The sequence below is a fragment of the Amphiura filiformis genome, chromosome 5 (assembly GCF_039555335.1).
Source record: "Amphiura filiformis chromosome 5, Afil_fr2py, whole genome shotgun sequence".
NCBI lineage: Eukaryota > Metazoa > Echinodermata > Ophiuroidea > Amphilepidida > Amphiuridae > Amphiura > Amphiura filiformis.
Window position 1 is genome coordinate 69,895,894 of NC_092632.1, and position 53,796 is coordinate 69,949,689.

The 53,796-nt window shown below is 37.5% G+C and overlaps 2 protein-coding genes across 2 annotated transcripts; one reads left to right on the plus strand and one right to left on the minus strand.

The window, feature by feature from the left end:
- The first annotated feature begins 12,476 nt into the window (after window positions 1-12,476).
- Window positions 12,477-15,494, plus strand: LOC140152361 (uncharacterized). Its single transcript, XM_072174666.1, has one exon. The coding sequence runs from the start codon at window positions 12,477-12,479 to the stop codon at window positions 15,492-15,494; it is 3,018 nt and encodes a 1,005-aa protein (XP_072030767.1).
- Window positions 15,495-21,583: 6,089 nt separating this feature from the next.
- Window positions 21,584-49,168, minus strand: LOC140153640 (BRO1 domain-containing protein BROX-like). Its single transcript, XM_072176438.1, has 10 exons — window positions 48,968-49,168; window positions 45,365-45,670; window positions 37,522-37,620; window positions 36,622-36,694; window positions 35,825-35,930; window positions 34,001-34,176; window positions 31,336-31,417; window positions 30,600-30,750; window positions 29,806-29,965; window positions 21,584-23,806 (listed from the first exon to the last, which is right to left on the minus strand). Exons 1-10 carry the CDS (start codon window positions 49,066-49,068, stop codon window positions 23,717-23,719), a joined length of 1,344 nt encoding a protein of 447 aa, XP_072032539.1. The 5' UTR covers window positions 49,069-49,168; the 3' UTR covers window positions 21,584-23,716.
- Window positions 49,169-53,796: the final 4,628 nt, after the last annotated feature.

Sequence of the window (53,796 nt, forward strand, 5' to 3'; positions counted from 1 at the left end):
ATAGGCCTATCTCAAAATGTCAAATGAAAGAAAAAAAAGTAAAGAATATAATAAAATATTTTCCCACACGGGGGTGACACTCATCATAAGACCCGGATCACTATTCATATGGATTCTTTTAATATCTCAAACTGGCAAGAAGGTATAGCCACCTGAGTGGTGTCAAATGATAGAGAAATAAGCAAAGAATATAATAAAAATAATTCCCTGCCAGGGTGACACTCCTCAGAAGACCTGGGTCAATATTCATATTTTGGGTCCTTTTCATATCTCGAAATGCCAAGAAGGTATGACCCCCCCTCCCGAGTGGTGTCAAATGAAAGAGAACAATGTTAAGAATATATTTAAAATAATTTCCCCACCGGGGGTAACAATCCTCATAAGACCTACAGGGTGTCCCAGAATGATTTATACCGAGAAAGGTGGATTTTTTTAGGTATGAACGTCATTTTTATTGGTCATATGTGACCCGGCAGCACAAATGAGCCGTAAATTCCCTAAATTGTATTCTGAGTTACGGTGTAAAATGTGTACGAAGGTCGTATTCATCGGTAACTTAAGCTGGCCCGACATCTGTCTCATTTTGATGGTCAAAAACTAAACAATAATCCTATTGTTGAAGTGGATAATAAGCTTCTACCTTTTAATAGCTCTGGTCTTTGTTTGCTTTTGCTAAAACCTGTTCAAGTGGTGGGTTACCAGGCATTGTATTTTGTACAGGTATGCATAACCAACAATTAACAATGAGAGAACTTTCTTAAACCTCGTTGACTTGGGGATGATTTGAAATGACCGCCAATTATGACTGTTTGATATTTATTGCCAGCAATGTGGAAAAATAGACACATGAAAAAACGTAAAAAGGTATAATTTTGTTGAAGGAGCAAAGTTTAACAAACCATAACCCCGCTTCTGGATATCGTTTGAAGTCAAATGCTATACCATTTTTAAGTTTATGATGTTTATTTTGTTAAACACGAAATAAAACAAAATTGACCGGGGGGGAATTTACGGCTCATTCGCCGTGAACGGTCACATATTGTTTTGCATTTTAGGTTTTACATATATTTAGCTTTTTCAGATTTTTTAGATTTTGAAAATTGGACGTTAGTAGTAGAAGTTAGAGAGGATTGCGTAAAAATGGTGAATTCCAAGTTTTGACAAAGCAACCTATTTTGAAAATCTGTAACCGTTCAGCACAAAGTAGGCCTAATGTTATGCAGTATATTGCAGTGTCCTGTTCTTACTTCTACTAAATAGTCGATAACTATCGTTTATTTTTGATGCTACGAAGCAGAGAAGATATAAAGGATTTGCTACGCTTGAGTGACCTTAAACTATTCTTTCTTAGGCGGCAGTTTTGAAGACACTTATTGTCATTTGAGGTGTGTGAGTTTCATCATTTGAAATGCCGGCAGAGATGGATTTTTCATAAAAGTATATATATATAGAAGGTTCGTCCTTAGTGTCACAGCATGTATTTATGTCTACAGTATATGGGCAAACCCACAGCTACGTAACGAAGAGATTAAAATTTACTGCGGAGGATCATTGAGGAAGTTATATCCTCTGTAATGACATTTTTGGGTAAAAATTGTGGTAAAAATCACATAAAGTACGTTTTTCAACCTATACGAGGGGGTATCCAAAAGTTTTTGACATATTCCAGAAGCGAAGGAGCTATATCGATGAAATGTTGTCAGTGTAATTACATGGTCCTTCTCTACATTATGGTCCAAAAATGGTCTCATAAGTATGTTTACTTTTTTTACAGGTGGCGCTAGATGGGCAGTAGGCGCATAACCTGTAAAATGGTGAAAATTGAGGCACGCAGCGTGATTAAGTTCCTGCATTTGAAGGGTTTAGGCCTACAATGCTCAGAAAATCTATGATGAAATGAAAGCTATCTACGGTGATGATTGTTCATCATATGGCACTGTTGCTTTTTGTAAAAGGAATTTCCAAACTGGCCACATGTTCCTCACAGATGAGCCAAGAAGTGGACGTCCATCACTTTCGGATGATGCGGCCACAGTGAAGAAATTCAAGAAAGTGGAGGATCTTATCATGAAAAGGTTATGCGCCTTCATCTAGCGCCACCTGTAAAGAAAGTAAACATACTTATGAGACCATTTTTGGACCATAATGTACATAAGGACTAGTAATCAGTTTCAACTTCACATTATCTAGTCAATCTGGTTAACAATTTGTGTTCTCATACGGACCAATTGAAATCAAAGTGTTCGGTTGTCATAACCGACTTCAGTAAGGCTTTTGACCTTATCAATCATAATATCGTCATAAAGGACCTTCTTAACTTGGGAACTCGTCCATCAGTGATCCCTTGGGTGTGCAGTTTCTTAGAAGAACGAATGCAGTGTGTTCGTTATCAAAATCACAGTTCTGAGTTTGTTACCCTAAAAGGTGGTCTTCCGCAGGGTACCAAGTTTGGCCCTCTTGGTTTTCTGGCCAAATTTAATGAAGCTGTCCGCACAAATGTCACTGATGGCCGGGTACTGAGTTTAAAGTATGTTGATGACATGACAATTGTTGAGAAAACCCGTATTGGTGATACTGAATCTTTGCAAAATGTTCTTGATGGTTTTGTGACTGGGCAAAGCAAAATGATATGAAATTAAATCCTGACAAGTGTGTTAACATGAATGTTACCTTTATGAAGAACCCACCTGACAGTGCACCTGTCCAACCAAATGTGTTCCGAGAATTTGGCAATTGTGGACAAAGTGAAAATTTTAGGTGTTACAATTTCTTCCGACTTGAAATGGGATCTTCATTTGTCTCAAGTCAAGCGTAAGGCTAGCAATAAGTTGTACATGCTTAAAGTGCTTAAGAAATTCAGCCTTTCTGTTGATGATTTGATTACTATTTACAGATGTTATGTGCGGCCTTTATTAGAGTATGCCGTACCTGTGTGGAATGCAGGAATAACCGAATCTCAGGTCTTAATGCTAGAGAGGGTGCAAATGAGCCCTCAGGATCATTCTTGGTCCAGATTATCTGTCGTATGACCATGCTCTTGAACTGTGCAACCTCACCAGCCTTCAGGAAAGGCGTAAAATGCTGTGTGTTAAATTTGCCATGGCTATCTACAAGTCAGATGAGTTCAGTGCCTGGTTGCCTTTAAAAGTTAAAGATAAAGTGCAATATTCTCTGAGAAATGCTAACCATTTTAACAAAATCAAGTGCAGAACCAATCGGTTTCAAAATAGTGCAATTCCTTATTTTGTCGATTTGCTCAATGAAATCATGTAATGTGCTCTAATTTTAATCATGTTGCTGGCTAACTGTTTTTATATTGAAGTGTTTTATTTTTCCAAATTCTTGATATTATCTTATTGTATTGTTGTATTGAAAGTATAGGGGGGTGGGAGAATAGACTATGATATGTGAGTTTTGTTGGTGTGAGGACTCTGATTGTGGTATAATTCAGGATGTGTCCAGTGTCATGCTGAGTGGTTATGTGCCCTTCCAGTGTGCTGTAAGTGGATTGTGCTGTGCAAATGTTGTGTGCTTGTGAGTAGTCTGGGTTGGATTTCTTGGGGTGGATTATTAACTTGTTTTGCTTTCGTATGGTTTGTGCTATAGGGTTTGCTGCAATATTTTGTTTATTTATTTTGTTGTTCACTTGCATTTTGTCATAATTCTTTATTGTGTATATTATATATGTCTTTTAATGTAAACTTTGCTGTAATTTAGCCTGCGGGCTACAATGCATTGTGTTAATAAACCATAAATGAAAAATGAATGAATAAGGACTAGTAATTACACTGACAAAAATAGTCTCATAAGTATGTTTACTTTCTTTACAGGTGGCGCTATGGGCAGTATAACCTTTTCATGATAAGATCCTCCACTTTCTTGAATTTCTTCACTGTGGCCGCATCATCCGAAAGTGATGGACGTCCACTTCTTGGCTCATCTGTGAGGGACATGTGGCCAGTTTGGAAATTCCTTTTACAAAAAGCAACAGTGCCATATTGCAATCATCACCGTAGATAGCTTTCATTTCATCATAGATTTTCTGAGCATTGTAGGCCTAAACCCTTCAAATGCAGGAACTTAATCACGCTGCGTGCCTCAATTTTCACCATTTTACAGGTTATGCGCCTACTGCCCATCTAGCGCCACCTGTAAAAAAAAGTAAACATACTTATGAGACCATTTTTGGACCATAATGTAGAGAAGGACCAGTAATTGCACTGACAAAATTTCATCGATATAGCTCCTTCGCTTCTTGGTGATGTCAAAACTTTTGGATACCCCTCGTATATCTGATGTCATATTGAAATGTTTCACTTAATGCCATATCAAGAATTGTTTAGCATTGTAAGCTCTACATCTGTGCCAAATTTGGTGTATTTCCTATCAAAGAATGTAAGATTTCTCCAATATATTGCCCAGTGCGGCTGGACGATGGTGATAAAGGATCCATGTGTTATGATGCCTTTGCACTGTAAATTACACACATGCAGTTTTCGTCCATTTTCAGTAATAGCAATGTCACACCAAAACAAATCAAGCTATTTCCATGAAAGTCACAGAATAAGTAAGAGACATGTGTGGCATTGTATTGCACTTATTAAAATTAGATACACTGTTGACTATATATTTTTGATATTTTGTTCAAACACGGTATAAATCATTCTGGGACACTTTTATATCTCAAAATGCCTAGAAGGTATGACCCCCACGCGGTGTCAAATGAGAAAGAAGTAAAAATATAATAAAAATATTTCCCCAACGGGGTGACACTTCTCATAGACTCAGTCAATATTCCTATTTTGGGTCTATATTTCGCAATCCCAAGAAAGTATGACCCCCCCCCCCCCGTGACAGTGGTATTATGAGCTATTATGTATACCACAATATACTGTCGCAGTCCCGTGGTTCAGCTATGATGGGGTAACCGCTCTGATTTTAACGGTGTTGTGCGCTTGGCAGTTCCGCGAAGTGAAAAAGACTTCTCAGAAAAGTACCCCTTGGTCCCTATCGGTGAACAACTTATATGAAGCTTGGGTCAGTGGTTCTTATGCCCACGTTTGGTCGAAATTTCATGCCACCTGATATAAAGAAGGGAGTACATTTCAAGCCCTAGCCGTGACGTCGTCACGGCTAGGTAAATAATTTTCTTATTCGCAGTGAAGCTATGCAATTTGATAGATTGAAATTCACAATATGCAATTTGAATAGGGGAAAGCTATTCCAGAGGGAGTATGTAAATTAAATGGAACAGCCATTTCAGAGGGTGTATGTAAATTAAATGGAACAGCTATTTCGGGGCCATTATTTCAGGGAGTATGTAAATTAAATGGAACAGCCAATGCCAATGGATATGTAATTTAACTGGAACAGCCTTAAATCGATATCAATATTGACGTCACAGATTCGATTTGTCACATGATCGTCAAACCTGTATTAGAAGGTGTCAGTTTGTATTTTGTATTGGGTAAAAAAAATCCAATTTTATCATTACTAGCGGGACACCCGCGCTTCGCGCGGGTCCCCGCTAGATGAGTAAATGGAGCGTTCACTAAAACAGGAGGAATTACTGAACAGAGGATCATTGAAAAGGAACATTTTATTTATCTAAATCTGTCCCTTCTTACATTTCCTTCTTTCTTTCTTTTCAGTTCCTTCTACATGAGCCTACTTTGTTCCCATTAAAAAAAAAGATTTGCTGCTTAGCTTGTGATTTTCTCTTTCCATGTATTTTATTTAACCCCGTTCCCATTATTTTCTAAATCTGTTCTTTTTTACATTTCCCTTTTATCTTCTTTTTTTTATTTTGCTGCTTGTGATTTCCCGTTTTCCATCTTAGGCCTATTTATTTAATTCCGTTCTAATTATTTTAGCTTTTTTTCCTTACATTTTTCCTGATTAGTTTCTTTCTTTCCTTCTTTCTTTTGTTCCCGTTTTCATTTAGTTACTTTAACCCGTATACTCGTACTTTTTTGTCGTGTATCATAACCCCGTGAATGATCCGTCCAGTACCTTTTTGTCCTCTTTTTCTTTCTTTCCGTATTATCCACAGAGTGGTATTAATTATCATGTCAACCGGTCTCTGGCTTGCAAGTCGCGTGGCTCTGTGCCATTTACGCGCTTGATGGCGTACTGCGCATTACTCACGCGTCGCCGACTCGCTGTCTGCCAGCTGCAGTGATGCGAAGGCTGGTAACCGATTTTCATAACAAAAAAAACCCGTTTTTACCCATATTTTAATTGTTTTTGCAGCCAATTCTTGACCGTTTTCAACCAAATAAAGTGCAATGCATTCCCCGTATATTTCTTAATCTTCCGTGTGAATTTGGCGACATTTAGATCCAAACTGACGGAGCCTTTCAATCTTCATACTAACACACAAACATACAACATTCGCCTATTTATAGTAAGATTGTGTTTTCAGAATCTTTTCTCAATGTGACTTTTTTAGGTTAAAAATTTGATTTTTTTTTGTCGGTCAATTAAGTGATTTTTGGTCAAAGTGTGATTTCGGGGGCAAACAAGTGAAGCCTATCCAACACAGTCCCAATTCTCGCTATTCGCAATAAGGGCGCCGCCAGCGGTTTGCGATGCAATCGTGATATATCATGGGAAAATCGTGATGTATCATGGGAAAAGGTCGACATGGAAGGCCGCGCGATACAAATATGACCATGCGATTACATAAAACACGTGACAATATTTTTTAGTTTGTCAATATAACGGTATTACACGCAAACGATAGAGAAAAATTAATTGTGCACATTTCAAATCACATTATTAAGTATTATTGAGTATCGATTCGCGTGTAACACCTTTATTTTGACAAACTAAAAAATATTGTCACGTGTTCCTATGTAATAGCATGCTAATATTCGTATTGCGCGGACTTGGATGTCGACCTTTTCCCATGATACATCACGATTGCATCGCAAACCGCTGGCGGCGCCCTTATTGCGAATAGCGAGAATTGTTGAGTGTCACTTGATTCCAGGTGTTGATTATATTGGACTCTTTTCCAATGTATAACTTAATAACCAATTGACATAACAAAAATTTACAATTTGTATTACATGCCTGAGTAATTGTCTCTTTAATTTTAATCTATTATGCACAGTGTCCGTAACCAGTGGTCCTATATTTTTTGTTTAATTTATCCCACAGCAAAATACTTAAAAAGGATTTCCTATGCTGCACTAGGATAATTAATGGCAGCAAAAGCCGTGTGTTCTGAAATTGTAGATTGTCATTGTTAAGACAAAATTGCAAGAACATATACACCAATGGATGCCCCCCCCAATATATGTGATCCCTTGGCCCTTAGTGGAAATGATGAGTTCTAGGATGTTCGCCGGGATGTGTGACAGATTTAGGTGCATTTTAGTCATTTAGTTTTGATTCGGTCTACATTTTCAGCCATTTTAATTTATTGATGGCTCTCGTTTTCATGAAAATATGGTTTAAAATGGCCGTTTTTCAGCATTTCTCAACTTATCTGCAAAAAGTTTTTAAAAAATGAATCAAGAATTTACCTTATTATTATTACAACACTTAAATGGCGCTCTATCTATGGCGTAGTATGGCATATTTGCTTTTAGACCAACAATTTTATTGAAACAAAGTAGCTTAACCAATTACCTTGGCGACCAAGTAAAACTCAATATAGTCAATAAATGACAGGTTTGCCTATAATGCTATTTTCTAAATTGTATAAATATTTTGTTACACCCTGTATATTTAAGCAATGCATGAATGACTTTTTTTTTAGTGATTAACAAGTTTATTCTTGAGTTCAGAATAAATTGCAAGTGTTGATGCCATTTACCAAAATCAAAGTTTGTTTAAGTGTTGTGCATCCTTAATCATTGCATTCCTATGGCATGTTTGTTTATGTGATGAGCGCCCTTGAAGTATAAGCTAAACATAGCCTGCAGCCCATCAATCACATGTAATTTGGTGCCGAATTTGGCACTGGAGGCTGTCATCTTGTATTTTGAAGTATTGTAGTGTAGAAGCTCTCGGTAAAGACACAATTAATCTTTACCTAAACCAACATAATTAGTATTTGTGACAAGAACAAGAAGAAGAATAGCAAGTGAAGATAATAAACATCATCAAGATACGTTTCAGCTAAAGTGTATCCTTGGATTTGTGATGATTTGTGTCACCTTTTGTTGTTGGTTTCGAGTCATCGAAGATTGTATTATTTAGTACCAAGCTTCTGCTAACCAGGGGAGCAAAGCAAGTTTGCCCCTACATTTGTAAAGATTAATTATCTGTAAGAAGATGCTATAGTTGGTAAATAGTTACCAAATAAAGGTTCAGTTGAGCGTCTGTTTTGTAAGCTTACCTAAAAATAGCTAAAAGCTTAAGGTCGTGTCAGCAGTGTAAACATAAACATTGCATTGGCACAGACAGTCACCACAGCCTCCAGTCATGTCAGACGTCACTGAATATAGCAAATATTAATGAGTGTGCATGTAGATAAATGCACACTTGGTAGAAGCTTATAGATTAGAACTTCAAAGAAGTTATCAAGGCCTATGAATCCGAATCGTAGAAATCAAATAAAGATATCAGTAGTAGTGCCTGCATGTACATTTCTACCCCGCCCACTAGTAGCGTACGACAACACAAGCACAAACTGACACGGGACTACTACTGAAAAATAGCTTTGTGGTATTTTTTAATAAATATCTAATAAAGGGGTAACAAGTTTACTCCCACCCGTCGCGAGTCGCTTACAATTCAAATAAAGTTTGGTAGTAAAGTGCCTGCATGTACGCCTCTAATACTGACATTAGTAATCTTGCAGTTGCACAGCTAGTGCATGCAGGAATAACTCATAGAATCATACAACACTGACACAGGACTTCTACCTAAAAAGAGTTTTGTGGTATTTTGTTATCAATAAACGGACGCAAAGAGCTTACTCCCGCCCGTGTCGGCACACAATAAACGGGTGCATCGAGCTTTCTCCCACCCGTCGGTAAGCAACGTGGGGCCTGCATTCAAGCCGAAGTTTACGTGTATACTGACATTCGCATTTATTTCAGGTTTCGACACATGTAGCCTCACAAAGCACACCTTACACAGGTCCCACGATAGTTTCTCACATAAATTTGTGAACCGTTGTTCACTTTAGAAAAGTATTAAACCGTTGCTTGCATCGGCGTCGTTTAGTTAATTCGTTCGTTTCGGTACTATCGAAAACATCATGTCGAGTCATAAAAGCAGTTCCGAATTAAGAAGCAGAAGATCTTATAAAAGTGATGCATTATCAAAAAGTACAGAATATGCATTATTGCAAGCTGCAACGCGAAAGGTTGAACTAGAATGTCGAGCCAAAGCATTGAAGGATAAACAAGCTTTAGAAAGTGAGGAATTTAATATCCAAGCAAGGGCAAGAGACTTGGAACAAGAAATGCAAGCCAGGGCAAGGGACTTGCAACAACAAAGAGAGTGGTTGGAAATGAAGACCGAAATAAACATAGAGCAAGCTAAAATAGATGTATTGGAGGATTATGAACATAAATCCCAGAGCTTAAGAAGTAGACCAAAATCGGTGCTTGATGACCTCACAGAAGCTCAACCAGATACAAACACATCAGTGAGGCAGTGGTTGAACCACAACACTAGAGAAGGTCAAGAAATTGATGGCAAGTTCCTAGCTAAACAAGATACAATTGGTGCTGTAGGACTAAATCCAGGGGCAAGACCAAAATACACTCACATGGATTCGGGATTTGCTAAAGACCAGCCAGCAGGGGGTATGACTACTGATGGTAAAGTACATGCTGATTTAGGTCAACAAGTTCAACCTAGAAGCATGTTAACAACCAGTAAAACTATGCAAGTCAATTTTCCACCACAAAGTGAAGTCTTGTTTCCTGCAGCAGCACCTGAGGAATCAGAAAGTACAGGGGACAGAATACCCCCACATTATTTGTCAGCCACGAAATATGAAAATATTGATGAACAGTATCGTCAGTATGGTCAAGAACAGTACAGTGAACAGTATGAACATGACGGGCCTTCATCAGTAAAGTATGGTCATAGAGTAACTTCGTCACCAGAGCCTGATGTGAAGAAAAAACAAGTCATGTTGCCACGGCAACATACAACAGAAGTGAAAGAAGAAGATAAAGATACCAGTATAGAAAATTTGGCACGCAAACCAAGACAACTTAACAAGGCTGCTGGTGGAACAACATAAACAAGCGAGTCTACCAAAGCGGACATCACAGACATTTACTGGAGACCCGCGTCAGTATGTCACGTTCATACGAGCCTTCGAACTCATAATCGAAAATAAGAGCAAAAGCAATAGAGACCGTCTGTACTATCTTGAACAGTACACAAGAGGTGAAGCCAACAGTTTGGTGAAAAGTTGTATTCACATGGATGATGAGGTTGGTTACCTGGAAGCAAAAAGGTTGCTGGAAAGGAAATATGGTAATAAGCACAAGATTGCAGAGGCTTACTTAGCGAAGATGAGGCAGTGGCCGAATGTGAAAGGTGATAGTTCAGGGCTACAAGATTTGTCATTATTTTTGTTAGAATGCAAAAATACCATGACCAGCCTGGGCTATACTAATGAGTTGCAAAGTACAGCAAACATTAGAATGTTGATGATGAAGTTACCATATAGTATGAGAGACAGATGGAGGAGACAAGTAGATTATGTAGAAGAAGAAAGAAACAAAGTGGTAACATTTGAAGACTTCACCTCCTTCTTAGAAAAACAGGCTAGAATCGCAACTAATGCTGCCTACGGTAGAAGTGTGACGGAGAAGGAAGATAGTACTAAGAAGGAAGAAAGGGTAAAAAACCCAAACTATCAGACTTATAAAGCTAGAAGAAATCTAGCAACAAACACAGAAGCTGTGTCGGCAAGTGTGACATCAAATAGCCCAGGAGCCAGACCAAATGTAATGTCATATAGTCCAGGAGCCAGGCCAAATGTGTCGTCAAGTAGCCCAGGAGCCGACAAGCCGTGTACATATTGCAAGGGTAAAGATCACACTTTGGAAATGTGTAACAAATTGAAGGAAAAGCCTATAAGTGACCGGTTGCAGTATCTAAGAGAGTTGGGAGTTTGTTTTGGCTGCCTAAAGAAAGCAACACATTACAGTAAAATCTGCAAATACAAGCTTACCTGCAAGACATGTAAAAAGCGCCATCCAACAGTGCTGCATGTGAAACAGGAAGAGACAAAGAAGTCTGGTGAAGTTGCCAATCAGACATGTGGGCTTACAGGTGCCGGAGTTAAATCTAGTGAATCATATCCCACAATAATACCAGTCATAGTCTACTCAAGAGTTTCCAGAATGTCTGTAGAAACTTACGCCTATCTCGACAACGGCAGTGATGCTGTATTCTGTTCTGAAAGGCTGCAAAAGGAACTGCATGTTAAAGGCAAGAAAACCAAATTGGAAATTGAAACCATAACAGATGATATCATAGTAGACAGTGAAATCATCCAAGATTTAGAAGTTTCTGACATGAACAGAAATAATATCATCTCTCTTCCAAAGGCATATACACAAGATAAGATCCCTGGTGACTTGGCTGACATCATCAACCAGGATGATATTGATGCAATTCCTTATATGGAAGAAGTTAAGCTAGGAAGATTAAATGATGAATCTCAATGCCATATTGGTCTCCTCATAGGAAATAATGTGCCTAAAGCATTTGAGCCAATACATGTAGTAAATAGCCAAGGTGAAGGACCTTTCGCCTGCCAAACTAGACTCGGATGGACAGTGTATGGTGTCAAAAATAAAGAACACAAAAGGACATCAGTCATCCACAGAATTAAGGCACATGACACTATTGACCAGCAATTAGAGAAACTCTACAACGCTGAGTTCAATGAGCGAATCATTGATGATAAACCAGAGAGAAGCGTGAGTGAAGGACAATTCCTAAACAGAGTAGAAGCATCAATCAAGTATGTAGATGGGCACTACCAAGTAGGTTTCCGCTCAAAGATGATGACATGAAATTGCCGAACAATATACATCAAGCCGAACAGCGGGCATGCCATCTGAAGAGGAAGTTAGAAAGGGACTCGGTTTTCAACGACCAATACACTGCATTCATGAATGATATGTTTAAAAATGATTATGCAGAAGAAGTGCCCAAAGATGCATGCAATAGAAAGGATGGCAAGGTGTGGTATGTCCCCCACCATGGGGTGTTTCACCCCACCAAGGGCAAGCTGCGAGTTGTATTTGATTGTGCGGCGAAGTACATGGGCCAGTCTTTAAACTCACAATTACTAAAAGGACCCGACTTGACAAGCAACTTGGTAGGTGTGTTGACGAGGTTTAGAGAGCACCCTGTTGGAGTTGTAGCAGACATAAAAGCAATGTACCATCAAGTGCGTGTACCAGAACCAGACAGAGACTTAGTAAGATTTCTATGGTGGCCCTCACGGTGACCTGAGTCTGCCTCTGAAGGAATATAGGATGAATGTGCACTTGTTCGGCGCAACTTCGTCACCTTCGTGTGCGAATTTCGCACTGAGAAAGACCGCTGATGATGGTAAGGAGAAATACAGCGAAGAAGTATGCAACACAGTGCTGTCCAACTTCTATGTCTATGACTACCTCAAATCTATCGAAAGTGAAAGCAAAGCTATTCAACTCGTCAGTGATCTCACCAATTTGTGTAAGGATGGTGGTTTCAAGTTGACCAAGTGGTTGAGTAACTCAAGAGAAGTGTTGCAGTCAGTTCCTGAAGACGATAGAGCTGAGACTACAAAGACACTAGATTTGAAGAATGAAGAGCTACCATCAGAAAAGGTGCTGGGGTTGCTATGGTCACCACAAACCGACAGGTTCGGCTTCCATATTAAAGTAAAAGAGAGACCTCCTACCAGAAGAGGCATCCTAGCAACTGTAAGCTCCATCTATGACCCGCTAGGATTTGTTGCTCCAGCAATCCTGCCAGCAAAACAAATATTGCAGAACTTAAGCAAGCTGCAGCTTGGTTGGGATGAGTCTATTCCTAGTGAGCTTCTGACCCGTTGGGAAAGATGGCTTGATGAAGTACCGAAATTGTCAGATTTCACCATCGAAAGATGTTTCAAGCCCAAGGACTTTGAAGAAAGTGAAGTCCAGATGCACCACTTCTGTGATGCAAGTCAGAAGGGGTATGGTTCAGTGAGTTACTTACGATTCGTTAATGAGAGTGGTCAAGTGCATCTTACTCTCCTGACAGCCAAGGCAAGAGTTGCTCCTTTGAAGATCATAACTATACCTCGCCTAGAGTTAACTGCAGCTGCAATGGCAGTAAAGGTCAACAACATGTTGCAAAGGGAACTACAGTTGAAGGTCGAAAGCACATACTTCTGGACTGATAGTCAGACCGTGATCAAGTATATTAACAATGACACCGCCAGATTCCACACCTTTGTGGCTAATCGAGTCGCACTGATTAGAGATGGCTCCCAGCCACACCAATGGAAGTATGTAGGAACCAGCTCAAACCCTGCAGACGACTGCTCAAGGGGCTTAGCCGTTGATTGCTTCCTCAAGAATAGAAGGTGGACTGATGGTCCAGACTTCTTACACAAAGCAGAAAACCAGTGGCCAAAGACTACCATTGGAAACAGCGCTGAAGAGCTAGCTGATGATCCAGAGGTTAAAAAGAAATTAGTAGTCAACACAGCGTTGACAGAAGAAGCAACAGATACAATGGAGAAACTACTTACACGATTCTCCTCATGGTATCAACTTTGTCGTTGTGTTGCATGGATCCTCAGAGTCAAGAAACATCTCCGCAAGATCTGTCGTGATAGAGATGATGACAGAGTTGATGATAGAGTTGATAATGGAGATGATGATGGTAGAAAGAATGATGAGAATGAAGAGCATGGCAACATTACAGATTTGCTTAATGTTGCTGACATGCAAGAAGCAGAAAGAGCTGTGATAGTATATGTCCAAACCAAGGCATATCCAGAAGAAATTATGACACTAAAAGAGCTGCAATTGAGAAGTAATGACAGTCAGCCAGAAGACGACTTGCGACAAGTTAGCAAGATTAAGAAAGCAAGTCCTCTCTACAGACTTAATCCATTTATAGAAGATGGAGTAATCAGAGTAGGTGGTCGACTGGCTAAGTCAGCTCTACCTGAAAAGACAAAATTTCCATCAATCATACCAAAGAAGTCCCACATTGCAAAGTTGATTTTACATGACGTCCATGAAGCAACTGGACATGGGGGCAGAAACCACATGTTGGCTCATCTGCACAAGAAGTACTGGATAACAAATGCCAATGCAGCAGCTAGAAAGGTTATCAACAGTTGCATCACCTGCAGAAAGAGGAATGCAAAAGTACAACAGCAGATGATGAGTGATCTTCCCAAAGACAGAGTCACTCCAGGAGAGCCACCATTTTCAAGAGTCGGAATGGACTATTTCGGTCCACTAGAAGTTAAACAAGGCCGTAGTATAGTCAAGCGATATGGTGTAGTGTTCGTCTGCCTTGCATCCAAAGCCATACACATTGAAATGGCAGCGTCTTTGGATACCGATGCCTGCGTAAATGTCATACGACGATTCGTGTCCAGAAGAGGCCAAGTAAAACAGATCCGCTCTGACAATGGCACCAATTTGATAGGGGCAGAAAGAGAGTTACGCCGAGAAATTGCAGCTTGGAATCAAGACAGAATCCATGACTACCTTCTGCAAAGAGAGATTGAGTGGACCTTTAATCCACCAGCAGGAAGTCACCATGGAGGCATCTGGGAACGTCAAATACGGACAATCAGGAAAGTGATGTGCTCTGTTATAAAGGAACAAATACTAACAGATGACTCTCTTCATACATTACTGTGTGAGATAGAAGCCATAGTTAACAGCCGACCACTCACCAATGTTCCTGGAGAAGTATCTGATTTAGAGCCACTTACACCAAATCACCTTCTTCAACTAAAGAGTGACATGATCTTACCACCAGCCGCTGCAGGAAAGCTGAGTCAGTATGCCAAGCGTCGGTGGAGGCAAGTCCAGTATCTGGCAGACCTGTTTTGGCGCAGATGGATCAAAGAATACCTTCCTCAGTTACAACAAAGACAAAAGTGGATTCACCCACAGCGAAATGCCAAGGTGGGAGATGTCGTCATGGTTGTAAATGAATCTACACCCAGAAACGTCTGGCCGCTAGGAAGGGTGATTGAAACTCTCCCAGCAAGTGATGGACTGGTTCGGCGTGTGCGAGTGAAAACTAGGACAAGCATTCTCACCAGACCCATTGATAAACTGTGTTTGCTGTTGGAATCAGAAGTCCCAGATCAAGATATAGGAGTGAAGAAAGATTCTACTTCAGCTCATCCACCAGTACCAGCACTTGGTAACCCAAGTACCAAGCCTAAAACTACGTCCAGTGCTACCAACAATGAAACTGTATCAGTGTCAGGTACTCCAGAAGCAAGACCAAGACGAACATTGAAACCAGTGAAACGCCTGGACTTGTAAAGAACTAAAGAACTAATAGTGTTATAACAAGTCACTGAAACCGTTATAACCAAAAGGTATCAGCTAAGCTAAATTGCCACTTAGTCTGGAGGCTAAGCTACGGATCAGCTGATATATAAAATAAGACTAAACATCAGTTTACGTTAAATTGCCATGAAAGGCAAGCTGACACCTTGCTTTCACTTTGGAACAACTGATGCAAACTGTCAAATTCATCATGAGATCTACCAGATGTGATGACGGATGAACCTACCTGTACTACAGATGTGAAGACTGGTGATTCGCTCTACAGCGGCGTGTCTGCGTTTAGTGTGAAGTTGCCAGATTCGTATATACAACTCATCGTCAAGATCAAGAATGAACATGTTTTACACCTACATCACCACATCTGTGAATTTGATTTTGTAAAGAAGAATCCTATGCATGCAATTTGTACCGATGGAACCAGTGTGCATCATTAGCAAGTTTGTTTAAAGTTTGGTACACCACAGGCCCATGGAGTTTTAATTTGCAAGATTCTATATCGTATTCTACTGCAATGTGTGCACAATTTGTTGGTTGTGTACAGTGATCTACATGTAATCCATATTTGGGATACACATTTGAAAGTAATGTTCTCTGCGTGTATTTTGGAATCTCGATAATGCTCAAATTTGATTTCTCTTGAAATTATTGCTCTGCTATTTATCAAAGGGTATGCATGATCGAGGTCTGAAATAATTTCACTCAAGTTTATAATTGTGTATTCCTTCTACATGTACTTTGCAAGTAAATGCATCCTATCAGCATCTGGTGTTTTGACTATAACCTGGATTGACTGAATTTGCAAATTTGGGCCATGGCTGCTATGGTTGTGCACAGGCAGTCATATTATATCAAGTTGTGTTTTTCTCATGGCTGCTATGGTTGTGCACAGGCAGTCATATTATATCAAGTTGTATTCTCATTTACAAGGTGTACCAAACAAGATATTCGCATGCAAGGAGTTATGTACTTTCATCTAAAGGACAGCAACAGACTGCATTTCTAGTTTACAAACTAAACATTGTTGTGTTCATGTTGATATGTTATGGTCATGTTGCACTTAAATAGTATCTCCCATGTGTTCTGTTGGCTTTTCCAATCTCACCAAAATGTGCCTGTTGTGTGGGCTTTTGTTTGGTTTTGTTTCAAGTAATTTTGGTTGGCATGGGCAGTTATCTCTTGAGTGCAGCATCATCTATCTTGTAAAATGAAGCTAAATAATTCTTTCATGTGAAGTTAAAATCACTTTGAAATGTCCAAAACTCAGTTTATTTTTCTTTTGGATCAAATCACTTGAAATTTTTGAAATGTTTTTTGTTTTGAATCATAGCATTGATACAAGTTTTTATCACACAAGTGAATCAGATAAAGGTTTTTGATTTCATAAACTTTATTCATGTTTCAAAATCAGTCAAGTTTGATGTTTTGAAGTTTAAGGGGTCACAAAGGCACCTCTTGTAAAAGGTTCAGTTTTGTCAGTAAATGGCACACCAAAACTATGTTTTAAGAAGTAATTGTTGCTGGTAGCAGACAATTAGGCGCCCGGAATGTTGATGCCATTTACCAAAATCAAAGTTTGTTTAAGTGTTGTGCATCCTTAATCATTGCATTCCTATGGCATGTTTGTTTATGTGATGAGCGCCCTTGAAGTATAAGCTAAACATAGCCTGCAGCCCATCAATCACATGTAATTTGGTGCCGAATTTGGCACTGGAGGCTGTCATCTTGTATTTTGAAGTATTGTAGTGTAGAAGCTCTCGGTAAAGACACAATTAATCTTTACCTAAACCAACATAATTAGTATTTGTGACAAGAACAAGAAGAAGAATAGCAAGTGAAGATAATAAACATCATCAAGATACGTTTCAGCTAAAGTGTATCCTTGGATTTGTGATGATTTGTGTCACCTTTTGTTGTTGGTTTCGAGTCATCGAAGATTGTATTATTTAGTACCAAGCTTCTGCTAACCAGGGGAGCAAAGCAAGTTTGCCCCTACAGCAAGTTATACAATGTAAAAGTCTGATTATTTAATAACAATGTAATACAAATGCACTAGATAATTAGTAAGGGGCTCTGCAATAAGTATGTGTACCGGAGATGAATTCTTAAAATTGACTGCAAAGAAAGTTACTTGCCCCCCCCCCCCCTCCCCCGACGTGCCAAAATATCTTTGCCCCTTCCTTTTGATGTACCAAATAATATTAGAATATTTAAATATGGCAGATTTGGGGGAATCAAAATTTAAAACATTAAATTGTCTAAATATGTGTGCAAATGCAGTGAGCAGGAAACTCGGCAAGTTTTCCAACTGCTTTTCTACACCTTTTTAGGGCTTAATATCAAAAAGGTGCCCCCAAATATCTGCCAAAAGTTCCCCCGGAAAAGTTCCTTCCCCCCACCTGCCAAAAATGCTTCCCCTATCCTCCAAGTCTTACCAAACGCTGCTTGCACCCCCCTAATTCATCTGAGTAATACTATTATTGCACTACCCCTAATATCTAGATAGCCGTCTTTCTTTGTGTACATGTGCATAATAAATCATAAAATTTATTCAGTATCTGTCTTTGTGCATAAAAACACCATCACTGTCCTGGGCAAAATAATTCCTCTCCATATACACCCATATCACTACGATATCATTTACAACCGATTAACAGTTGTACAAGCTGTATCAGAATGATTGGTACAGTACCCATCAGTTTTCATTAATAATGGATGAGTTTGACACATTAAAATTCAACGAAAGATCCGAATGATTTGTAGATTTAATTGTATAACAAGTCATAAACTACACACAGCTTTATTCTGTTAAAACTGCCTATTTGACAGTTCCTAATTCACAGTGGTAGTCTAAAGATGTGACACTTGGGAACTTGGTTCAACTCAGTACAATAGGGTTGTTTTGATTCATTTCATAAGAAATTCGTAAGAATAACAATATTGTGTTCAAGGCATACTGTAACATTTCCATAAGAAATAAAGTTGTATTTCTTTTCAACAAAATGTTCATTTCCACTGTTAGAATGAATATTTTAAACAGTTCTTTCAACAAAATAGTGACTCATAAAATTTCATCACCACAACAATCGTGGGACTTCATCAGAATTGTAACAGGTTCCTTTTCACTGTTGACCTGCCCAGATAAGGCAAAACAAAGAAAATTGCTACTTAATACCAGCGTATATGTTGTCAATGTGTGTCACTATATCGATTGTGACTTAGGTCAGTCCTTTTGATGTGTTATGACCATCCCGCACGCCTTGTACATAAAGTGTTATGAACATCCCGTATGCGTTTTGACTAATATTTTGATCGTAGTAATTAAACGACATACTCTGTTTCAAAATCTCAGATTTTTTTCAGAACTACAGCACCTAAAGCCTTGATTTTTACAGGGTATGTTAGTATACTAAAATACATTACAGTTGTGTAAAAATCAGAATTTTGAAAAAAACAAACACTGAGGGCATCCACCCTAGCAAATGTTACAATCAGGGGTGGTATAGAACATGTGACGTACGAGGCTGATGGAACTATAAGACTGACAGCCTGTTCAAAATCAACGGTTACCATTTACAAATTGACAAACAACATACTTACAGTGGGGTACTTTGTTGCACCCCAACGGTTGTAGTATAACATAATTTTTCTTTAGCATCATATTACAATACAATTGTTCGTGAAGATTTCATGATTACGTGTTAATCCAGAGGTGATGTCAAAAATGGTGATATCGCTTCCAAACCCACCTGGTTACAATAGCTTTCGGTGCACTTTTGACAAGGTCTGTGTGTGTAAATATATTTCTTTCTACACAGTATCAAAATAATGATTTTAAGTAGTTTATTTGTTGTAACCAAGATATAACATTATTTCCTGGCATTTCAGTTCCAAATATAATTAATTGCATAATCAATAATAAATGAATAATTTGTATTTTATTTACAACTAAGTACAGTGTATAACATAATGATAATTTATTATATTACATTATAACAAAGACACATGCACTAATGACAAACTCTAAAGTAAAAATAAGTTATAGTTTTTTATACAATATCTAGTTAATGTACCGGTATACCAAATTGAAAAGGCAGTCTGTTCTTATGAGAAATGGTTCTTAACACAAATCTCCACATAAATAAATGACAACCAGTGAATCACTGAACATACAGGATTTGAACCTGGGACCTTCAGATCATCTGACCAATGCTCTACCAACTGAATGAATAAGTCAGATGGGGAAGAGCAATGATGTTTTATCTACAGGCCTTCAGTTTAACACCTGCCCTCTATCATTTTCTCATCCTAGAAGTTTAAAAAAAAGGTTCTGTTCTTGATTAGTGACAAGAACCAGTGGCGTAGCATGAGTCAACCTATTGGGGGAGCACCAGGCCTGATTAGGGGGCACCAGGCCTGATTAGGGGGCACAAGCTGTTTTTCAGCAAGACTCCTATGGGGTTTTCTAAATTTTTAAAAAGATTGGGGCACATGCCCCATGCCCCTATCAGTGTTTACTCCTCTTTGGAAATTGAGTGCACCAAATGAAGCTTCCCCCGAAATTTTGGCTCAGTAATTCCCTAAATTGACAAATAGTAATTCAGCATTGCAAATGTATGCGCGTCAAATATAATTGACTAAACACTGGCCCCTATATGATGCTATGCCACTGTCAAGAACTGAACATAAGGTTCAGCTTAATGGTCTCAATAAAAGCTGGGTGACTTGATTGACAGCCTTGTCCCCCAATTTATGTAATAAATTCAGATGTTGGTGTTAAAAAAAAGAGATAAAATGATTACTTTCCTTATCATATACCCATATTAAAATTCTTGTTCTGGTATGTACATGTATATTGTGTTTACATGGTATTTACAAAGAAGTGGAATCGACAATCATTACTCACTGTATGCTTAAAACCTCAATACCATAAATAACTACCATATTAAATGTATGTCTTATATTTGTAAGGATCTGAACTCTGATGTCCTTGATTGCTAAATAGGCTATCACTTGATATGGGAAGAAGCTTGATAAGCGATCGTACATATAGATAAAAAAGACATTAAAATTAAAGGCGAAATAAAAAAAATTGTTTGCCTTACAGCTGAAGATAAGTAAAAAAAAAATGTGCTGTGTTAATTTTCCTTCAGATTAAATTCATTTCCAGAAATTTCACTTAAAAATGTATGAAAATATTTAGAATACCAATTTCTACATACAGCATCAATAAATACTCATAACTTGATGAAGAAATATTAAATATTATATCATATAATTTTCATACAATTGTTAATTATTAATATTCCTGTTTTATAGCCATAATTTCACAGCTGCATTAGGATAACATCTCGAGAGTGTGGAGTGCTTAAAAACATTCAAAGGAAAATGCAATAATTAAGCATATTAAGGGATGGGGTATGAGCGTTTGGACAGTATTTATTGTGGGACATTAGAGCACATCAGACATTTTAATAATTTGTCATAAAATTTGTATTATATCGTGAATTTCAAAAAATGAAAATTATTTGATATCAAAAAGACATTCTTTGTGTTCAGAATGCAATTCGATATGTCTGATGTGCTCTCATGTCCCACAAAAAATACTGTCGAAACGCTTAAAATGCTCATTCCAGATCCCTTAATGGCACTATCAGTAATATGCAATATCGGAAAGTCTATCAAATCAGATTTTGCATTTGGGTAATAAGTGTGGTTGCACTTACATACTCGGTACTAGATAAAGATCAAAATCAACCTAATAGGTATGAATATTATAATTTTAATCCATGTTGGAGGTTGTCTACACAGACACTTACACCCATGCACAATTGAATAGTATACAAGTATTGAATGTTTAGGACTACAATTAAGCTACTTGCAGTTCCGCCATTATGCACTATGTGCGGGGAGAGCCTCGAACTGGCAGCATACATGAAAGGAAGAATTATGTAACCTTACACAGAGCGTTATGACTAGTTCAATTCCCATTCATGTATGCTGCCAGTTCGAGGCTCTCCCTTTATATAGTGCATAATGGCGGAACCGTGCAAGTAGCGAATGGTAAGAATATTTTCAACAGGTGTTCCATAGACAATTCATATTTCACCTAATGAAAATATTCTTTTAACTGAACGAATATAAACATTCAATATTTGTTTTAAACAACTCATATATAAATTACTTTTTTTTCACTTTAATTTCAAAAATCACCAGGAAAACAAAATAAATTTAAAAATATCTAAATATTATTTATTTTAAAAGCCACACCCACACCTGTAATTGCCGAGTCAAGATGGTCATTGTGCCCGCTATACGCACACGTTTGTCAGCATTGCCACGGTAGCTGTATGCGATTGCAATGAGATATGAACTATTGCACTCGTATGGAGTGCAATATTTGCTAAAAATAGCAAAAATAATCATATAGCAATTGGATATTCAAATTACAAGAATCTTTGTACATACAAGCTATATAAAGCTTCACATTTTTTTCAGCAAGAGCTCTTTCTTCCTTTTTGTCAATATTTATAAGAAATAAATAGTGAATTGTTTTCACTTTCAAGCTATTTTTAACAATTGCTAACATATTTTACACATTTATAGCGGGATCATTGATAGCGCCTTTAATGAAGATTGATTACATACCCATTTGTCACACCTGGATATTCAGTGATAGGTTAGCTTGATTTGAGCTTATCCATGAGAAAAACAACATTTGTACTACAATCTAGACAACTATATATGAGAGGGAAATCTTCACATTCAATCCTATAGGGACCCTACAGACTTTTCAGTTGATGTAGAATATTCGATGTAACATATCTACGTGATTTAATCTATTCCCATTCTATTTCCAGTTGTTTAGGTTCTGACAAATGTTTGATAACATAAAATCGATAATATATTTCTACCAGATATTCTACTTAACATGTTATCGATTTTTAGTTAGAACTTAAACATTCCTGGGAATATACTTTGATCAGCTCGTAATCAGCGGGCCTTATAACATCGCGGATTAATATCAATGTATTTTATTTGGAGAGTTGTCTTGCGACATCTCACCAGAAGTAATACAAATTATTAATTGAAGTCCCATACTTTGTCTACTAATTATAGACCAGGCAGATCAACTATATCACTCTTAACGTGGGTCTACTTTTCGGCGTAGTGGTAAAAGCCTAATAATTCCCGCCGATTACGAGCTGATCAAAGTATAGCTAAGGGGAATAGACTAAATAACATAGATAGGTTACATCAAATATTCTACATCCAATACTCCAAGTCTGTAGCAACCTGAATGCTTCATCAGCCCTACTGATCTTCTGGCTGATGATGCGTTCAGGATTGGACGTGAAAATCTTCCACTCAAAAATAGTCCAGTTGACTAGAATACATTTATAGTACATATTATATTATTATTTTTTACTACCTAGATGAATGATAATCTCTACAAATGCATTACGTTTTGGAGCAAAATGGCTTTATAAATTATCTTATGGTGGTGTCAGTCATGTATGCTATAGCTGCAATTTTCTTACTTGAGTGTTTTGTATAACATAAAACAAAGTATAAAATTGAACATTTAATGTTTAATTAGAGCATGGGCCCATTAAAAAAACCTGTACATGCAGATACATACCTTTTTCCCATAAAAATGACATAGCATAGAGCGCTTGGGCAAAATAACATTTAAAAAATATATGTATAACGATATCGTTAGCCTAATTGTCAGATTATTGTCAGAATCGTTACCCCTGATTCCTGAACACTTACCAAATTTTCAAAAGATTACATAAAAATTCTAGTCCACATTGACTACTGAATTTTGATTCACCCCAAGTTCGGTAGTGACAAAGGTGCATATTACACTGGTCGCAGTATTGAATTGCGCACATAAATTTATCCCTGCAGAGTGTACATGCATGTATACAACAGCAGATAATCAGCAGATAATCAGCAGATAAACAGCAGATAATCAGCGCAACCGCCAAAAGGCATTTATGACAGTACCGAACTTGAGGTGATCAAAAGTATAAAGTCACGGAATAACAATCAATATAGTTGGCTAATTAAACATAGTTCTAGAGACATTATCAAATTCAAGAGTATACAAATCTATAATATTTTTAAGACTTTTTGTGTTTTGTTTTAAATTATATTAATATATTCAAACTGTACATGGGTATGTTACCGATTTATGAGATTACGCAGCTACTTTGGTCTTTGTCCGTCTGTTCAATCGGCACTTCTTTTACTGGTTTGATGGGCTCGTCTTTCTCATTTTTCTGAAAAAATAACAATAACCATTATAAAATGAAACTTTAAGAACCTGTACTGTGATGTGACCAAGCTAAATGAGTCGTTTGTTGCTAATATTGATTTTGAGATACAGCCAGCCCTCGAATTAAGGATCTGAAGGGGCACGGCAACTTTTTTAGGGCAAGTTGATAATTGCCGTGGATTTTCACTGAAAAGGCAAGGCAGCACGGCAATTTGTAATATTTCAAAAGGGCATCAAGGCAACTGTTGAAAATTTGAGAAGGGCACCAAGGCAATTTTTCAAAAGCGAATAGATGCATTACCGTCAGCTGAATTCGACACCAAAGTAAAATTTGACTCTCAACTTTACACTAAAACTAACCTGATTGCTTTAAAAAACTGACTCGAAACAGCGATGAAACAGCTGTAACTTTGGTAATAATATTGATAAAATTCGCCGGGATAAAAACTATTTCATGCAAAACATATCTAGAGATGGGCTCACATGTACAAGATAAGACGAGACCGGAAGAGTATCGCCATCGGTTTGCAATGGGAAGTCAATGTTTGATAATCGAGAGAACAATTGATTTGCCCAGCGCTCAGATTTTGTTCACAACACGAGGTCGAGGAGTCTTAGTTACTAACAGCGTTTCTGATTGGTCGATAGTACGTTGGAGGTATTTCTCTGACCAATCGAGAAAATGAAATCAGAATGTCAGATTTCTAGCAACCAGATAATGTATAAAAGCGATGTGATTGGCTGAATATGTAAGCTTACGTGCACGGGTAATGAATATTAATTCACAACAAACTATTGTGTATACTGTGATTGATAGCTGGGTTACGATGCTCAAAATAGCGATCGTGTTCAAGATTTTCGATTTAATTTTCCACAATTTTGCGGGATTTAACCAGTACTTGTTAATGATTTTATAATGAAGGGATAGGGCTGGCCGGCTAGGGCACCCACGGCAACTTCATTTAGGGGCACGGCAAGTGACTGCCGTCGGTAAAGGACATATTTTTAGGGCATTGCGGCAATGGGGGTGGGCACCCACGGCAATATGCCGTCGGTGCCGTGGGTTAATTCGAGGGCTGGATACAGCCAATAATAAAGCGGGTAATAGTGTTCAACTTCTTTTCTGTTTTATTGTTCTGAGCAACACTAAAAAGACCATATCTCTGGAACCGTCCAATTGTTTTCATTAAAAAAAAACCTCTGAAAATGGCACATATAGTGACTTAAAAACTGAATTTGGATTTTGTTTGACAAACAAAATATTTTGCTTGATCACATATCATTAATGCATTGGATGTACAAGAATGAAAGATATGTAGTGTAAAAATGAATATAATCATAGGAGTAAAGAAAACACCTTATTAAAGCCATAATGTATGAAATTAGTTTCTTCATACCTGATTTGTAAATATGTTTACACATGTCCCAACTTATACCTAAATGGAACCATTCAAATTTGTTGTGTGTGTAGGTCAACTCCATGTTGAGCGACCAAAATATCCAGTGGGGTTCCTTTCACTATATATCCCTTGTCATTTATGCTTAAAATGGACAGAAAACCTTCCTGGCAGTTATTACCGGTACTAATATTATTTCAGAATTTTGGGCAAAGAATAACAAAATTAAAATTTGACGAAAATCGTACATTATGGCTTTAATGCATATAACACTATCATAAGGTTAAGTGCGTCCAGGTGGTGTTCACATTAAGCGCAATAGAAAGTTGGCATTTATTACTATATTTTGATAATATGCATTTTAGTCATAAATGGAAATTAGCCATTATCATTATTCACATCTCAAAGTTGCCACACATATAAATTTCCTTTCATGCTCAGCTAAATTTGAAGGCTATAGTGATTAAAATAACATTTCCGGCAATGAATAAAAGCAGTTCGCTACTTGCGCTGTCATTTGTAGGCATGCAGAAGTCAAATAACTGCTCATATATTTTTATGAGCCATTCTCGATGAACCGATTCTAATGGCGTCACAGGTGTTTGAGTGAAAGTATCTCCAAAACCATTACCGGTATAGCTCCAGACCTTATACGTATATCGTCGTAAATGGTTGGGGTCTATGTTAAATATACCATGAAAAGTTATACTATAAAAAAATTGGCAACTGTGCTTTATTTATTAAAAAAAATAACTGATGATATGATTGTGGGGGCCCAAAAACGTGTGTTGCAGCAAAAGAATTCTGACTTTGAACTTAGTACTCTAAAAATGTAAGGAAAGCTCAATAATGTCTGGAGCGGAATCTGAAACCATGTCTCACTCCAGATCACACCAGACATCGCCAGTCAAAATCTATGTCTCACTCCAGATAACAAGTCACATGGGAGACTATTTGTACCACCATCATTTTAAGCAATTATTCAAATTAAAGGAATGCACGGATATCTGAGTATGTCCCACTCCAGACCACACCAGACATAACCAGTCAAAAACAGATCATAGTATATGTAGTAGACCAGTCATCAACAGTAAATTGTTGGTCTTTCCTGGTGTGAAATATTATTATTATTAACCATGTTAGGGCCTACTTGAATATGAAAGTATTTTAATCTTTCATGTCAGTGAAACCATGCTATCATCAGCCTCCAAAAAATATATTCTTAGGGTCTACGTAAAAAAATATTTTAACCTTTCATGTCAGCACATGAAGTTAGTAGATCAGCAACAGTATTATTTCCCACAATGTAACCTCACAAGGGTTCAAAAGGCAGCATTATGTAACCTCACAACAAGGGTTCCATGGGTACTTTTAGGACATGACCATGACCTCAGTATGTTTGTACACAAAGATTGTCAACATACAGCATTTAGTGTAACAAATAACAGGTGTTGGCCAGACAGTGGCCATTATTTTCCATGCCTCACTTCAGGCTGATACAAATAACAGGCCTGAAGGCCACTCGTAGAATAACTATTACTTATTTTTTTAATAAAACAACATCTACCCGTTCATATAACACATTAATGTGCTGAGTTTCAAGCAACAGAAGTCAGGTATCAATTATAATCTTCCTTAATGTATAAAGTGGGATCTTTATCATCTTAGTGTAAAGATTAGTCAGCCATTTTCTTTTCCATGTTAATTTGTTTTTGAGATCAAGATTGCTGTCATCTTATTTTTTTCTCCCATCATTTACGTTATCTTTAATTAATTTATCTACTTATCCCTGTATTTATTTATTTATTTGCTCTATTTGGTTGACTATTCAACCATAGCAATACAAACATTTCCCTAAGCATTTACCAATTTCCTTTTAAAAAAGACTGTGAAAAATGTGATAATTAGTGGTTAAGTAAATGACTTTCCCATAGCAATTACACATAAAATCAAATATGTATCATTAAAAAGAAAACTACTGATCTATCTGCTTCCCCATTTTAGGGCAAAGTTTCTACAATGTTTACCAAACTTTTCATTACAAAAATTTGATAGTTCAAGTATATACTTCAAATTTTGACAAAACAAGAGCACCAATGGTGCTGTAGCTCAATTGTTTCTGGATACATAGGCATGTCATTGGAACTAATATATAATTATGTTACTGGCATCATGGTATTGTAGGTGCATAATATCACAACTTATTGTCGGTTACCATATTCAGCATTATTATTATGGACTGCGCATTTACCTAGATAGAAACAATGAATAACAAGAATTTGTACTATAAACTTATTTTGTCACCAAAAGGTGCTGGATTCACTGGACTTCAAGAAATTTTCTCCAACCCCAATGTCAAAAAGAAATCTATGCCACTGTCAATGATGTATATTTTTGGTTTCTTTATTAGGGCATGAAGGGGGGATCAAAAAAATTTTAGACCATAAAAAGGGGGGATCAAAAAAAATCCACCCTTTTTTAGAGGGAATCAAAAAAATTTTGACGGTGATGTTATTAATAGTATTATTTGAACACTAATTTTACATATAGTTGTACAACAATCAACATTGAATAATAGTTAGTGATCTTCAGAAAAAGTGTATTTAAACAAAACATTTGGGCTGGTAAATTGGGAGCTAGCCGACCATAAATGTGTCTATAATTGTTTCCATAGGTAATTTTGTCCAGTATCAGTTTAACAAAGGCTAATACTCTATTCATATCTAATCTCCAATACTAGAAGTTTTGCTGAATTTAAAACGTTCTGGGTTTGCAGTGATAGCTGCTCCATAGACATTTGGGTAATTTCTGCATTCTATATTGTACACATTTTACACCTGGCAGCTATTGCAGATAGGTATTTCTTGCCCTAAACCCCTAATGTGTACTTTAAATCTCTTATATACAAAATTGTAAAAACACATATCTATCTAGGGTTTATGCAATAGCTGTCAGGTGCTTTATTTTTAAGATTAATATGTACAATATAGAATGCAGAAATGGTCAAATGTCTATAGGGTAGCTATTGCAGATATGACCTTCTCGATATCATTACAAATTTCGCAACATGTTTGCCTGACCTAATTAGGTGTATTTAATTAGCTCTCAGTTTATTTACTCAGTATTTTATGACTGCTAAGCCCCAAAAACCTCCCAATTGGAAACATTACACATATTAGCACATATTAGAACCATTGAGTTATTAGTTGACCTTGGTGCGATATCTATGGACTTGCCGAATGTAAGGCAAAGCAACCCTGAAAAGCAAACACTGAAGCAACAAAATTCTCTTTGAAAGAACATCTCTTTTACAAAATGCACCAGCATCGCCAGATCAAGGAGTTTGTACAGTGTTTGTAATATGATCAGCACGACAAACAGTCTGCAAAGGAGACTATTCTCTGAAATTTTATACAAATTTTCATAACAAAATGCTCCAAAAATCATACTTCCGGTCCGAATTTTTCTAGCTAAATAAGTAACAATCATGAACAATCATGCAAAGATCGCTCCCTCAAATTACCAGCTCCATTACTCAAACGATGTAGCAAGAGAAAGTAAAAAACATAGCGAAATCCGGATCATGCCTATAGCCTCAATTTGCTTGCAAATTGAGCTAAAAACACCTGATTTTGACCGGTTCACTGAGAATGGCGCTTTACTTTTGGCACCAATCACTGGCAATCAGGCCAATTTACACCCGTGAATAAAATGCTGAAATGGTATATATGCATGGACAATGGATATCTGGTGCCACTAAAGTGTCCAATTCAGTAACGTTTTGCAAACATGGTGTATTCACCAGCCTTTGAGATTTAACTCTACATACATCGTGTCAAGTCAAAATTACACCAGCACGTTATGCCATATCTTAAAAGCACTAACACTCACCAAAAGACCATAACCAAGGAGCACAGGTACACTTTTGAAAATACTTCATGCTATTTTTAGTTACATGTAACTTTGTAACCAATACCAAGTACCACGAGGGCAGATGGAACCAACATGGATATCCATGATCAACAAAGATGGCAAGAATCTGAACCCACAACTGAAACTTTGAGCAGCAAAACTCATTGAACTACACTACAGGATTCCTATTGGGGCCACCTGCATAGGTACACCGTCACCAAGGTACGTGGCTGGTACTGTGCAGTACCAGGGGAGTACCAGGGTAGTACCAGTGTTGTATAAGTGAAGTACCACTGCTGGTGGGAACTGTGCAGTAGCAACAGTGGTACTATGTAGGTACTGTGTGTGTTCCAGTCAGGTACCTTGGAATGGTGTACCTGTGCAGGTCCCCCAATATGAATCTTGTAGTGTAACTGATGACAGACCAACTTAGAGAACACTGATAGATGGCATGGCAGAAAGCTGAATCTTAGCCCTGCTGAGTTACAAAGTTACCACCATAGATTTTGCTTTATTCCGTGTAGCAGTAACTGGATAGTTGTCCAAGATTCTGCTTGCTGCGATGGGACTATTAATTAACACAAAAAGAATGTCACTCTGATGCTTTGGGGTTAAATGAGGACTTACCGAAAAGCGAATTGCCTTGAATTATTTCATGCAACTGATCATATTTATATTTTCAGTTTAGACTCACCTTTTCTGTAGGGTTTTCAGTTGATACTTTGAATCCATTGTACACTTCTGATGTCCATTCTTTGCTTTTAGTAGGTGCTTCATACTCCACTGGGCTAGCCAAGCCATATGTTGCTTTGATCTCTAAATCTGGAACTTCTGCAGGAACTGTTTGATGATAGCTTTAGAAGGAATATCAAAAAGCTTTGATCAACTTTTTATGCATATTTCCGTATTACCAGTAACGTATTAATCTGGAGAGTGATTTTATAAAAAAATATTTGAATGGCGAAGAAAATATAATCAAGAGCATTCCTTACTATTCATGCAATACATTAAGGTGGACCTACACCCCTTGATAAATTTTGTGACTAATTTTACATCTTTCTCAAAAAATAACAACACATAGGTAACAAAAGTTATGTATATTATAGGGGCAAGGAATCCAATTACTTCACTGAAATTTCAGAGATTCAAGACAAGTAGTTCATTATATATGTTAAGAAATGAGGTACATTCTAACGGTACCTCTTTTCTTACCATAAGTAACATACCGCTTGTCTTGAGTCATTGACATTCCAATGTAGTAACTGGATTCCTTGCCCCTATAATATACATAACTTTTTTTACCAGTGTGTTATTATTTTTTGAGAAAAATGCAAACATAGTCACAAATTTATCAAGGGGTGTAGTACCACCTTAAATATCATATTAATTCAAGATATTCTGAATGCAAGAAGTACAATTTTACCAATACAATATAACTTTTCACAAATATTTTAAAGTGTTAATAAATTGAAACTGTTTGCAACTTACATAAAACCATTTTCCCTTTCAACTTTTTCTAATATTCTCTTCACAACAGGCCTGAGTTTTTGGAAGAATGTATGCTGTTCTGGTCTGACTGACACACCCGGTCCTCTTGTCTTGGCATATTCCTGGCATAATAGCTCTGCTTTCTCGTACACTAAAAGGTGAAAAGGGAATGTGAGATTTAAAAGGATTAAATCTATTTTGTATAGTTCTGATAAAATCTACATTTTTAAATAAGGATGTTGCACTTCTTTGATTAAGTTTATTTTCTGCAAATAAAAGATACCATATGCTAAAGTTTGGTTTAATTCTTTTATTTTCACTGTATTTGCTACATATTTCTTTAGCTTTGGGCACAAGTGGATTTTAATCCCTTTTTGAACCAAACTGTTTGGACATATTTTCAGAAAACCACTTTAACAGAAAATCATTATTTCAAAATAAGGTGCACCTGATGAATGACAATACTAAATCATACTGAAAACAGAGAACCACATTTAAACACCTCTAAAACTGTTTTGACAATTTTGCAAATTTTATTTCACGAATTCGATTAAACTTTGCCCTAATTATGTCATTTACTGGATGACTAACCTACACCAAGATATTACTTACTTCTGTCACTCTCTTTCAATGCTCTAACTGCCTTGCCACATTCATCTTTGTTTAGGAGTGTCTGACCATTATAACAGTGTAACTAATCAAATCAAGCTTACATTACCAGTGTAACATTACTTACTTCTGTCACTCTCTTTCAATGCTCTAACTGCCTTGCCACATTCATCTTTGTTTAGGAGTGTCTGACCGTTATAACAGTGTGCCTGCATATAGTATAAAAGCATTACCCCATGATAAAACATGGTATGACACTTCATCTTGTGTGTGTTTTGTTATACATTTTGTTAACACAATCTGTTTATGAGAATAGTATCGCAAAAATAAATATGGAATATGATGGTGTAGTACAAAATACACGCATAATCACATTTCCATATGTGACCTGCTAGTCTGCTACCACGAAATCAGCGTAATGTCGACGTGACTTTATACTCATTTTGTTGAGTTGGTAGTTTTGAGATATTTGGTCTGACTAAGTTGATGTTCTTTGTTTGCTGCCACCTGTACAAGCCAGTATTATCCTTTGTGAATGGCCCATTGTGCCTCCATTCACAAAGGACATACAGACATACTTAGTGGCTTTAACAAGTGAGTGAACACCAACGCAGTAGCCAAGGTGTTTTAAGTGACTAATGCCTTGCGACTTTACGCTGATTTCTTGGTAGCAGGTCACACCTTTGACAATCTGGCAGTAACTGATACAAAATTTGAACTGTTTTCTGTACAACTATATTACCGCTCTTCAATTGAATCAAGCACTTTCAACCGGCAGTTTTAATTTAAGCTGAGTACTACAACGCTCCCAATATCTTTTGCAGTTGAGCACTTTAAACTATTACACCGGGAACAAAATGCACCAAGTACAGTTCGACTACAGCACCAAGAACTTTCCAATTCCACCGAGATCAGACTACATGAAGAACATGATTGAAAAAACAGAGAGCTTCATCCACAGAATGCGCTGGAAAGCATTCTTCTTCTTAAACCCGAACAGCAAACCAATACAGAAGGAGACTTTTGGATTTAAAACCAGCAAACCTACGCCATACATCGTCAGAACTACAACCACTTGAAGATGGATTATATGATATGATTTCAAGAATCAAAACAAAAACGGTACAGTCAGATTTCTAAACCAAACTTCAGGATGACATAAGCAAGATAAAGAAATCCAGTGAAATATTTGTGCATGCGGACAAAACAAGGTAAATAAAGAACAGTACAGTGAATTGCTTTAAAAATACAGCAACCACCAAATCGTACAAGAAAGCACCGAAAAACATGTACGACAACATAAACAAGGAGGCCAAAGAAATAGCCACAGAACTGGGCCTTGATGATAGAATTGAATCTATGGCGGAGAGAAAGGCATTTATATCACTGAAAGACCACAAACAAAACTTTGCCAACAACCCTGCCTGTAGGTTGATTGACCCCGATAAATCAGAAATAGGACAAATTAGCAAACAGAAACTAGAAAATATTGTTACCAGTGTAAAGAGAGCAACACAGGTAAATCAATGGAGATCCACTGGTGACATTATGTCCTGGACCACCATTTTCCCAAAAACTCACTGCTCAGCCAAATCTTCAACAGAAACATGGTAAAACTAAGTTACTCATGCACAGAAAACATCGCTAGCATCATTAACGCACACAACAAGAAAATCTCAAACCCACATAAGGAAGGCACCGAGTCACCAACAGACCATACATTTGAAAAAAAAAAAAGGCCAAAGCAACCGCCCACTACAAGGTCAATGCCTTTCTAGAAACATAATTTTAAAAGGATGCTAAGGATGAACCAACCAAGCACTACATCGGGTTAACTGCGTTCAAAGCGAGACTGAGCAATCATAAACAGGCATTCAAAAATGAATCAAAATCCAATGCCACCAAACTATCTAAGTATATCTGGCAACTGAAAGAGAAGAAAATCGCATGAAATAAACTGGTCAATAATCCAAAAAGCAGCCCAATACAACCCAGCCACCAAGAAATGCAACGTATGCCGTGCAAAGAAATATCATATCACATCATGACAGCACCAAGAAACTCAACTCTTAACAAGTGCTCGCAACTCATCTCTAATTGTAGGCACAGAAATAAGCACAACCTAGCAACTTTTCACTTGGCAACACCTCCAGCACAGAACTGATTTGTTTCAATCAATAATTGATTTTATGTATTGTCTTGATCAATAATGTTTTATGTTGTAAAATGAACTTGTTTTATACCAGTCTGATGATTGTTACCATCCTATACGGATGTGTAGCATGAAACTGGCAGTAACTGATACAAAAACATTTGAACTGTTGTTTTCTGTACAACTATACCTTTGACAATCTATGCAAAAGATCATCAAAACAGGAATTTAAATTGACAGTGTACACACGATTCCAGATGCTTTCAACTGCAGCAAAACGTATTGTCATATGTACGACCCATTCATACGTTAACTCATACGTTCATACCGTATTTCGTCAAATAAACTCCCCCGGGGGTGTTACATTTTCCCAAGGGGGGGGCGTTTATTCAAGGTCAATTTTAGAACGATAATTCCCGTTAAAATCATTAGGTAATCTTAAAAGTCACGCTAAAATGATGAACTATGAACTAGAAACACTGACTTCTGGTTTACTTCCGGGTTTCCAATCCAGATTTTCGCCAATTATTGACGCTATTATCATTTTTGAAACATCTTGGTTGAAAAAAGTGGTGGGGGGCATTTATTTGAGGGGGGGGGCGACTATTTGACGAAATACGGTACGTTCATTCATACCTACCTGGCTCATATAAAATGCCGTCTTGAGATCACAATATTTCCTCCATTTGTTGACTAGCGATTCCTCTACAGATTTGAGTGTATCTGAAGTCTTGCGGAATAACCTAGCAGTCTCGTGTGCAAGGGCTGATATTAAGCTACTGGTGTGATTCAATGATATAGCCCTGGCAAGGGTTACTGTTGGAAGATAATACACACAAATCACATGAGATTCTTTTATGGCTTGCAGAAATTCAAACTTCACATATCATGATGAAACACAAAAGCACATACTGAAATTATTTACTTTTCCAAGACTCACTGATTTCACCTATTCCCATCATGCAATATGATTTATTATATCATGATTACAGTGACTTTAGCTGTGTGATAGTTTTTACATGGCATGAAAAGAAACCATGTGATATCATGATATAAAACAAATATTACATGCCAATATTAAATATATATTGGTCAAATTTTGACTGACCTTAGAAAAGTCAAAATTTGACCTCATGATATATTTTGTACTATCACACTCATGACTCATAGGCATGTAATATTTGTATACCAGCCTATGGTTATGCTCTGTGCAACTTCCATTGATATTTGTTGAGTAAGTTTGAATTTACTGGCATTGTTATTCTTTAATTTGAAAATCATCAGCAAAATGCTCTGGAAATAAAACTGCAGGAATAATTAACATGAATGAACTAATTGTAATCTTTACCCAGGGATACACTGGAGAAGAGCAGAAGATTTTAATCTATAGGTATTAGGTTCGAATGTGTTAGTCGCATTCCTAGTGGAACGCATCAGAACTGCATATTTTCAAGAAATATACAAAGTCACATTTTTTTTTCAACATTTATGTGCGCTGGCTGCTCTGGGCAAAGATTAAAATTTGTTCATCCTATCAACCCAGAGAACTAAGTATATAATTTTCAATTAATATGAATGTTCTCAAACAGAAAAATGATTTATTTTCCTACTGACTAATGACTCTTGGGTTTGACTATAGTGCGAGAGGTTGCAGGTTTGAACCCTGGAGGTGCCTAGTACGCTCTCGTGGAAAAATTGAGTTAGCTTGAAATTCTCCTGGACAAGGAACTTACTGCTAATTTGTCTTGTTGTAACCCGTACGAAACTCTGGGAGCTGATCCTGGTTGCGATGGTTATTTGTGGAATGCCTAGGGTGTGCGCTCTTGAAGCAGCAAAGTCCCTGAATTGTTGTTTAATGGTTTGTGGAATGATGTGGGCATTAGTGGTCTCAGCGACAACCTGTAAAGTGTGCTGAGGCTTGTGGATCAACGTCTAGGTGTTGTGCCTGTGCGTAGTGCACTATAAATCACTGCCCTTTTTTTTTAGCAATTGTTTACAGACTATTTTGTGTACAATCCAATTAGTGCATGCTGTGTGGTACAGGACATAAGGCATAGTGGGACGCTAATCATTCATCTTTTATCAATTCTTTATAACTTTTCTTTTAACTCTTATTTTTGAATAAAGGATAGCAATATCCATGAAATACTACACATTCCTCAACAGCAAAACAGTGCCACCAACGCCAAGTTCCAACAGGAAGCAGACGGTGTGGTACAAAACTGTCATTGGGGTATGTTTAACATCACCCAATAATAAACTTTTGCAAATTACTAGACTTTCTTGTTTTACATGTTAACTTTCAGTGACTGCTATATTAATATGCCATTATATACCCTGAGGTCTGGGGGTAGTTTAGTGGAAAGGTTTATGCTTCAATCACCAGCATAACATTTGTTAATAAAAAGAAATGAGTGCTGTATCTTTCTGGAATCGTGAGTATTAATTTACATAATGTTATCACCTTCTTGGGCCTCAGCTGTACACTGCAATGTATATGCTTGAAGAATTCTTGAGTCTACATCGGTGCCATCGCCTGGTTTCTCAAACAGTTTATGTAGCAACTTGTCCTGCAATAATCAATAAGTAACAATTCTTGAACATAATAATTGCTGAAAATAGCTTAAAGACACATGTGATTTGCCTCACTGGTACGTGTTACTCAATTTGTAATGAGGGTCAAAGTGACAGAGAGAGGGACAGAGAAAGTGATAGAGTAATTGTAAAAATACCTAACTTCACTGCTGCTATCAAGAAAATGAGATTTAAGTTTAATTTGACCATTGGTTTTTAGGTGTAGCTTGCAATATACTTCCAGTGGTCTTGCAATGAACAAAATGTGTGTAGTGTTGCTTACACCTTCCATACATATGCTTTAGTTACCAATGTATGCTTTGTAAAAGATTTTGATGCATTGCTGAAATGCGTGCAAGAAAAGCTCGAAAAAGCTGAAATGCACTTTTGCGCATGCGTTTGTACAGCGAACCTAATTTTGGTAGACTGTTATCACTGGCAGACTGTTTGTGAGGAGTGAACGGAATCTAACCAGCGGCGGAGGAGACTAGCCGCCATCTTGTTTATATGTTTTTGTTTCCTCCACTAAGTTTACAGATGTTTCTGCCCATGCTAGATTTTGGCTTGGACAATGCATGGAAAGGATATAGCTAGCAATAAAATGAACTTGTGCTCGCTCTGGTTATATGATCATATTATGATCAAGTAAAGAACAATTTTCGACGTAAACAAAATCATTAATATTACCTCTATATATTTGAACATTCCTGCAGCAGATCGAAGACATCTGTGAATTTCCTTAGCTTCTACTTCTGACACTCTGAAAAATTATAAATAATGAAAAATTATATTTGTCATGTAATACCCTATTGAACATCAACAAGGATTATGTTACTTAGAAACTCACAATGTTGAAATTTAGGCGAATGCAACAACTCCAGTGCCACTTCAAGTTCATACAAAAATTGCAACTCATATAATGACATTGACAACACAACTAATTATAAGGAACTACATGTGTAACTGGCTCTGGTCTAAGATAGGGCTTAGTCCAGCTATTTTGACCTTTTAATCATCATTTTGATCAAGTTCATTTTCCAAATATCTTCTTCTCTGGACACAATTTCTCGTAGCAATATCATTGTTCTCTGCAAGGTCCTCATCAGCTTTGCATTCTGGCTCCAATAAAGGACATACATGTAGCAATATGTGCTCCATGGTTTGTGGTTCAGTTCCACATAGGCAGGTCACATCTCCGGTGTTTAGATAACCCCACTTTTTTTAGAGTCACTTTTCATCAAGTATGTTGAAGGGGTGGAAAAGGAAAATGCTTTCAGTGAGGTAATCCTGAACTGTTTCATTGATGTTAATGTCATGGATTGTGAAAGTAAAAATCCAATTCCACTCAGATTACGTATTTCAATTATGGATATTACAAAATTTCACATCCAAAAAATAACACCACCTCTACATGTGTATCATGTACATGTACTGACACACTCCAGAAACAGCATCAAGAATGCAACCCAGATCTACAGTTTTGGTTATGGCAGTTTTTATTCTGCACTAGTGCCAACTGCAATAATAATTTTAATCAACATGCGCTACAATTTAGTACCAGTAGATAATTATGACCAATGTACTTACTCTTCACTGCTTCCAGCTATTTTTGCTGCATGTTTGGAGTACCACAGAGCCACATTCATTAACATATTGATGTGTTCAAAAACCATGTCACGCATCACCCTGTAATACAGGTAATAACACCAGAATTGTAATTATTTGAAAGATAATGTGCACAATTCATGCAAATGCCCACCTTTAAAGGTGAACCTCATTGAAAATAAAGTTATATATCAATGGAAAGCTTATGATGTCAGGAAGCAGAAAAGAATATTTTTATTTGCCAAACGTATTTGTGGCTAGACACAATCTCAATGCAAAGATTTGATATTGGCACCCCCTAAATTACAAAACGAAATCGTTCAAATTGGGCGCTTCGTTGATGACGCCAGCTTCGGGGACACACAGTTACTTCCGGGTTTGATTGTAAACACAATGTCCATGCATTATTGTGGCATGCATCGGGCCAATGTACGAATTCAGTCATTGTCAACTTACTTTACATGAAAAATATCTTCAATAAAATAAGAATAACATAAAGAAAACAACATGATCAAATCAAGAATGAAGTTCCTGAATAAAGGGTGTGGGTAAAAATGGAAAAAGTGCTGGCCGGCGTGATTTGGGATAGGCCAAACCATCCACGATATGCACAGGGCATATTACAGTAAAGCAAAAAATAACTGCTAGTGCTACCAGTTCATATCGTCACACCAAGTTGAGATGAACTTATCACAATGAGAAAATGAAGGAATAGAATAAGGTACATGTACAGGATTTTTTAATTCTTTCTTAGTTTTACAACCGGTCATGTATGATAGGCGAACTCGTAGATACATATTGGCCGGGGCATACGGGATGAACTTAGTCGCCGAGTGTTCGGTATCCGCGACTGTCCTGCTTGCAGACAAAATGACCGATTTGATATTCACATTCTGATATTTCCAACTTATTGCTACTTCGTCAGCAAAATTTATTCCTGTAAATGTTCCAAATATCAAGGAACGATTGATCAAATCAGCTAATACACAGTGCTCCCGGAAGACGAGAAGCGCTAGCGCTGTTTGGGAACTTGCAATTTCTTCAGTATTTCGCTACTACCATCATCCATACAACAATTACATAGATGTTTTTCTTTTTCAGTAGGGCTACACCGATTGTGCTATCATCAAGAACTGTGACAGAAATGACAATATCATAATTTAGATTTCAGAATTCCATCAAATAGCGGTCTATAAAGCCTAAATTGTATTTATAAAGTATTTGTTTCTTTCAATTGTGAATTCATGGAAAGAATATTTTCCGCAATGAATGATATCCGATCGGGGAATGATCACGGCGCTAGATATGAAAACCTTTTTATGAGCTGGATTTTATAATGAAATCTTTTTTGATTACTGCAAGACAATATTTTTTAGAAATCAGATATTTTAAAATGAATCAAGAACAGGGCCTAGGGAATGTTACTTGATAAGCAAGTATTTAATTTGATGTTTATATTATTTAATATACCATGACCGGTCACCGGTCGCAGCAAGCATTTTGCGCATGGAATTGATCACAGCGCCAAATTCAACTCAATAACCCAATTATACCCAGCCAGTTTCGACTGATTTTGTCCAAAATTTACGGAAAATTTATGTGTTGAAAATAATTCTATTATTTGCAACTTGAATATTCCTCTAATTTCAAGCTGAATTGCGAAAATGCATACAAGCAGACTTGATCAAATCCCGGAGATCAAATCTGCTGCAACACACACACACCGGACCGCAAGTGATACCAGAGGACGAACTGGGCGACTCGCTGTGTTTAAGATATCCACCTTGGTCGGGTGCCTGCTATTTCTTCAGCAGTAATTTACGCATCGTGTTCGGTAATCCATAAAACATGAATGTTTCACTTTTTCAGTACCGTACACTGATTGTACTATCATTAAAAAATCGTGACACAAGTGACAATATTTTAATTTTATTCAGATTTCAGAATTCCATCTACTAAGCCTAAATTGTACTTATTTTATAAAAAAAAGTATGTTTCTTTCAATCGTGATTGCGTGGAAAGAATGTATTTATCGCAATGCGCTAAATATGAAAACCTTTATGGGCTGGATTTGATGAAATCGGCGGGTTTTTTTTATTAATTTTTTGATTACTGCAAGACGATATTTTTAAATATCAGATATTTTCAAATGAAACAACAATAGGAATGTCACAAACAAGTATGTAATTTGTTTTTCGATCATGTTTATTCAGTCCATGACATGAGCGGTAGCAAGCATTTGCGCATGGAATTGATCCCAGCGCGAAATTCAAACTCAATTACCCAATTATACCCAGCGAGTTATGACTGATTTTGTCAAAACTTTACGCAAATTTATATGCTGACAATAATTCTATTATTTCTAATATATATAGAAGGAACCAGCAACTTGAAGATTCCTCTAATTTCAAGCTTTATTGTGAAAATCAGACTTGCCGGGCAGCTTGCAAAGTACAGAAGCAAGTCTTGTTTACATGTTTCGAGTAGGATCACGTGATCACGAACCCTGAGCTTACGTCACGAGCATTCTCAAGGTCATAGACGATTGATTTGGGTGCTTTTTTGGCGCCTTAAAAACACCAAACACTCATTCATTTTTTTAATTTTTCAGCTTTATTGGCCATCAAAAAATCGGAAAAAATAATTTTTAATATCCTGACATCATAAGCTTTCCATTGATATATAACTTTATTTTCAATGAGGTTCACCTTTAAAAAAATATCTACTCATATGACAAAAATTGACATGTTATCACATAATACAAAATTTATTCAAATAACCCTTTACACAATAAATGAAGGAGATACTGGAAACTGCTTGAGTTTTTCAGATGGATTATAAATGTATCTGACAAGTTCAGCAAAGATTTGGGAACAAAATCTATCTATCTACTAGTACTATACTAAAATAACCAGCGAAGTCTGTGTGTGTGGTTGTCTGTGTGTCTGTGTGTCCGGCTATGCGTTTACGCCGTGCTGGGACGCATCGATCCGATATTCGGTTATGGATAGGTGGCGAGAAAAGCATGTTGACCGGGTGGTTTTGAAGGTCATCGGAGGTCAAGGTCAAAGGTCAAAATTTCAAACTTTGTCCAATCGGGCCCAAACTTGGTGGGTGGAATCCTTGATACTGAGGGGAATGTATGCCCGAAATAAAATCGCGGTCAGCCGAGGTCAAAGGTCATTACGGAGGGGTCAAATTTCAAACTTTGCCCGATCGGGCTCAAACTTGGTGGGTGGAATCCTTGATACGAGGGGAATATATGCCCGAAATAAAATCGAGGTCAACCAAGGTCAAAGGTCATTACGGAGGGTTCAAATTTCAAACTTTGTCCGATCGGGCTCAAACTTGGTGGGTGGCATCCTTGATATGAGGGGAATATATGCGCGAAATAAAATCGCGGTCAACGGAGGTCAAAGGTCATCACGTCGGGTTCAATTTTCAATTTTAGTCCGATCGGGCTCAAACTTGGTGGGTTGAATCCTCGATATGAGGGGAACACGTAAAAATATAATCGAGGTCATCCGAGGTCAAAGGTCATCCAGGGCTACATTTTAATATCACGGGAGCATGAACAAAATCAAACCGAGGTCACTCGAGGCGAAGGTCAAATGGGGTCAGTAGGCCTATGCCCAATTGGGCTTAAAAGTAGTAAAAAGAATGACGGGAACATGTCAAAAAGTCAAAAGAAGTCATCAGGGGTCAAATAGCATCGCTATCAGTAACTCTCACAGCAACGGGTGAACTAGTCTATACTATAATAATCATAAGCTCTGTCTGTCTGTGTGTGTCTGTGTGTCCGGCTATGCGTTTCGCCGTGCTTCGACGCATCGCGCTGAAATTTCGCATATAGATAGGTATCGGGAAAAGCATGTTGGCCATGTGGTTTTGAAGGTCATCGGAGGTCAAGGTCAAAGGTCAAAATTTCAAACTTTGTCCGATCGGGCCCAAACTTGGTGGGTGGAATCCTTGATAGGAGGGGACTATAATGCGCTAAATAAAATCAAGGTCAACCGAGGTCAAAGGTCATTACGGAGGGGTCAAATTTCAAACTTTGTCCGATCGGGCTCAAACGTGGTGGGTCGAAACTAGACTTGATCCACCGGTCCTTCAACTGCTTACGCACGGTCATCGGGTTGTGCTTGCAGGTGAGGACTGGTAACGATTGCGTTCGAAAAGTGTCGAGCGCACACACTCATGAATAATTAATTAGTTGTGATCACGTGGGTGTAATAACTTTTTATGAATGAATTTACTACGAAATATCGATGAATGGCAAACAAATAAACAAAATATATAAAAAAATAACAAATAAATAAAGTGTTTACTATTTTAACCGTACCGGTATTTTAAATAATATTATTTCTCTATTTTATTGATTAAAAAATAATGTTACTTTTAAATAACAAACCAAGCAAATCAATCCCATTTTAATAAATTTCACTACTTTTTCAACCCGGTTTCCAAGAGATTTTTTAAACTTCAAAGTTTTAGTTTTCACCTTTGGCTAGTTCTTTGCCTTTGCCGTCACGGCAAGTGTATGACTATGTATGAATATGATCACAGATCTTTTTAAGGTCTGTGGACTGTGGTATGACTCAATTTTAAAGATTGAACAATATTTTGCATAGGTTTGCATGATTTTTCAAAAGGACAAACACGCAGTTAATATTTGATTCGCAACATTTCCTCATTAAAAAAAAACCAATGCTACGCCAAACACAAACTGTGTTTTTCTGTTTTCTGGTCATTAGTTCTTATCACGTGGTCACAGCATCTCCTTTTAAGGATGTAATACTTTATTATGAATGAAATATTTGCATTGTTTACTACAATCATGACATTTGACATGAAATTAAAATTTAAAAAATTGTACTGCCTGAATATTTATTCATTCTAAAACACATCATTTTTCAGCCCGTTTTCCATGCATTTTTGAGTTGTCACTCATCTCAGTCCCCATGCTCTTCGACTTGTAAAATATGCATTAAACTTTTTGACTCGAGATAAGGGGCTGTGCAATAATTATGAGCCATGGGAGGCCCGGGATGGGAGGAGGGTAAAATTGGGGGGTGGGGAGCAAGACATTTTTGCCAAGCCAAAAAGGGGGGGAAGCAATAGGGATCCCCAAAATTTGGCATGTTCAAGGGGGTGGGGGCAAAGATTTTTTGGCGGGCCGAGAGGGGGTGGGCAAGCGATTTTTTGGCGAGCCATTTGGAAATTTTACCCCGGGGGACTCATAATTATTGCACAGCCCCTAAGGGGGTCGTAAAACTTTAGCCCGCGATAGGGGTCATAAAAAAATTACTCCGGTCACCGACATATATGTGACCCCCCTTCCGAAGAAAATGACATCCCCTTAGATTATACCGTTTGTAAGTCATGTATAAATGTGCAGTTGGGAGAGGGCCTAGAGCTACGGTACGGGATTGGTAGTCAGTAAAGTGTTACGGTACTGTAGTCACAATGTTACGCAACTTACGTCCACAACTAACGTGACGTTGCATCGTTAATTTACGCAACATAACTTGCGTTGCTTTGTGCAACTTACGCTTGCGTAACTTACGCTGCATTGCGTTGTTAAGATACGCAACGTAACTTCGACGTTATGCAACGCGTAACTTACGTTGCGTTGTTAATTTATGCAACGTAACTTACGTTATGCAACGTAACTTACGTTGCGTAATTTACGTTGCATTGCGTTGTTAAGTTACCCAACATAACTTATGTTGCGTCGTGCAACTTATGTTGCGTCGCGCAACTTCTGTTGCGCAACTTACGTTGCGTAATGTAAGTTTCGTCACACAAACTTACGTCACACAGACGCATCGATGCGATATTTCGGATATGGATAGGTAACGGGAAAAGCATGTTGACCGGGTGGGTTTAAAGGTCATCGGAGGTCAAAGGTCAAAATTTCAAACTTTGTCCGATCGGGCCCAAACTTGGTAGGTGGGGTCCTTGATACGAGGGAATATATGCCCAAAATAAAATCGAGGTCAACCGAGGTCAAAGGTCATTACGGAGGGTCAAATTTCAAACTTTGTCCGATCGGGCTCAAACTTGGTGGGTGGGATCCTTGATACGAGGGAATATATGCCCAAAATAAAATCGAGGTCAACCGAGGTCAAAGGTCATTACGGAGGGGTCAAATTGCAAACTTTGTCCGATTGGGCTCAAACTTGGTGGATGGAATCCTTCATATGAGAGAAGCATGAAAAACATTATATGGAGGTCATCCGAGGTCAAAGGTCAAAGGTCATGGATTTCAAACTTTGTCCTACCGTGCTCAAACTGGGTGGGTGGAATCCTTGATATGAGGGAATATATGTGCGAAACAAAATTGAGGTCAACAGAGGTCAAAGGTCATCTAGGGGCTAAATTTAAACTTTGCCCTATTGTGCTTAGACTTGATATGAGGGAGCATGAAAAATTACATCGAGATCATCCGAGTTCAAAGGTCATCTGGGGTCAAAAGTGTGTCTATCATGCAGATGGTGCCCTAATAGCTACAGGGCCATTACAGCTGCAGGTGCACTATAGTACTAATAAAATAATAAGCTCTGTGTGTCTGTCTGTCTGTCCGGCAATGCGTTTCGCCGCGCTTCGACGCATCACTCCGATATTTCGGATATAGATAGATATCGGGCATTCCACGTTTATGGGGTAGTTTAAAAGGTCATCGGAGGTCAAGGTCAAAGGTCAAAATTTCAACTTTGTCCGATCGGGCCCAAACTTGGTAGGTGGAATCCTTGATACAAGGCGAGTATTTGCCCGAAATAAAATTGAGGTCAACCGAGGTCAAAGGTCATTACGGAGGGGTCAAATTTCAAACTTTGTCCGATCGGGCTCAAACTTGGTGGGTGGAATCCCTGATACGAGGGGAATATATGCACGAAAAAAAATCGAGGTCAACCGAGGTCAAAGGTCATTAAGCAGGGGTCAAATTTCAAACTTTGTCCGATCGGGCTCAAACTTGGTGGGTGGAATCCTTGATGCAAGGGGAATATATGCCCGAAATGAAATTGAGGTCAACCGAGGTCAAAGGTCATTATGGAGGGGTTAAATTTCAAACTTTGTCCGATCGGGCACAGACTTGGTGGGTGGAATCCTTGATTTCAAACGGATGTATCAAATAAAACTGAGGTCATCAAAGGTCAAAGGGGATCAAGCCAAGGTCATCTAGGGTCAGAGGTTATATGGGGTACGTCATTGGGGGTCAAACAGCATCACTATCTGATGCTGGTGGTGCTCTCACGTACAGCTACAGTGCCCTCACAGCTGCAGGTACTCTAGTTAGTTAAATTTAAGTGCACTAAAACCCTTTTAGAATCATACAAAAATATAATTATAAATAGCAATTGGTGTCACAGGTAAATGGGAGAATTGTTCAATATTTGTTTGCGCAAACCCAATGACTGGGCCGCTATTTAAAACTTAGGCAGAAACATACCCTATACCATTTTCCACCTTGATGTGGCAATGACGTCAATGCCCATTTCATTTCAATGTGCATGAAACCCCATCCAGCTCTGATCATAGCAAGCCTATATAGTTATCAGAGAAGTTTGGCATTTTTTGCCATTACTTGTACATGTACACTCGCTGCATAAACAGGCAAGTGGGTTTTTAAATGGCTGATTGAATCATGTTGTGAGCTCATGAAAAAGTATGAAATGTTGACACCACATTCATTAATGATTCTGGCCCGACCCTAATAGTTTTAATGTGAACAGGGCCTAATTGCGTAAAAAGTAACGCCAGGGGTAACACATTTGAAAAACTGCATTTCAGATAACTTGTCAAAATCTTTATAAGAACTCACATTGGCGGTGCTCCTAATGTATTTGACCATTTCACCTTCACTGCATTCCTTAATTTGCTATCTCCAGCTCCTAATGAAGCTCCACCGGATGGACCATCATCCTCTGCTTCAAGCATCTCACCATCTTGTCCTGGCTGCTGTGACGGAGGTTGCTCTTTCTTTTCACCCTGTTTTGGGCCTTCTGTTGGTTCTATGAAACCGTGTAAGAGGCTGAAGTAAGCCTCAGTTGCTGCAAGAAGGACTCCCAGATCTTGGTTAGGATCAGGTAAAATGGCAAGCAATCTTTTTCTTGCTTGCCTAATGTCACTGTAAATACAAAAACAAATAGTAAGTAAGAAAATAAATAGATGAACTTTCATTTATTTACATGTTAAAACAAATATATAAGATAAGTAAAAGTTCTTTATTTACATATTAAATATTTAATATTATAACATAAATTTATTGTTTGCATGAAAATGTTGAAAGTACAGTTTTCCTGTCACTGTTGACTACAATTTATGCACATTATGACTTACTTTGATGTACATCAGGTAAGATGATCCGAGGATCAGATCATATGCGAGTACTTGCTCAAGAACTCTAGCTCACAATTTGCACACGATTTTACGCATTCTAGAGTATGTTGCTCGGTCAGAGTTTACATTTTTTATTTATTCTGTTTATGTTGAAATTTGGATGAAAGTTATTTTGTTGAGTCAATTGTGTTGTTTGAGTAAAGATTGCCTATTTTGAACAGTCCAAAATTTTACTGAAGTGCAATTTTAGCAACATTTTTGATGCTATCGCCCATTGTGATCGGCTGTGTTTGCTTCTGAACTTCCATTGCTTTACACGGTGTCATGCTCCAGCAAATTCGACTAGATTTTCAATGGAACTGTGTCTCTAGCTAGCAAATTCATGGCTAGACTTCTCCACTAAGTACACCCGTCGAATGTGTGCCATTGCTGGTCCATGCATTCGATTCATGTATCCAGCAAGTGAGTACCAATTTCATGTAAATTCAAGGCAAAGAAATTTGTTGAAATGTTTGAGCTGCACAAAACGTTGAGTGTGTAAATCCCATAGACACCCAAAATGGCATGCCAGTCCATAATATATGCATGGTGTGATGTAGTCGTGCTATTGACCTTTTTCCCTCTATCCCACAATGCACTATTCCAGGGGGTATGATGTAGTTCATCAACCTCTTAGATCGTGTGCATCCGATGGTCTTTGCCAGACCTTTGCAATTATTTTGTCTTAAAGGAGTATTTCGTGATCCTGGCATGGTCCGCTTTTTATGACATTTTTCAGTACATAACCACGAAAAAAAAGCATATTCCCAAAATTTCAGTTGATTCCGATATTGCGTATGCGAGTTATGCATGATTATGTGTATTACACTGCTCCATAGACAATACGTTGTAATTTCGTTCTGGTGCACCAGAACGAAATTCAAATTTCGCGATATCTTTGCTAAATGAATTAATCTGCAAGAAATATTTTGTACATAAACATTATGGAGTATTCCAGTGGTATAAAAATGTCAACTTTTTTTGAGAAAAGCGGGGGATGAGGCTGTGGATCACGAAATGCCCTTTTAATATGGGCATAGTGATTCCATATATGCGGATTATCATAAAGGCCATCGATGTTACTAATTATGCAATTATTGAATACACAAATGATGCAGTTACGGAGCGATGCAGAACATCTGTGTAAGAGATTTTGTTTACGTTTTATTTTCATCTCCGAAGAAAAGTGAAACGGACGCCGACAAAATATCACTGCATGTCACGTCATTAGTTTTTCCCCATTAGGTCTAAAAAATGTATACAACGTACAGACCTGGCGACATCGCTTATCTTGCGCCCGAAGTTTCTTTTGTGTACGCTCACGCTATTTTCGAGTTTGTTCACGCGGTACCTGACTTAGCGTCGATCCCCTGAGGCAACATGCCATGTTTCCGCGGGTATTAGTGATTGTGCGCCATTATCATGATTATCGGGGATTCCTTTTTTGTGATGAAGGCACCAGCCGAAATGTCCGTATTCAGAATGTAATGAACATAACTCTGTACTCCACCGGGAAGATGATGTATTTTGCGACACTCATACCCCCCTGGAATCTGAGACTAGTATACTAGTCTCAGCCTGGATTGAATAGTGTATTCTCTTGGTCGGGCTGACGTCACAAAGGGGAAATAGCCTTGTAAAACCAGTGTGCGCATGTGCAGTTCCCCTTTCTCGAGCTGGTTGCTATGCGCCCGCTTGTGCAAAGGGGACGAGGGGACCGAGTGAATGATGGGAAAGAGGGAAAAAAGTCTATTCTGTCGGTCCAACATCCGGGCTATCTCTAGTCTCGGGCCCAAACTGCATGTGGCTCACGGTTTGTTATGAACAACAGAAACCGGCTGTGAAGGAGGCTACATAGCGATGTTGCTGGAGTGGCATTCAATTTCGGAAAAAAGCGACACTTTCGACCATGGAATTTAATTTTAAGTTTGTCAGTATATAAGCGGTAAATCAAGAAAGTTTCTTCCGCTCTGAAGACTTAGAAACGGTTGTTTGATTCCACTGACTATTTGCGGTCGAAATTACATAACACCAATGACAGAAATCATCAACAAAAATCGAATCAGGAACTTGTTTTCACTCGACCGAGAGTCTCATCATCAACCGGAAGTGACGTGGCACGGACCGACAGAATAGGCCAAATTAATACGCAATAGCAGGACATACACATCAACCAGTGTGAGCACTGTTTTACACATCAGCCAGTGAGCACTGTTTTTTGTAACATGCTATTGGTAGCAACTGTAGTAGTATTTGAAAAAACAACTTAAAAGATATTTTGCGTCTTCGTTAAAATGTTTCAATAACACTTTAACCTGGAATGATCATGTCCGGGAAGTATGTAAGAAAGCACAAAGAGTGCTAGGCTTAGTTCGCCGCAACTTGTGGGGATGTAACGTCCATGTCAAATCTACGGCATATTCCACCCTCATCAGACCATTGCTGGAGTACGCAGCTAGTGTGTGGGACACTCCAGTCCAATCCAATCAAACAACAACCAGCTTAATCGAGTACAACGGCAAGCAGCACGTTTCTGTAAAAATAACTACAGCAGAGAGGAGGGTACTGTTACAAAAATCTTGGCTGAACTAGAGACCCGACGAAAGATCAAGAAAGTATCCATGCTTTACAAGATCCGGCATGGGCTTGTCGACATTTCACTTGGAAGTCACCTTGTTCACCAAACCAGAGAAACCAGGGGGCACAACAAAAAGTTCCGCCAGATCCGCTACAAAACCAGACGCTATGGGGATACATTTTTTCCATCTACCATCCCTATATGGAACAACTTGTCTACAGCAACTGTAAATGCCGCTACCATTGAAGCCTTCCCTTCAAGATCCAAGTCAACAAAGAATTATGCAACTAAAATTTTTCAATTTAACCTGCACGTCCATCCAAGTCATGCTCTTTTAGTCAAGGTTGGCGATGTTGCCTCTACAAGAGGAGATTCTGCTGACGACGACAGATACAGATACAGATCTATACAGTTCCTTTTTTTTTTTTTTTTTTTGGGAACGATAGGTTAAAGAAGATTTAAGCTTACCTGCACATATGCCTCGCAAGAGGGGTACTTGCCTGTGCCCCGAAGTCAAATTTCATAGGGGCTGTTGCCTTAAGAGGATTTCTGTGGAACCAGTGGGTCATTTTGAATCTTATACTAAAACTTTTGATGTAAATATAAGCTTTCGGGATGTCTCTATTATGACTTGAAATCCTGTGATCATGACTTGTTTTTATGGCAAAGTGTAAACACCGACGAGTAATATTTTAACTTACACTTCCTGATCTCCTATTTTATCCTTAAAATTATTTTGTATTTAGCAAGCTGTTAATTTATACATTTAAAGTAACTAAAATACTTATAAATATTTATCAATATTATTTTGAACTATTAATGCATTATTTATTGTTAAATTGATTAAGTTTTGATTTACTTACTTAGTTATTTCTAATATTTATTTCATGAACTGTACGTTAGCTAATTTAAAGCACCGTTTACGAGAGGGCTGACATTCTTAAGGACATCCTGAAACATAAAAAAGAAATCCTTTAAAAAGGACTGTTGTAACTTATGGACTTGATCCGGATCATCCGGGGACTAAATTTCATTCAACAGGGTTCAAATTTCAAAATTGATCAGATTTTGTCAAAAACCACACCAAAGTACTCCTCAACTCAATTTGCTTAAGCCTGAATGTCCGTGTGACTCCCGGCTTTGAGAAAAAAATCCTTAAACAGGGTTGCCGATTGAAAAAGATGGTCAAAAACTTTCAAATCAGCTGTTTAATATTTAGGTTTAAAAATAACCTAAAAGGTAGGGGTTTCAGTCAAAATGTAATTCGAGTAGGCCTACCACTCCACCGCTCTCCTCTGGATTTCAATGGTCTCTATCTTCGACTAATTCATTCGTTCATTCATTCGTTCATTCATTCATTCATTTTCCATCACAAAAACATAACAAAATAACATTTTAAGGTTAATGACCATAATCTTGTCCAATCAATAGAAATGAACTTTCACAGCTGCGTGATCATAGGCCTATATTTGATGATTTTGTATTGTACAACACATGATTTAAAAATATTGCGGTGAAGTTCACATGCTCGGGTGCTCAGGGTTGCCACCCGGGGGTCACTCCCATTGTGGCCTGTACACCATCAGCCGCGATAATAAAAACGCCGCGTAGGCCTAAAAAGGGTAGTCGTGGGTACGTGTAGGCACGATACCCGCGTGTCGTGTTTAGGGTGTCAAAAACATGAAAAATTGGAAAACATGGTAGCAAAATTGTAATTGCTAATACGCGGAAATGAAAGTTAGGGTATGAAATTTGATGCACTAAGGAATAAAATCCCTGTTTAGTGTGTTAAAACAAGCGCGTGTTACCTGTACAGGGTATGTTAGCCAACGGTTAAATCCTTGTTTAGGGTGCTTTTCAAGAATACTGGACACTTCATCCCCTGGACATTTCATCCCCTGGACATTTCATCCCCTCGTGTTAAAATGCTTCTTTGAGCGTGACAGTCATGACAGTGAATCAAGAATGCATATGAATATAATAATTGTTTAGAATCTTAGAAGGAACTAATATAAGGAAATTAATCATCTTATTTATCCAATGTATGCACCGTGTTCTGTATGAGTAATGAGCTATCACCAGCTGATCACACGTATAATAATCGATCAATGTTGAATGGCAGCAGGGCCTATAATAGACTAATAGTTAATAATAGTTTATATATTCAATGAATTTACCTAAATTGAACAGTGCATACGCACATATCTTTTGTTATTACTGTGAGTATTCAGCATCGAAGTGGTTACGTAATTCTCTTGGTTACCGGATCACGCTACTTTGGTATGCCTTCGAGTGCCATATACTTTATGTGGTGATCATTTCGATCGTGGTTCATTACTCTAGCGCGTGATCCCGTTGACATAGTAACATTACGTAACTTCGATACTGAATTGTTATCATTATATTACTATTATTGTTAATATTATTAGGCATATTATTATTATTATCATTATTATTATTATTTACTGTGGGTTTCTTTGTTGCTAGCTCAGACTAATTATTGTTATGTTATGTTAGGTGTATTCTCTTTTTTCCTGTTATTTATGTATTAATTATGTATTGTTCATACATACTTACGATATAACGACGTTTCTGATTGGATTTGCGCTCTTTTTTGCTGGTCATAAATACCGTTTATGACCAGTACGCAGGGCATAAACAAGCTGCGTCACGCAGCGTTGGAACCCAATTAACACGATCCACGATTTGCTAGTGTTGCGTACACGCGCATGTCACCGCGCCCATCTCACGCGGAGCGCAAAAGATGACGCGTATCACGCGTTGACTCCCGGCCGTTGACCTCATGAGCCGAGCTGCTTCCTGCAAGTAGGCCTACTCATTTTCTTTCAATTTATGAAGGAAAACGGTATGGAAATGTTATTTAAACTTATTATTTTCATCTGTATTGAATTGCTAAGAATGTTGGGTATGTATGAACGGGGTTCATTCATAGGATTTCAGGCATGATCGCTGTTTATGCCCTCGGCTGACGCCTCGGGCATAAACAGCGATCATGCCCTCAATCCTATGAATGAACCCCTAATTAATTAATTAATTAATTAATTAATTAATTAATTTTTATTTATTTATTTATTTATTTATTTATTTATTTATTTATTTATTTATTTATTTATTTATTTATTTATTTATTTATCTATTTATTAATTCATTTATTTATTTCATTATTATTACTTAAAGTTGTTCATCTAACAAAATTAGTACATTTTTAATACTATTTATCTAATTATTGTATATTGATAAATATGTTTGCATATGGAAGGATCATGGCAATATTTTTGTATTGTCCACTTGATGAGGTGATTAGCGCAATGTCATGTTATACAATAGGAACAATAGCCGAATGGTTACAGGAAGTTGAATTATTTCAATCATTGACTGGTGGTCGCATGTCATAAGTTGGGTACAATTTCCATTACATGGTCAAAAATGACAAAAAATGTATTTTTTGATATGTTGTATATGTTGACAATCGCTAATAATTAACACCATTTTTAACCTTAACACATGCTTAATTTTTGAGATAATGCTTAATTACTAATTAATTAATACACAGGCGTCTATGTAAATCTCAATTTTCAAATGCATTTTTCTCAAATCGGACCTCAATTACAAAAATGACTGTAAAATTTTTATTTTATGCAAGAATGTCATCAGATTTGGAGGATATGTTCTCAATACATTACTGCTTCAAATGAACTATATAAAATAATTGTACGTATGTTAATTACATTGTGAAGGTCAATGACCTTTTTTACGAGTAATTAGCGAGATTATAGTTATTCTATTATTGAGGAAATGAATATCAAGAAGAGAAATGTACATTTTTTGTACATTAGCATATTGCTAAAAAATCAACAAGGATTTCATTAAAAATGAAAAAAAAAATGGACCATATAACCCTTTAAGGTGGTACTATACATCTTGATAAATTTGTGACTATTTTTGCATTTTTCTCAAAAATAATATCACACTGGTAACAAAGTTATGTATATTATAGGGGTAATGAATCCAGTTACTACACTGGAATTTTATTGACTGAAGACAAGCGGTACGTTATTTATGATAAGAAAAGAGGTACCGCTATAATATACCTCAAAACATATATAATGAACCCCTTGTCTTGAATCACTGAAATTTCAGTGAAGTAATTGGATTCCTTGCCCCTATAATATACATAACTTTTGTTACCAGTGTGTAGTTACTTTTTGAGAAAAATGCAAAATTAGTCACAAAATTAATCAGGGGGTGTAGTACCACCTTAAGTAGTCAGTAATTGTTTTAGTTGTACAAATTCAACACTCAAAGCTGTCAATACATCATACCCTCCCTAGATTTGAAAAAGTAACCAGTAATTTTGACATGCTGACATGTGAATTTTGCACACTCCCGCATCCGCCTGCTCCACATCCGCCTGCTCCTCCCTCCACCCCTGGCACTTTTCATTTCAACTGATGTAATTTTTTTACTGAATAATGTATAATTATATGCTTCAGTAGACTGAAAGAGTATAATATTAGGCTTAAAATGAGGTATCAACCACTGCTGTAGGATATGGGGTTACGGAAAGCCGATCAAATTTGTATCGCAATTTTCAGAAAAGTGTAATCCCTCCACCCTTTTAGCATACCCAACTTATGACATGCGACCTGGTGTAGGTCTACTATTAATCAATGGAATCTACATAACTATCATTCGGGAATCTGTAATATAACCACTGATAAGGTGCGATTAAAAGGTTCTAAAAGTAGTAAAGTACAAGGATAGTTAGAACTTATACTTGTAGGAGAATTAAATTAATACTAAACGGTAAAGACTAAGGAGTACTATACGCAAAATACTGGAATTCCATCAGTTCAACTGATAATAAATATCTGCATTATATTTTTTCTTTTTTTTCTGTTTTTGCCCATTTATTTTTCTTGCTTTCCTCCAAAGATCCCCTTCACCACCTCCAAAGATCCAATTTTTTCTTGTTTTCACCCAAAAAGCCATTTTTTGCTCCCAAGTAAGTTTGAACTACGTGATTCCCGACAGAGTTTACACTCTGCATCTGTATGGATTACAATCCATGGCCCCTAAAGACAGGGTTATAAAAAATCGCACGACCGCAAATATTTAAATTTGATTTCTCTAAATTAAATTTTCTAGATTAATTTTCTAAAAGTAAGACAAACTCAGTTTCACCGCACCCCATAGGCCTACAAACTTGCTCAAAAATATTAATCAACATAATTTGTCAGTCGAGTATACATGCAAGTCATAGTTGTTCACCTGAA

What these genes read in the sequence shown, in the direction of transcription:
- LOC140152361 (XM_072174666.1), top strand. Translation starts at nt 12,477, where the DNA reads ATGAATGTGCACTTGTTCGGCGCAACTTCGTCACCTTCGTGTGCGAAT.
- LOC140153640 (XM_072176438.1), bottom strand. Translation starts at nt 49,068, where the DNA reads ATGACCCACTGGTTCCACAGAAATCCTCTTAAGGCAACAGCCCCTATG. An exon ending in ATAGCTGGAAGCAGTGAAGA is followed by an intron (nt 36,695 to 37,521) that starts GTAAGTACATTG and finishes ATAATTTTTCAG; the next exon opens with AGTGTCAGAAGTAGAAGCTA. An exon ending in CGGCATTTTATATGAGCCAG is followed by an intron (nt 31,418 to 34,000) that starts GTAGGTATGAAT and finishes TACTATATGCAG; the next exon opens with GCACACTGTTATAACGGTCA.